General features: G+C 52.1%; 2 protein-coding genes across 2 annotated transcripts; one reads left to right on the top strand and one right to left on the bottom strand.

Moving 5' to 3' along the window:
- Window positions 1–15,821: 15,821 nt before the first annotated feature.
- Window positions 15,822–36,198, top strand: CD5 (CD5 molecule; the record flags this gene model as incomplete). Its single annotated transcript, XM_079708382.1, has 10 exons — window positions 15,822–15,873; window positions 27,213–27,260; window positions 28,983–29,294; window positions 29,770–29,832; window positions 30,080–30,412; window positions 32,430–32,723; window positions 33,391–33,516; window positions 34,226–34,279; window positions 35,435–35,554; window positions 36,110–36,198. The coding sequence occupies 10 exons, from the start codon at window positions 15,822–15,824 to the stop codon at window positions 36,196–36,198; spliced, it is 1,491 nt and encodes a 496-aa protein (XP_079564508.1).
- A 7,530-nt stretch (window positions 36,199–43,728) lies between these two features.
- Window positions 43,729–50,020, bottom strand: VPS37C (VPS37C subunit of ESCRT-I; the record flags this gene model as incomplete). The annotated part of the gene is made up of 4 exons (XM_079707666.1): window positions 49,922–50,020; window positions 46,046–46,217; window positions 45,216–45,298; window positions 43,729–44,418 (listed from the first exon to the last, which is right to left on the bottom strand). Exons 1-4 carry the CDS (start codon window positions 50,012–50,014, stop codon window positions 43,729–43,731), a joined length of 1,038 nt encoding a protein of 345 aa, XP_079563792.1. The 5' UTR covers window positions 50,015–50,020.
- Window positions 50,021–71,237: the final 21,217 nt, after the last annotated feature.

Below are 71,237 nucleotides of genomic sequence, written 5' to 3'. Positions count from 1 at the left end.
GGAGAGGGACATCCAATGGGTGACCCACTGCAAGTCCCAGGATGTCTTCCACCGGAGCAGCTCCAGAATAGCCCAGGTCAGAGGCAGTACCAGTCTTGACACCTAGGTATACGTCCTGGCTCTGCAACCTGACGACCAAGAGACCTTAGTCAAGTCACTAATCTCTCTGTGCCTCTCATTTCGTGACCTGTAAAAAACAGGCACTCATAGTACCTATACTTCATATGACTGATACAAGCATTAAGTGAGTTAATACCTAGAAATATTTAAAATTGTTCCTGGCACACAGCAAGCCCTCAATAAATGTTACCCTCCCTTTAAAAAAAAAAAAAAAAAAAAAAGATTAAGACCAAAATTTTAGCCATGATTACATCTGGTGGAGAATGATAGAGATGAAGGAATGTTGCTTTTTAAAAAGTTTATGTTGGTGTTCTTTGAATATGTTTCAATGTATAATATTGCACATATATACTGTGTTTGTGTGTGTAATTAACAACAAAACAATGTATCCCCACAGGCCCGCACACAAAGTCATTATTATTTTTATTTTAGAGATGAGAAAACTGCCCCAGGTTATATCACTTGAGACAGTCGAATGCTGTGAGCTGAGAAGGAAGTCTAGTCCCAGCTTGCCCGAACCGAAAGGCAGGTAGGACCCTTCCCCACCATGGCCCACCTGCCCTCAACCCAGAACTTGGCCATGTGAATTGCTGACTTGGCCAATGATGGCTTGGGAAGCTAGAAGTATCAAATGATCATGCATTGTTTCTTCAAGTGCTGTATTTAACATTTCTGACCATCAAAGTACTGTAGGCAACTGGGGAAGTATAGAAATGTTAAGAAGCAGGAAAAAAAAAAGCCAACCACCCAGAGACAATTACTATTAATATTTTGGAATATTTCTTCCAATATTTTCACTGCATTTTTAAAACATAGTTGATATTACATTGTAGGTATGATTTTGTATCTTTCCTTGAAAATAACATTGTATCAGAGTCCTTTTCTTACGTTATTAAAATCTTTATAAACATTACAATTTAAAAAGATATCAATGTTTTAAGTAGTGGCATTTTATGCTCTATTTAATTTCACCCGACTTACCCACTCCTCCCCACCCACCCACCTAATCTGCAGGCACCAAAGTGTCTCATCTGAGACAAAATGTATTGAGTACATATTCTATGCCAGGCACAGAGATGACTAAGACATGCTGTACCTCATACCACACAGCAAAATTAATTCTGGGTGGATAAAAGGGCTAAAGAAAAAAAAATCACAGAGAGACTTGAATAAAGTTGATAAGCATATTTATCAAACCTTGGTGAGAGGGAGGCCTTTCTAAGCCTAAAGCTATGGGAGAAACCACAAAAGTAAAGATTATGAGATCTGGCGACTGAACATTTTGATGCTCTGTAAGCAATGAGAACAAAAAAGTAAAGGTCAAATTGCAACCTGGGGAAAATATCTGCAACAAATATGACAAAAGATTAATAGTCATAATATATAAAGAGCTCATACAAATCAATATAAAACACCCACTGAGACTCCAATACATAATCAAGGAAAGGCTTAGACTTGTATTTTCCAATATGGTGGCCACCAGACACATGTGGCTATTTAAATTTAGATTTGAATGAATTTAGATTTAAAGACAAATAAATAAATTCAATCTAAATTTAAATCAAGCTAAAAATTCTGTTTCTCACTCAAACTAGCCACATTTCAAGGGCTCAAGAGCTGCATTTGGCTGATTGGAATCCCATTAAACAGTGTAGATACAGACCATTTCTATTATCACAAAAAGTTTGATTGGAAAACGCTTAGACCCTCCACAAAAGAAGACATACAAGTGACTAACCAACACATTTTTTTAAATTCAGCTTCATCAGGAATAAAGAGAATGCAGATTAAACCAGGGTAGCATTTTATACTCATCTAATTAGAAGGAAAGCAGATGCTGCACGTTGAAGAGTACAGAGTGACTGACCAATTGTAAAATAATTTGGCAACAGGAATTAAGAGCTGTAAAAACCCTTGGCCCAGTAATTCAGTTTTGGGAACAGACCCTAAAGAAATCATCAGAAATACAGAAAGAGCTTTACGCAGAAAGTTATCTATCCCTGAGTGATTTATATATTCAGAAAGAGAACCCAGCCTCCGGGAAGTGATTACACTCACTCTAACTGGTAAACTATCAATAAAAATTATGTTTTTCCAAAAAGGTCTACTGGGGAAATACCTATAAGATTAGATTTTTTTTAAAAAGTCTTTCAAAACTGACCAGTGAGGATGACATCAACTATAAAAATACAGGGCCCAGGGCTTCCCTGGTGGTGCAGTGGTTGAGAGTCCGCCTGCCGAGGCAGGGGACACGGGTTCGTGCCCCGGTCTGGGAAGATCCCATGTGCCGCGGAGCGGCTAGGCCCGTGAGCCATGGCCGCTGAGCCTGCGCGTCCAGAGCCTGTGCTCCACAATGGGAGAGGCCACAACAGTGAGAGGCCCACATACCGCAAAAAAAAAAAAAAAAAAAAATACAGGGCCCATACATGCATAGAATGCTGTCAAATGTCTGAAATAAATATCTTGGGATTATTCATATTTTTTATGCTGTTCGGCAATTTCTGAATATTTAACAATGGTCGTTTGCTGCTTTTATACAGAACTATAGAACTAGAAAAGTTATTAAAATTTCAGAGGAAGAGAGAGAACCTAGTGATTAAGAGCACGGACCTCGGAGCCAAAGCGGGGCTAGCTCTCCGACCTCAGACAAGGTCGCATCAGTGTCCTAACCTGTGAAATTAACACCAGCCCTGCCTCAAGGTGGTGAGAAAAGTAAGCGAGATGTCGCCTGCAAAGAGCTGGGCAAAGTCTGAGAGCACGCAGACCATACACAAGATCTACTGCTTTTATTAACATGGGAAGTGCTTATTCACACTATTGAGGGTCAGACCAAGACCTAGAGTCCTCTATTTAATATGGTCTCAACTGTGGAAACATATGCTTTCAATATATGCTTTTTTAGAAGTCCGAAAAGATAAAAAGAAGCTATTCCAAACTACAAGTGGTCACCTCGGGAAGATGGGATTACGAGTTTCCTTTCTTTGTTTAAAGAAGCAAGAAAATAACTTTCTGTGCTTTCCAAATTTTCTCCAGTGAGCACGCAGTCTTTACAATAATAAAAATGCTTTAAAAACAAAAAACAAAGCTGAAATAAATAAGCTAAACTGGGTGTGCTAAAGAGGTCAGGTTTAAAGCCAGGCGGTCAGGGACACATAAGTGAAGCATTTAGCAGGGTGGCCACAGCCAGATGGCACCATGGGGATCTCAGGGTGATGAGATTATGTGGTGATTTAAATTTTTTCTATATATTTTAGGTGTCTTCTGATTTTTGTACAAAGGGTAGTAAACGAGTATTATTTTTTTGTAATCTGAAAGAGGGTAGTTAGGAAAAGAAAACTAAGCTCTCTGACCTTGGGTTGGGGAGGGAAACTGGGTCAGACAGAGACAAATACTAAGGGGTAGGGGCTGAGGGTTAGGAGGAGGGCGGCACAGCAACCACGGATGCCCAGCGAGGGGCACCCCACTGGGCCTGTGGCTGGGGGCTGGATGAAGAAGGCCTCCTTTCCCATCACCCACCCGAGGACTCAGGCCCAGCACAGCTGCAAACACACCGGGGTAACAGCAGCAGGTTACCAGGACTGGAAAGCGGTCCTTTTTGTTTTCTACGTTTCCCATAAAATGCCTGTGAATTTTTTCACTATCGCAGCAAATAGGAGAGGAACTTGTGTTTCACAGTTCACATAGCTGATAACCAATCTATCACATTTCTGTCACTTAGAGATGTTTTTCCTCTGCAAACCTGGGAGTGGCCTTCCCCACCCTGTCCCCATGAGTCCCCCCAAAGTGGGGCCTCGTCATTCCAAGAGCTCCCAAACCCACAGGTCCCAGGCCACTCACCTGGGGAACAAAAGAGAAACATTTAACATCGAAAAAGGGCCAGGATGTAAGGGGGAACAAACACCTTCTCCCCACGTGAGGTTGGGCCATGCCTCTCTCCCAGGTCCAGCTCTGTTGTGTCTGATTCCCTCCCCTGATTTCCAAGCTCCCCAAATTCCCCAGGACCTCAGACAAAGCCTGAGAAGGCTCTTTGTCAACCAAAAGGAGGGGACCGCTGGGGCTCGGTGTCAGATCTGCTCAGGCCAGCATGTTTCTGAGGCTCTGAATTTAGAAATTTGCTTGAAATGAGTGGGCTGTCGACTAGAGTGTGAGAAGCCCGTGGTGATGCAGAGCGAAGCTGTGAAAATGCTGGGGTCTGCCAGCTTATCCGTCCCCAGGCAGCAACCATAGAGAAGGAACAAGATCCTGGGCTTGCCATTTGTGGCAACATGGATGGACCTCAAGATGATCCTACTAAGTGAAGTCAGACGGAGAAGGACCAATATCATATGATATCCCTTATATGTGGAATCTAAAACAGGATACAAGTGAACTTATTTACAACACAGAAACAGACTCAGACATAGAAAACAAATTTACGGGTACCAAATGGGAAAGTGGGGGGAAGGAACACATTAGGAGTTTGGGATTAGCAGATACACAGTACTATGTATAAAATAGATAAACAACAAGGTCCTACTGTATAGCACAGGGAACTCTATTCAATATCTCGTAATAAACTATAATGAAAAAGAATATGAAGAAGAACATATATATGTATGTTTGTATAACAGAATCACTTTGCTATACACCAGAAACTAACACAACCTTGTAAATTAACTGTACTTCAATTAAAAAAAAAAAAGATCCAGGGCTTGCAGGGTTGCAGAGCAGTCGATGAGACGGCTGATGATGCATGGTAAGTACTAGTAAATAGGAACTCCCTCCAGCCCCTGTTCTGTTGTTGCCATGGCAACAGGGAAGGCTGAGCGCTAGGGGGATAATGGGATGAAAAGGCCAGGGACCCAGAATGGAAGTCTCAGACACCTTTCCGCACTGGCCTTGGGCCTGTTCCAGTCACTTGACCTGGGGGCCTCAGTCCCCTTTTCTGTACAGTGGGGTCCATGTCACCTCTGGCCCCAGCAGCCAGCACCATGCCAGAGGCTCCTCATGGAAGGACTCAGGAGCCCAGGGAAATGCAGGTAAGCTGTAATCTCTGGCAGAACAACTGATCACACACAGAGCCCAGACAAAAAGCACAAAGCCCAGGTCCCCAGGCAGCGGTTTACTGGTTTCCTCCGAGGGGAGAAGGTGCATTCTCTGCAGCAAAGCCCAGCAAACCAACAAAACACGAGACCACGTTGCACGGCCTTGTCCTGCATCAGAGGTTCTGGGGCCTTCTGAGGTGCCAGTGAGGCACGGAGACTCAGACTAAAGGTATGTGCCTTCCCCCACCCCAAAATGCACAAACGCGCACACATGACATCAGGCAGCTCATGGAACCCTGAAGTGGAAACTGGACCCCAAGTTCGGAGTGGGTCCCATCCCAGGCTCAGGGTGCACCTAGACAGCAGCCCTGGCCATGGGCAGCCCCTGGGGAAGTAGAAACCAGGCTGGAGGCCTAGCAGCCCCGGGGATTTGCCAGGCAGGTCCTCAGTTAGGCCCCAAAGGTGCCCCTTTCAGAATCTCTCACGACTGGGGTGTCAGTGGATAACAGGATCCCCCAAAAGCAGCTCTCTGGGCGCTGTGGAGTGTCCCACCCCTGTGGGATGGCTCTGTGTCCTTACCATTCTGGACCTCAGATAGGCAGGGGAAGTCCCTCTGCTCCCTGACACCCCAGCCCCAGCACGCAGCCACCCTCTTCAGGGATCCAGGCACTGGAGGGGCACCCCGTTGAGCAGAGGACCCCTCATGAGAAATCCTCATTCATGTTTTAAATCTCCTGTGCCCTCCCCAAATCTGTTACCAGGATTTGACCTGGAACCTCTCAGTTCAACCTGTGGCCATGGTGGCCATACCTTTAACAGAGCCTGCAGAGGAACGAGCTCTCAGGATTACCGAATTTTAGACTTTTAGCTTTTCTGTCCCACCTCCTCGTCAGAGAAGGGAAGTCGGAAGAGAGCTCAGAGGAGAAACGAAGGTGGAGGGAGATGGGGCAGCTCACACCTCACGGCAGAGTGGAAACCAAGGAGGGCTTCCTGGGGGAGGAAGCCTTGGGCCAGGGCCTGGCTGAGGGTGAGAATGGGGGCAAGACCAGCTCCAGCTTCCTTCCGGCCCCCACACTCCTTCCCAAGCCCCACCCAGCCCTCACCCTGGGTGCATTGCCCCAGCATCACGTGGGCATCTGCCTTCCCAGTGTCTGTCTCATCAAGGTCCGGGGCCAGCCCTACACACTGAGCAGACCAACCTCACAGGAACACCAAGGGCAGGCCCTGAGCGCAGTCCCCCTGAGGCAGGACCCGGCCCCCACAGACACACACAGCCCAGGCCAGCTGCTTCCCCGAGGCCCCCTCCCTCTACCTGCACAAGTAGGGCGTGGCTTACAGGCCATGGGGACACAATTTACTTTCCTGCTTATAAAACCTGGCAGAGTGGCCTTGTCACAGACTCAAGGGAACATCACAGTTTACATGCTGGTCCTGACAGTTGGATCCAGTGTCTCACAAACACCTTCCCTTCTGGAATACTGAGGAGGGGAGTGTGTTGGTTGAACCCTCCCCAGGGCCACAGGCATCCTGTGCCTCCCCTTCATTGGCAGAGTTGGGGGTAGGGGTCCTCCATGCCAGGCACTGTTCTCAGATCTGCCTGCTTTGCCTCATTTGATTCTCAGTCTAATGAGGCAGGAGCTGTTATTCCCATTTTACAGAGATCACTCAGCTGCTGAGTGGCAGAATGGCTGAGCTTTCCAGATGATAAGAAGGGGCTCTAGAAGCCCCTCTCCCCACCATGTCCCCGCCAGGGAGGCTGCCCTAGAATCAGTCTGTCTTGAGGTTCTCGGTGACCCTCATCCCCCAGCCTCCCCACCCTGGCCTGTCCTGCAGACAGTGGATGCGGGAGCCATGGGCTCCCACCCGGCCTGATCTTTCTTGCTGTGGTTCCTGGCAAAGCCCCCTAACATCTCTGGGCCTTCATGTTCCTGTGTTTCAGGCCCCAAGGCCCCAGTGCGTGCTCTAGGCCTACAAGCAGGCCTCGCCTGGTGGACAGGCCCAGTGTAGCAAGGAGGGGGCTATTCTCTTGGGCTGAGAGTCAGGAGCCCTGGGTCCCTGTTGGTTCCTTAACCTGCCAAGTGACTATGGGCGTGTCACTTCACCTCCCTGGAAAATGGGGCAAATGTCATCTGTGCTGCCTTCCTCCTTGGGGTGGTTATGAGATCGTCTGCAACAATTAATGTGAAATTTCAACTCTGGGAGGAGTGACCGTCAGAAACTGTTACTGATCATTGCTCGGCGACCACAGTCCTCCAGTGGAGCGGGGCAGGGACCCGCCCCCTGTTTTTCAAATGAAATAAAGTTGAGGCTCAAAGGAAGGCACCTTCTCACTCCAAAAAGCCAGGGACTTGTTTTGGCTTTAACTCTTTCTCAGAAGGCAGCTGGAATCCCCAGGCTATTGAGGGTCTCCACGGCCTGGCTAGCTTCCTGGATTTACTAGGCAACTGGAAGGAGGTACAAATACCCAAGGATTTAGTATCAGAAGAGCTGAGTTCAGATCCTGATTCTGTTTCTTTTTCACCCTGTGGTGTTGGAGTCACTTCCCTTAGCATTGGTTTCCTCATTTATAGCATGGGGACAAGCCCCCGGCCACCCAATGGGGCTGTGAGATGCTGCAGGAAAAAGTGCTTTATAAAGTGCAATGCTGCAGGAGAAGCGATAAGATTGTCCAAACCACTGACCGCCAGGCCACCTCAAGGCTGTTCTGCGAGTAGGAAAGGACCTGCCTCTGTAATTGTGGGTTTGTGTGTTTCACACCCCTCCTTGGTCTCTAGCTCTTTAGAGAAAGTCCTGTCTCCTCTTTTACGTGCACGTATCTGTGGGTGGCAGCAGAGCTTCAGGGTAAAAAAAAGTGGACTTTGTACTTTTTTTCACGGTAGAATGGATGAATAGATTGTGTTACCATCACACACGGCAACAAAGAACAAACTCCTGCTGTACATGGTAACATGGATGGATCTCCCAAGCATAATGTTGAGTGAAAAAAGCCAGACACAGAAAAGTACAAACTGTGTGATACCGTTTAAGTTCAAGAACAGACAAAACCAATCTATGATGACAGAAGTCAGGATGGTGGATACCTGGGTGGGGAGGGGTGGGTGACAACGGAAGCACAGGAGGGGGCCTTCTGGGTGCTGGTGACATGGGTGTGTTCAGTTTGTGAAGTCGCTGAAGCTATGCGTGTGTATCTGCACTATTCTGGGTGTGTCCTATATTTAAATAGAACGTTTTGTAAATTAGGCATCTGAGTTCAAGTCCGAGCTCCACCACTTGTGTATCGTGATCTCAGGCTAATGAAACTCTCAGCTTCCACTCTCTCCACTGAAAAATAGGGATAATAATGGTCTCTGTCTCTAATGGTCCCAAATGTCAACTATTTAAATTCCACCTTCTTGGGACTTCCCTGGTGATCTAGTGGTTAAGACTCCATGCTTCCACTGCAGGGGGCACAGTTTCGATTCCTAGTTGGGGAACTAAGATCCCGCCTGCCTCATGGTGTGGCCAAAATAATAATAATAATAATAATAATAATAATAATAATAAATACATTAAATTCCACCTTCCTGATATTTACCTTATCGAAGTGCTAACTATTCATATTTTTCCCTGAAATCAGCAGTTTAAATAATCTAAAAATAACATTTGACATCACTCTCATAAATCATGGGTTTGGTGTGCTAATTATTTGCTTTCTAGAATATTAAATTAATATAAATTAAAACAAACACATAGCTATTGAGATAAAGATGCTCATCGGTAAGCCACCTCAAATCATCCTCCATATCAGTGATGGTGGCATATTCAAGTCAAAAAAAAAACAAGGGCTTCCCTGGTGGCGCAGTGGTTGGGGGTCCGCCTGCCGATGCGGGGAGCGCGGGTTTGTGCCCCGGTCCGGGAAGATCCCACATGCCGCAGAGCGGCTGGGCCCGTGAGCCATGGCCGCTGAGCCTGCGCGTCTGGAGCCCGTGCTCCACAACGGGAGAGGCCGCGACAGTGAGAGGCCCGCGTACCAAAAAAAAAAAAAAATGTGTCTTAGTATGATCTCGAATTTGCCCTCCGAGGTGTGCCTGGGCCCCTCCCTCACTGACCCGGAGCGCCCACTCACAGGATAAAAAAAAAAACCCTGATCGTGAAAGTGGTTATAAACCATTTGGGTTGTGTTCCTTTTAAAGTAAGTTCAGCCAGTCAGCACTCAGATTTACTAAAACTAAGCTGGGGCGGAGAGCACTAATTCCATTTTCTAAAAGGGCTTTTGGTATTTAGAATGGCCATAACCATTGATTCGAATAATTCTACTTAAAGGAAATAAAGATATGAAAAAAGGTGTGTGTGCAAAAATACTTATCACAGAGTTATTTTTAATAACAAAAAAAGGAGAGAGAAAGTAAACAACACAAATGTCCACTAATAGGAATTAGTTAAACAAACATCAGGACTTTTATATATTAGCTATGGCACAGCCATTTAAAAACCATGTTATATAAGTCTATGACCTGGGAAGACATCCAAGATATATTTTAAGAGAAAAAGCAGGTTACAAATATATGTATATATATATATCTTTCTGTTTATATATATATGTATGTATCTTATATATAGACATATACATATCTTTAATATATATAAAATATATATCATATATGATACTAATTTTGAAAGTATAATTATTATAATTATAAATAGAAAATGAATAAAAATATATGCCCTAATATGTTAATGGTGGTCATGCTGTATGGTAAGATTGTGGGTGGTTTTACTTTTCTTTGTACTCTATTATATTTGATTTTTCTCAATAAACATGCATTTTTTATTATTAAGGAAAGTCATATAATAAAAATATGTAATATATAATTATACAAATAAATACATGGGACATTTTTCTTTAAAAGATTTTCTGCAGATCCCTTTTATGCTATTTTTAAATTTATCATAAGTTCATAATATACATTCTTTGCAAAAAAAACTAAACAATACAGAGGTGCATAAAATAAAAACAAAAGCCTAACCCAACCTCACCCTTCCACCTCAACCAAAACTTGTCCTCCATAATTCATCTCTCTTATCATTATTTTGATGAATATTCAGCAAAACCTTCTTCTGTGAATGTAGAAACATTTTATCTGGCTATTCAATTCACTCATATTTTTATTTTATGAAAAAAAGATTGCAATATACAAAGTGTCCTGAAATGTTGTTTTTCACTAAGCAGAACAGCCATCTCTCCGAGTCAGTACATTGTGATTGTGTCCTCTCTCTTGACTGTATCATACACCAGAGTAGAGTTGGGGTGAAACTGATCTACCTTTTGCCCTGTCTTTCCATTTTTCATTATCCCTCGGTGGCCTAACACCCTTACGTATATTGACTTGCACCCTGGGGAATACAGGAGAGCTCTCTAAAAGTAACACTGAGTAGGAGCTTTTTTTAAAAAAAATGTGACTTTTGCCATTTTGTCCTAAACAAGGCTATGTCGATTTTTCAGGTTCTGGTGAATGGTATTCTTTAAATAAGATCCTAAGCCAGAATGAGGAATCTCAGGGACCATCTCAGTGGGGAGACAATCAACCCCAGGCACAGAGCCAGTAAAGGGCTGAGACAGGACTGACACCCAGCTCCCCCAACTTCTAGACCTTTCTCACCTATAGTAACATGGTTATTGTGCAAACAGGACCCACAAGCCTTTGCCCTCAGCCTGGAAAACCAATCCTATCACCAAAGCGGCAAACTCCTACTCATTCTTCAGGTCTCAGCCTGTCACCCCCTCCAGGAAGACCTCCTTGACTTTCTCAGGGGGTGGATGGGACACATCTCCTCCTGCAAGCTTAGCCCTTCTTATGCACTGTTCCAGCTGCCTGTCGGGTGGTCTCCCCACTAGACTGGAAGCTCAGCTCTTGGCGGGGGGTGGGGAGTGCTGGTCAGTCCATTTCATGTGTCCATGCTCAAAGCCTCCCTGTCATTCATTCATTCATTTGTTCAAGAAAGAGCTGTGTGCCAGTGCTGGGAGAGAAGGCCTGGGTTGGAGAACAAAGGAAAGAAACAGAATCACTTCCAACAAGTGCTGGGACTTTAGAAATGCTGGATGTTGTCCTATCGGGCTGCAGACCCTGGCACCATGAAGCTTACTACGCTGACGACCCACTATGTGCCTTTCCCACAGGGGTACTTGGCCAGCAACATCCCTCCAGAGAGATTCTGCTCTGCCCACTTTACAGAAGGGATCTGAGGCTCTGAGAGAGGAGGCTGCAGCTGAGGACACACAGCTGGGTCTATCCACCTCCTAGGCCCCCATCATCTCTACTATAACACAGCAAAAATCCTCAAAGGGTAGGGGAAGCACCAGCCTGATATAAGAGAGAGAGGCCATGCTGGGAAAGGGTCGCCCACAGGCCAGGAGACCTGGGGGCTCAGTCCAAACCTCACTGTTGGTTAGCTGTGCGCCTTGGGAAATTCACCTAACCTCTCTGATCCTCAGTTACTTCATCTGAAAAATGGGCTCGGTTAACACTTGTCCTACTTTGTCTACTAGGTGGCCTCATTTTCTCAATCAAAACTTATGCCCTGTGGTCGAACAAGTCCAATCTTACTTACAGGAGCAACAGAAGAGAAACTGTGAAGGCTGAGTCCTCAAGATATGTGATTCGCACACGAGCCACGGGCTGTAGGATGTTTCTTGCACACCCACCATGGGGAGGCCAGCAGCAGGCCCGGTGGGGGTGGGAGTGAAAAGGGCGGTTCAGTTCATTCAAGGGCATCTGCTGGGCCTCCCCATGAGGAAATATGAATAGGCCCCGGGAGGCTTAAGTGAACGGGGCCTGAGCTAACCAGCCTCACACTTACCCAAGGGAGCAAGTGCACTAGGGTTTACAAGCCCTTCATGTCATTATGATGGAACCTTCCAGAAGCCCTGCGATGCAGGGCTCATTCCCTACCCCCAGCTTAGAGAAAGAAGATAATCAGTCTCAGAAAGGGGAAATGACTTGCCCAAGGTCACCCAACTAGTCAGAATGGAAAGTCGGCCTCCGGGCCCCCAAACCCTATACTCTCCACCCTGAAATGATCATCATAACAACTCTGGTCCCCAGAGCCCTTACCAGGAGCCAGGACTGTGCCATGCTTTACACGGGTTAACATGCTTCACCTTCAAACTGTCCCATTTCACAGATGAGTTTAGGTAACTTGCTTGAGTCCTTGACTCAAGGTTTCACCACAGGGATGCGAGACCAGTGTCATCAGATAGCAAAACCCGGCTCCTGGGAGGGGCTGGGAAAGGTGGGGGGAGGGTGCCCGGACCTGTCCCTGCAGGCTGTACGGCCACCCGGGGTTCCAGGAAAGTGCACACACTGAGCCACCTTACAGAGCCAGCATGCCCCTACCCAGGGCAACCTCTGATTCTCTGCACTCGGCCCTTCCCCTGGCACTTGACATCTACTCACTCAAGAGAAAGAGTCAAACCCTCCAGGTCCCAGAACAGACAAATCCCCCACCTCCAACTCAGATGGCGATGGCGCAGCCTCGGAAGGGGGGTGTCCTAGAACAAGAGAACTGGTCTTGGGATCATCCAACCCCATGGTTTGCAGATAAGTCAGCTGAGGCTCTGAGCGGCCACATAGGGCAGAGGTGGGACCCCTCCATCACATCTGCATGCCCCTCAGCTGCCCACCCAGATCCCGAATCAGATCTTATGCCCCTCCTTTTCCCCCCTCCCGGCCCCCCACTAATGATCTGATAGAGCTGGAGCAAAGCTGGGGGAGGGGTGCACTTCCTGAGGTGGGAGGTAGAGGAGAGCTGCTGCCAAGCCTGCTCCCCACCCCCGTGCCCCAACCCCCTCCAGGCTTCCAAGTACAGGTTTGCGAGGATTTAGGTCACTGAGTCATTCAACAAACAAACATGTGCAGGGCTCTTCCCGCCCACTGCAGAGCAGAGGCACCTGCTCTGGCCACCGGGCCATCCCGGGTCTTTGGGAACCACCCCACGGATTCATCCATTCATTCAACAAACACTGAGGCCCTACTAGGCCCCAGTCACATTTCACCGCATCCCTCATCTCCTCCCGCTGCCCCTCCCTCCCTCCCAACCCTCAGCTCCTCCCCCTTCTCCACGTGTCCCCTGTGGCCCCTTTGCCCTGGCAGGGAGGGCAAATCCTGCGGGCGCTGGGGAGTCAGGGAGCCCAGAGGGGCCGAGGCAGCGCTGGATGACTGAGTGGCAGACACACGCAGCCCCCGTGGTTACCTGGTGTGGGCCCGGGCAGCGCAGGCAGGCGCCTCTCCCGCGGAGGCCGACGAGGTACTGACACGGCCCTGGGGGGGGGTGCTAACCCCCTCCCCACCCCCACCCTTGGCCTCCACCCCGGCCAGGCGGCCTGGAAAACCCAACCCCGGCTCAGCCGACTTCCTCTTGTGTCATGGAAAGTACAGGTGCTGGGGACAGGAAACTCCCGCCAGGGATCTGGGGTCTGAGCGGGGACAGTGGGCCTGGAGGCCTGGGAGGGGTGGAAGGAGGGCTCACCGGTGGGGGCGGGGGGCGTCAGGGGGCGGGGCTTGAGGAGGCAGAGGGGGGCGCCAATAGGACAGCGGCTGCGGAGGGAATGGCCGCTTTAGGAGTGTCGGGGCCCCTTCCACTGGGACGGGGGCAGGCAGCCACCCGAGGTCCTGAGCTGCTTTCAGTTTTCCAAAAACTAACAGAAAAGAGTAAAAACCATACCCTTGTCTGTAACGAAGACTCTGAGATCAAATAAAAAGCCAAATTTTTTGTTTGCTTTCTTTGCTTTTAGTAAGTGAGGGTGGAGGGTAGTGGCAAGCGTTATGGAGTGAGAGACATGTGGGTTCAAATCTTAGTTTTAACCTCCTGAGGCCAAGTACCTTACTTTCTGAGCCTCAGTTTCCTCGTCTGTGAAATGGAAAATTCCACCCACTTCCCATGGTGGTTGGGAAGAGACCACGCCCCCCAGCTTGGGTAGGTGCTCAATTAAAACCCCTTCTCCCTTCCCGGCTGCAGTTATGTAAACTGAGTGTAGTAACAGGGTTATGAAGGGCCACTAATACACACCACTAGTGTGGTCAATAAAAGCTTCCTAAACACAGGGTCTTTTTTTTTTTTTTTTTGGCTACGCCGCGGTTTGCGGGATCTTAGTTCCCTGACCAGGGATCAAACAGTGAAAGCACAGAGTCCTAACCACTGGACCGCCAGGGAATTCCCAACACCGAGTCTTTAAGAGAAAAATTATCCAGAGGGTCCTCGGAGTGTAAGCAGAGTGGGGACCACGTGTCTCCATCTCTGCATCTCTGGTGCCTAGCATGGGGCAAAGATTTGCTGGATGAACAATTGAAGGAAGGAATGAAAAGTCTGGGATTTCCGGTCACAGGATGGGAAGGGTGAATGTGAGAGTGGGTGGGTTGGGAGGGTAGGGGGAGTGGGGGGAGTGGGAAGGGCTGGCTGAGGCCTCCATGTCGCCTCTGGGGAGGGCAGGAGGCACCTCCGAATCCTGTATGAGGTGGTGGGTGTGCCTCCCCAATCACACCTATAACAGGGCTTGATCCCAGGCCTTGATCCTTTCCTTAGGGCATGGATTCAAGCACCCCAACACCCTCCTGGCCCCGTATTAGCGGAGACTGGGGAGTGTTGGATGCTGGGAGCTGAGTGGACGCTATTGGGTAGCTGCTGAGACAACTTCGTGGGCCCAGGGAGGGAGACCCCCATCCCCCAGCCCTAGAGGGCCTCCAGCTGCTGGGGAGGGGATGTGGAGATGGGGAGCGTGCAGCTGGGAGGCCTGGCTCAGACCCTTACCCTCCAACTCTTCACATTCGGCTACTGTCATGTCCCTGAGCCACTTCACCCCTGGCATGGCCCGGATTGCGAGAAGCCCCAAGGAGCCTGGGTCTGGGCTCCGTCTGCCCTGGAGTGAGGGACCTGAGCCCAGGCCCCAGAGAGGCTGAGCCTTTCCCTGGTCAGTCGCTGGCCTCCCACATCTGCTTTGCAGAGTGCCCGGCACCCCTCCTCTTCCTCAGCAGCCCGGGGTGTATTTCAGCAACATCGACACAGAGATCACGCCATCCACACTGAGCTCTCACACATACACACCCTGATGCAAGCCCAGGGTCCATGGAGGAGCCCTCTCCTGTGCTTGCTCGTAAAATGCCACCTGCGGGGATTCACCTCCAACTCCTACCTCATCCCGGTAGCAGAGGTGGAGGGTTTGGTTTGGTTTTTCATCACTGAGTCTCTGCTGCAAGGACTGGGGCGGTGCCCACCACCTCCCACCTCTCACTCATCACCCCAGCACAGCTCAGGGACCTCTCGGTGGGACGTGTTCCCCGTCTCTCCCAACCCCCTCCCCCAGGCCTCCCTCCCCTCGGCCCGGCTCAGGGCTCCCCCAGGCTGCAGCCCTGTCCCAGCATGGTGGGGTCAGGGCACTGTCCCAGGCCTAGGCACCCCGGGCAGGAAGCTGGCAGAGACCAGGGCCGCCATTCGATCTGGGGCAGATGGTTTTACCCAGGAGGAAGTTGACAGTTTCAACTTCAAACACGATGACACAGGCCTCACACTGCCTGCTCCCCCGTTCCACCCCTGCATGAGCCTGCCCGCCCCTCCCCCTTCTCCCGGAGAGGCAGACACAGGGCCAGACACCCTCACCTACAGGGGCCGAGCTTGCTGAGGCTGAGGCAGGAGGAGGCCGCACCCATGGGGTCTCATCGTCCGCCACTGGCTGCCCTGTACCTGCTAGGGCTGCTGGGTGAGTACCCCTTCTGGGGTGTCTGCTGGGGTACCTGGGCTCAGGGTACAGAGAAGAAGATGCCAGAGTCAGATCCCCTCCGTCTGACTCAGGCCCGCATGTCACCTCTCCGGAGCACCACAGAGGGTTGGGGCCACCAGGATCCCTGTCTTCTCCCTCAGCCCCAGCTCAGCTCTTGGCCCTGCTTGTCCCACCCCCAGGGCCCCACCTCTGCTTCTCTCTTGCACTGTTGGGGACCTTACTGTCCCCTTCGAGGTGGAATCCATGCCAAGATCAGACCCTCAGCCTAGAAATCAGGTTGTCCAGCCCTCATTCAATGCCGGCTTCCCTCTGCTGCTACCCGCCCTCACCTCATGAGTGTCCAGCCTTTACTTGGATGCCTCCAGGGACAGGAAACTCACCATCTCCTGGGCAGTTCTGAAGATGCTCTGGGCAGAGCGGGCCAGGGCAGGGTGGGGACCGGATCACAGTCGAGCAGAAGTCAAAGACATACACCTTAGTCCCTAGTCACTCTGGTTTCATCCCAGAGGGGGTCTCAGCCAGGCCTGCCAGCCAGGTGTGGGTCTACTGTCACTCCAGACCCAGAGGAGGGGCTTCTGAACACTTCCCCGGGGGTCACTGTAGAATTGACTTGGGGCCTCTGGAGAAGCTGTCTGGGGATAAGGTCAGGGGTGGGTGAGTCTGGGGCCTACTGTTTGCTGGAGGGGAGAAAGGCCCATCCCTGAGGCCTTGGGACGCTAGTTCAGGACCGGAGCCCTGCTGCTGGGGTGTCACCGACACTGGCCAGTGGGGAGGATCCTGAGCAAGTGGGGTGGGGGGCGGAGGGTTCTTCATGACCTGAGCCCTGGGGTCCAAGCCTGGCCATGTATGACCTCAGATAGGTCCGAGCCTCTCGGGGCCTCCATCTCCTTATTTATAAAATGCCAGGGGGCGGTGAACTGGGTAAGATCTGACCACTTCTCAAGGGTTTGGAAGGTGTTGCAGGGTGAGAGAGGTGACTGACTCGGGACGGGAACAGGTGAGAACAGGCGGCAACTTGCGGCTTCGCAGTTTGGAGGGAAAGGACTTGGGGACATTGCCTGCCTAGTGGGGGGCCTCAGTCCCTCCTAGAAAATGGGTGTGTAGGTGTGAGTATGTGTGTGTGAGAGGTGTGTGTGTGTGTGTGTGTGTGTATACGTGTGTGTGTTTTCATGGGCAAAACATGGCCTCCAAATGTAGACTTGCCTTCTCCCATGCATGTGGTGATGGCACATGTGCACACATGTTCTCATGGCTATTCTTCCATGGAGCTGCAGGAGGTACAAAGTGCCTTCTGTCCCCAGGGCAGAGGCTGACGGATGGACCCCGCTGCTTACGGGACCCTCCTGAGGAGCTGCTGTGGCCTCCTTGGCCCTGGAGATTCCAAGGGCCAGGCCCCTAAGCTCCCCATCTACCCCTCACCTGTGGCCTCTGACCCCAGCAGGGCAGGAGTCTAGCCAAGCCCCCTGGGAGTGGGGGTGGAGTCCTGCTCTGCTGGCCTCCCCCTGAACCCCATCAGGGGCGAGGACCCTGGTAGGACTAGGCCTAATGGAGCCCAGAGTCAGGAAGTCTTGGAGGCGGTGCCTTCACCAGAGTATGGGAACCATCTGGAAGCCCAGGAGCACAGGATTCCCAATGTGTGTGTGTGTGTGTGTGTGTGTGTGTAACTGGTGGATAACAAACATTCCCATTGTTCAGCGGGTCACAGCTTAAGAAATACTTTTAAAGCCATTTTCTTCTGAAAGCTTCACAACAGCCTAGTAAGCAGGTGGGCCCATTGTCCCCATTTTACAGTGTGGAAAACTGAGATCCAGGAGAAGCAGCTAGTGAGCTGCAGAGCCCACCCCAGCCCAGTGCTGCTCTTGCTCTCATGGAGGCTCCTCTGTACCCCTAGCCAAGAGCAAAGACACACCAAATCCACTCCCACGAGTAGGAAAATGGCTTCCGGACACAACCACCACCAGCAGACAGGCAGCCACCAAGGCTGGGGACACCTAGGGCCAGGGCTGTGGCTGGAGGCAAACAGCACAGGCACACTTCAAGACATTCCAAGTAGAGATTCTTCACTGCCAGAGCTCTGGGAACACTGTGGCCTCTTGGCCGGCCATCAAGCTTGTGCCCATGGCTTGGGGACCTTTGGTACATGAAGATGCTCACAGCCTGCTTCCCTCTGCAGCTGCCCTGAGCTCCAACCTGCCCAGGGCTCACCTGCTGAAAGTGGGGCACGGAGGCAGCCCTGATCACTGCCCAGATGCTCAGGCCCAGCCACCGGGACTCCAGAAGCTGGCCCTAAGGCTTGGGAAAGTTACGGACTTAGCAGCTTGAATTCTGGTCCCCCCTTGCCAGCTGGGTGACCATGGACCCGTTCTGTAAGCTTCTGTTTCCTCTTCTGCAAAATTGGAATAATAATAGGACCTGCCTCATAGCGATTTATAAGGATTAAGTGAATCAATGAATACAGAGCTTTAATAGGAATGTCGGTTTGTGTAAGTGCTCAGTAAGCATTAATAATAATAATAGGGCTTCCCTGGTGGCGCAGTGGTTGAGAGTCCACCTGCCAATGCAGGGGACACGGTTTCGTGCCCCCGGTCCGGGAAGATCCCACATGCCGCGGAGCGGCTGGGTCCATGAGCCATGGCCGCTGAGCCTGCGCGTCCGGAGCCTGTGCTCCGCAATGGAAGAGGCCACAACAGTGAGAGGCCCGAGTACCGCAAAACAAAATAATAATAATAATAATAAATTCATTTATTATATAAATTTATTTATTATATAAATTTATTATTGTTATTATCAGAGTCAGCAAGAAACAAGGTGAGTCAGGACCCGGTGGGGAGGACTCGAGCCTAGCCATCAGTCTTTCTCTCCCCCAATCCTCCTGCACAGGCTAGTTATTCATTCATTTATTCATCCACATACATTTATTGAGCATCTACTATGTGTCCAGCTCTGTGTAAAACTCTGGGGATACAGCCGTGATCCACACAGGAGTCCACCCTCATGGAGGGCACACCCGAAATATTTACAAATTTCTAAATATTGTGATCAGTGCAACGAAGGAAACAGCAATGGTGAGACTCATTAACCAAGTTCACGTTCAAAGGGGCTCCCAGTCTGAGGGGCTCCTCTCTGAGGAGGTGATGTCTCGTCTGAGACCCGAATGATGGAAGGAACCAGCCAGGCAGAGAAAAGTGGGAGGAGTGTCCCAGGCAGAGGGGACATCAAGGGTGAAGGCAGCGGGCAGGACAGGCCGAGGGGGGCTGGGCATCCACAGTAGAGGAGAGGAGAGGGAACGCCCAGTGTGAGCCCGCCATCCGGCCTGCGGCCCCAGCTGCAGGGCTGAGGTCCCTGCTGGCTCTGGGTGCAAAGAATCAGGCCCCCAGCAACCCCGAGCTCCCCACCCTCAGCAGGTAGCAGAGGGACCTGGGGGCTCAGGGGCTGGTACTGTCCCCTCTGGTCACTCTGACCAGCACCTACAGTTCAGAGGGGTTTCCCTGCAGTGACCAGGGGACCAGGGATGGACTTCAACTCCACCCAACAAAATTGATTGAACACCTATTCTGTGTGCATGCATGTGGGTGCCTGTGGGTGCCTGGTGAGCATGTGTGTGTGTGCTGTGTTTGTACCTGCTATATGTGTGCCTGTGTTGCGTGCAGACATGTGTGAAGTTCTGTGGGGCTTTGGAGCAACGCAGATCTGGGTTCGATTTCTGCTTGGCCACTCACAAATGACAAGAACACCCCTCTGAGACTCAGCCTTCTCATCTATAAAATGGGGATAACCACTGTGCCCATCTCAAAGGACAATTGCTATCATGAAATCTGGTTCATTCATTCATTCAGACAGCAAGTATTTATTGAGCACCTACTATGCGCCAGGTACTGTTCTAAGTGCTGGGGACACAGCAATGAACAATCAAAATTCCTGTCCAGGTGCGTCCAACATCGTAGTTGGGGTGTGATGGGGAGACAGACGGAGAGAAGATAAATCAATGATCATATAGATGTTAGGAGGTCACGAAGTGATGTGAGGTTGGGGATTGGGAGCTCGGGGGCCATGCTGTCTCCCAGGAGGTTGCAGTGGGTCTCACGAGAAGATAATATTTGAGTAAATACATGTAGGAAATGAGTGATTGCACCATGCTATGTGGACCCGGGGAGACGGCTGCAGGCAGACGGGCCGTCACACACAGGCTGGTGGCGAGGCAGCTGTGGAGGCCGCCATGAGCACAGAGCGTTTTCTCCAGTGAACTCAAGGCACCCAGGGGCCAAGCAGAGGAGAAAGGGGGCAGAGTGCCCTGGAGAGAAACGGGAACTCTCCCCTCTCCAGGTCCACAAGCCCTTATCTGGAGCCTCTGGCCAGATGCATTTGGGAACCCAGAATTTTCCAGACTGGGCAACATGCCATAATCAAACACATTCCCATTTCTGCAGTGAAACCGAATTCGCACACTGAAGGCACAAATGCCTTCCTGCCAAATGCATCAGAAAAGACTTTTGGTTTTGGACTTTGAATTGCAGGTAGGGAATCGTGGCCCTGTATCAATTCCTCTATAACTACTACTGTCGCCACCCCTGCCCTCATCATTGTTATGTACTCCTGGGGGGGCTTGACCCACATGGCTCCCACAGGGACCCTGATACTCCCTTGTCCCTGGGGCACAGCTGGGAGAGATGTGGTAGAAACAGGATAGGACATTGGTGGCAACTGGCAGAGGCAGCAAGGGTCCCCTGTACTGCCACAGGCTCCCCTCCGGAGTGAGCCCCTCCCTCTCCCCGGTCTCAGTTTCCCCCTTCTGTACCATGGGCGAGCGGGCTCTGGGGTCTCCCAGTGGTAGAGTCCCATGGAGCCCTGTCAAGTGATGGTGACGGAGTTTCTGCTCCGACCCTACCACCAGCGAGCTGTGTGACCTTGGGCAAGTCACTGAGCCTCTCTGAACCTCGGTTTCTTGATCTGAAAATAGGGGTGAGCTCGGTCCCTTCTTCACAGGGCTGTGCATGGAAAAGATGAGCCCCTGTGCGGGCTTTGGGATATGTGAAGCTCTGAACAGAAAGGAGGCCCTGTCCTTGTGACAGTGGAGTCACATACGGTGGCGTGAAACTCATGCAAATTCAATCAGACACACAAGGTCACCAGGGAGAGCGTGGAATTGCAATTCAGATACGAAGGCCACTCTGCCCACAAGCTGCGCGCTATCGCTCATCGGCGCAGACCCTGGGTGAGCGAGATTAGAGACCTGAATCCGCTGTTCCTTCTGCAGGCTCCAGCCCCCAGACTCCTCCTGGCATAAGCCCAGTGTGATTTTCTACAAGTTTTGCACATAAAAAGGCTCCTGATCAAAAACCAACCACTTCATCTGGTGCTCAACCCGAGAAACAGAATTTGGGCCCTTTGTGATCTTTGTTTCCCTGACGCCCTGATACAGACTCAGGTTAACACAGCCCCACTGATGAGAGTCGTTTCAGAAAAGCGGAGTTCTTGGCCTTCCGAGTCAGCCTCTCAGCAGAGGATGAGGGAAGGAGAATCCAGAATGCCCCCAAAAGGCAGTTGACTTATTGTGTTTGCTGTAAATTGATGAGAATGTTATGGACTATGAAAGGGAATCGCAGTTAATGGAAAAAATGGAACATCAGATTCCAAACCGCACTCAACCAGTCTGTCGGTTTCCTTATCCGGAAAACAGAGTGATGACAGCCCCCTGATTGAGGCTGTCGGGAAGAAACAGGGTCTCCCGTGAGAAACCCTTGGCGTCTGCACGGGGTAAGAGGTCGCGGTCACTGTTATTATCATCAGTAAAGTCCCAGCTCCTCCCTGGGATCCCGGTGCCCCTGGACCCTCGGCAGGCCATGCTCTTGTCTCCATTTCTCAGTGTGTAGGGCTGCAAGCAGAGGTGCTCACGGGTCCAGGCAGGCCCATGTGTGGGTCAGGGGTGGCATCAAGGGTACAAGCTCTGAAGCCAGCAGCCTGGGCCAAGTTCTGGCTCTGCTGTAAAGTGGGACTGATAATACAGGTCCACCAACGTTCATCTGCAATTCCAAAACCCCCCAAAATTTGCAAATTTCTGGCAAACGTTTACAGTGCAAATCCTGACCTGAATGAATAGGAGACTATTTATAATCTTGACACATCCCACTGAGTGTGAAAATTCATATGTTTCGCTGCAGAAGCCATCATGTGTTTGAAGCTGAGGCTCTCCAGATGCAGGGAGACAGTAGGGTGCCCCGAGGGTGCTGGCAAACCAGGACAAAACAGGCTGCCCTGGGGGCTCATGGGGATGCAGCCCCCCATGGCCAAAGCATATTGTTTTTCAAAAACATCTGGATCTTGGGATTTTTTTTTAAAAAAAAAGAAAAGTAAGGGACCTCCCTGGAGGTCCCGTGGTTAAGACTCTGTGCTTCTACAGCAGCTGGGCTCAGGTTTGATCCCTGGTTGGGGAACTAAGATCCCGCATGCGGCACGGTACGGCCAAAAAAAGAAAAAGAGAAACAAAACAGAAAGAAACCTTTCAAAACAATGGGCTCCAGAAAAAAATTATAACACTGTGCTGAGCAAATAAAACTCATCTGTGACCTGACGTGGCCCAGAATATTGCTGTACAGGGAGCCAAAGAGAGAACCATCCAGAATGTGGGGGGAGGCAAGAGGAGAGGGGAGGGAGGGGGTGAGCACGTAAATGTCTCAGAGCCTCTTTCAGGAATTCATTTACTCCTCACTGAGACCTCATCAGGGCAGGCAGAGTCAAAATGGTTAAATCTCGGCAGAGATGAGGAGAGCGGGGAGGGGAGAGTGAAAAAGCCTTCCTACTGTCTCTCTGGATTTTTGGCCCTGATCTTTCCCTGGCTTGGCCAGTCTAAGCCCTAAATAGTGGGACCTCCAAGGAAAGGTTGGCAGGGGAGGGAAGGGGCCTGGCCCCAGCAGCTCGGGGTGTGGTGTTGGATGAGAGACTGGGGAATGGCAGGATGCTTCTGTGCCTCCTGTCCCTCTTGGTATCGTGGGTCCCCAGGCTTCTGTTTGGAGGTTCTGCAGCAGCAAAGCCTTGGGCCTCGGGGCTGGGCTAAGCTGTAGCCTGGGAAGGGGTCAGAGGGACCCCGAGCACAGTCAGCAGGGTTCAGGGGAAGGAGGATGTTGGTCTGATCCCTGTGAGAAGCAGCTGAAAGAATGAAAATAAGCTGTGGACAATCGAAACCTGAACGGATCCCCGGACAGACAGGAAGAAGCAGCACCCAGGAAGGCTCCCAGTCAGTCACACATCTCACCTGCCCACGCCTGCCTGCCTGCCTGCCTGCCTGCCACCGAGCTACATCAGGAGCTGAAGATTATAGATCATGGAAGTTTGAACCAAAAGGAAGGTGAGGGAGGGTGGACTCTAACTTCCTGACTTTACAGACGAGGAGACCAAGCCCAGAGAGGTTGAGTGACTTGCCAAGATCACACAGCAAGTTCATGGAAAGTCTTCCCACAGTATGTTTCACTGACTGAAGGGAATCACAAGTTCACTCTCTTTCATCAGGTTTGCACGCCGGGAACAGGCAGGAATTGGTGAAACACAGAGCAGGCCGTGGCAGCCTTCCCTCTGAAGGGAAGGGAGGCAGCTCGGCCCAGTGGTCAAAAGCACAGACTGTGTGCCAGATGGCCTGGCTTGGAGTCCTGGGCCCACTCTTCATCAGTTGCTTAGCAAGTTAGTTAATCTCTCTGTTCCCTCATCTATAAAATGGAGATCAAAATAATAGTGCCAACTTCACAGAGCTGTGGTGAGGTTTGAGAGAGTTAATGTATAAAAATGCCTAGGAGAGGGCTTCCCTGGTGGCGCAGTGGTTGAGAGTCGGCCTGCCGATGCAGGGGACACGGGTTCATGCCCCGGTCTGGGAAGATCTCACATGCCATGGAGCGGCTGGGCCTGTGAGCCATGGCCGCTGAGCCTGCATGTCCAGAGCCTGTGCTCCGCAACGGGAGAGGACACACAGTAAGAGGCCCGCGTACCGAAAAAAAAAAAAAATGCCTAGGAGAAAGTACAACTATATAAGTGTTGATGATAGTAGTGGTGGTGGTGGTGGTTGTGATAGTTGTGATGGTGACGGTGACTGTGTTGATGATGGTGACAGTGATGGTGATGGTGACAGTGATGGTGATGGTACCGGTGCTGGTGATGGTGTTGATGATGGTGACGGTGACTGTGTTCATGATGGTGGTGGTGACAGTGACGGTGATGGAGGGACAAGACAAGACATGCTGCTCACCTGAGGACAGTCAGGCTCCCAGAGGGAGGCGAAGGCCTGGAATGTGTAGATGCCTTTTCTCCACAGAGCATTTTCTTTTTTAGAATTTTTCTTGGTTCTCAGGTTGTGCAGTCTTTCCTGAGAATGTTCTCTGGCTGTTCTGTGTGAGATCCGCAGGGATGGTCAGGCCCAGTCCCTGTCTCCAGGGGCTTTAGGGTCTGGGGACTCCAGCACCAGGGTCAGGGTCAAGGTCATGTTCATTTCTGCTCATTTGTTCATTTGTTCATTCCCTGAACTTGACACTTTGGAGGCCCAGCTGGATGGCAGAAAGTAGAGAGATGGGTTTGGAAGGCATACTCGTGGTTCAAATCCAGGCCCTGCCACTTGCTGGCGGCATTACCCAGGACAGGGCACTTGCCTCTCCTGACAGCTATACTGTGAACTTATTCAACTCAAATTGTGGGGCCGTGTGGAAGATGAACGATATCCGTAAGGACCCCTTGCCCAGTGCTGAGTATACAGTAGGTGTTCAATGATTGGTAGCTGCTGTTAACGGACGTTGACTGTGGTGACTTTGGGACTGCGAAGGTCCCAGGTGGGAAAGGGAGGTGGCGAGCCCTGTAATCTGGCTCTCCAAGCGTCCAGACAGGGACCCCTGCCCCTGGGAAAACTCCCCAGCAGGCCTGCAGTCCCGCCCACCCCTGCCCCAGGCCCAGCCAGCTCCACAACCAGCAACACCAGCTCTGAGCACTGAACGCCAGCCAGGAAGGCACTGGGCCGTCTTTTGCATAGATTATTTCATCTCATCCTCACAACATTGCTATGAAGCTGGTCCCTTTCTTGCTCCCATACTGCAGACCATGAAACTGAGGCTCACAGGGGCTAAGGAAGTGGCAGAGCTGGTACTCAGACCCAGAGAAAGGCATCAGTGCCAGAAAACCTCTCCTGCAACATTCAGCACCAAAGAGTGGATCTTTGGGTCCCCTATCCCCATAAGTGCCCTCAGGGTTTAGCCAAAGAAATGAATCCCTAAAGGTGTACAGCCCCATTCATGGTGGGAACTGGGATGGAGGGAGGTAGAGTGGAAGGTCAGGGGTGAGAGATGAGAGGGCTGGACAAAGGGCCCCCTGTCTCCTCTCTCACCAAGCTAGCCGGGCATCTCCATCATGTCCTCCTGAGGCTGCCCTGCCCATTGCAATAGATCAGGTGATTGACAGCTGGCCAACCCCCTCCCAACCCGGGCCAGAGCTCTGGCCTCTGCTCTGGACCCGACATGCCCTCTGTGTGAGAAATACCTTCCCCTTCCAAGGCCCAGGACTCCCGGTGCAACCTTGGCGGGCTCTTGCCAAGATGGAAGAAACTTACCATAAGCCACAACTTAATTACAAGGAGTCTCGGTTGGAGGGAGAGGGCAGGCTGGTGGGGCATGACTCCCCCTAAAATTCTACCACCAGCTTCAGAACACTCAGGCAAAAACGGGACTTTTTACACCCAGCAACAATTTCTCAAAAGAAACTTAAACACAGCCCTTTACTATATAAAGTACTCACCCTGACCGATGCTGGCCCCAGCTCCCAACTGAGAAGCAAGCCTGGGGCAGATGGAAACCAAACACTTGCTCCACGACTGATAAAGCCGGGCAGCGAACATGGAGGGTGGGCTCGGAGGCCATACAGGCGTGCCACCCGACCCGTCCCCACCCAGATCAAACCTCTGCCCCAGCCACACGTGAGCCGGCCACGGACAATGAGCCACTTTGACACCCCTCCACCCCTGCTCCACAGTCAGACGAGGCTGGGAGGAGGCGGGACTGCCCAACGGCCCACATTCCTATTGAAGGGGCCCAGGCAGGAGCCAGGACATAGGGGAGGCCAGTTCCCCCCAGACCCGCGTCCACTGGGCTGCTTCCCCAACTGACCGCGTGATCTTGGGCAAGCCCCTCTGCCTCTCTGAGCTCTGATTTCCTCCTCTAGAACTGGGAGCTGTTAAAGAGAAATTGCTATCATTCTTATCCTGCCTTGGGAATTCTAGAAAGTAACAAATGTTCTGGGTTCCTATTCTGGCTCATTTCTCAGCTCTCTAGAACTATGACGTTCAAACTTTTTTTGATTGAAAGCAACACTCAGTATGGTTTTTTGTTTGTTTGTTTGTTTGCGGTACGCGGGCCTCTCACTGTTGTGGCCTCTCCCGTTGCGGAGCACAGGCTCCGGACGCGCAGGCCCAGCGGCCATGGCTCACGGACGCAGCCGCTCCGCGGCACGTGGGATCCTCCCGGACCGGGGCACGAACCCGTGTCCCCTGCATCGGCAGGCGGACTCTCAACCACTGCGCCACCAGGGAAGCCCAGGATGTTTTAATGTTGCCACCCAACACACAGAAAGTGAGCCTTATCCTCACAAAACACGATGCATTCTGACATTTCTATTCTAGTCCATTTCAGTTTTTTAAAAATTGATGGTTGTGTTACTACATGATTTTTTAAAAATTGATGGTTGCAATGCTGCATATTACTACAGAGAGAGAGCATGAGGAAATTTTGGGGGGGTGATGGGACTGTTGTATGCCTTCATGGTTACGGTGATTATGCAGATCTGTGTATGTGTTCATATTCATAGAATTGTGCACTAAAAGAAAATGGAATTTACTGCATGTTCATTGAAAAAGTAAAGTTTTGGGGCTTCCCTGGTGGCGCAGCGGTTGAGAGTCCGCCTGCCAATGCAGGGGACACGGGTTCGTGCCCCGGTCCGGGAGGATCCCACATGCCGCGGAGCGGCTGGGCCCGTGAGCCATGGCCGCTGAGCCTGCGCGTCTGGAGCCTGTGCTCCGCAACGGGAGAGGCCACAACAGTGAGAGGCCCGCGTACCGCAAAAATTAAGAAAAATAAAAATAAATAAAAAGTTTTAAAACAAGAAGGAAAATTGATGGTTGCCACCCACTAAACTGGTTTCACGACCCACCTAAGGGTTGCCATCTGTAGTATGAAAATCCCTGCCCCTGAAGCCCATGACAGTGGCTGGAGGCAAAAATGCCATTGATCAGGCTGTGAGTAGAGGTGAGGCGAAGCAGGAGAGAGACTTCCCTTCCTGACCCTCTTCTCTCCTTTCTGCAGTCACTTCCTGCCTCAGAGGCCTCAGAGGGCTCAACTTAGAGGACCAAGGTAAGGAAGAGCCACGTGGAGAGGGGGGCGTGGAATGATTCCACCAGGCTGTAGGGGGACCTGCTATCCCTCCATCGGAGCAAATCCCACTTTACAGAGAGAGAGAGAGAGTGCAGCCCACACCCCCTACACACGCACACATGCATGCACGCACACTTCAGAGGCCCATTTGCAGACAGATGCCCTAGATGGCTGTAGAGCACCCCACAAATGCTGGGTGTCATGCTAATTATTATTATGACCCACTCACCAGGCACAGAAAAGATACTGGCCATAAATGCACCTTGCAAAGTCCTTTTCCTGCCCAGCCCTGCCAGATGCTCCCTGGCCAGAGACATTTGCAGCTGGGGATGCAGAGAGAGGCTGCACCAGATTGTAAAGTGTGTGAAATGTCCTGCCTCAGAGGTTGGACTTTAATCCCAAAGGCTAGCGTTTCCCAAACAGGGTTCCACAGAACTCGTTGGACGAAGCGTAGGCAACACTACATCACCCACTGCAGACTCCTGACAGGGGACACTGGCCTAATAAAGGCTCTGAGAAGTCCTGCAATGAACTCTGTTAAGCATTTTCAGATTCAGCAGTTCCCAGACTCACTTCACCACAGACCTCTCTTTTTCACATCTCCTGAGATAACATCATGCTGAATGTATTTGGTGACAAATGCGACGAGAGAATCTCGCGAAGCTACCAGGCAACCAGAAGGGGCCACAGAGGGCTTGGTAGGCCCTAGGCCGGGACCTGGAAGCCTGCAATGGCATCCTAGCTCCAAACTGTAGCAAGATCGTTCCTGCTGTACAATCCCACTTATGTAACGTTTGAGAACAGGCAGAACTCATCTTTAGTGACAGAAAGCAGATCAGTGGTTGCCTGAGGCTGGATTCAGGGAAATCGACTGTGAAGAGGCATGAGGGAGCTTCCAGGTGATGGGCATGTTTTCTGTCTAGAGCATGGCGGGGTGTGTATACATTTGTCACATTCCATTGAACAAGTGCCCTTAAAACGAGTGCATGTCCCTGTATGTAAACTGTACCTCGATAAAATTGATCTTAAAAGGTAAAGACAAGGGGGAAAGGGAGAGGGAGAGGGATGGACTGGGAGTTTAGGGTTGGTAGCTGCAAACTGTTACATTTAGAATGAATAAAGAAAAAGGTCCTACTGTATAGCACAGGGAACTCTATCCAATCTCCTGGGATAAACCATCATGGAAAAGAATATTAAATAAAGAATGTCTGTATGTGTCTAACTGAGTCACTTTGCTGTACAGCTGAGATTGGCACAGCATGGTAAGTCAACTAGACTTCAATTTTAAAAATGAACAGAAAAAAATAGAACAAAAGTTAGAGAGAGAGAAAAACATCAGGCTCCGGGCCCTATCTGGGGTCTATTGAAACAGAATTTCCAGGAAGGGGCGATTCTGTAGGACGGTGGGTGCTGAGAGCCCCTCGCTCACTGCTCCGAGTTCCCTGGGCTCTGAGGTCTCAAGCCCCATCCTCCTGGCCTGGTTTCAAGGGGCCGCCTGGATCAGGGGCAGCATCAACCTGAGTTTCTGGAAAGTCCCTGCAAGGTCCCAGAGGACGACACTCTCGGGAGGAGCAAAGCAGGCAGCCCGTGGGCAGCGGGAGCCTTGCTAGGGGTGGGGTCCAGATGGGGAAGGTGCAGGGAGGGGCCCCCATGGAGGACCCTTTCCAGCCCAACTGCCCCCCCAACCTCTTTGACCCCTAGGCTTCACAGTGAGACTAAGCGGCTCTGGCTCACGGTGCCAGGGCCATCTGGAGGTCAACTACAAGGACGAGTGGTACACGGTGCATAGCAAGAGCTGGGGCCTAAGCCCGTTCCACCGGGAGGACCCCGGTCAGGCCTGGAAGCTCTGCCAGGAGCTGCGATGCAGGGAGCCCTTGCTTCTCTCCCACTTCCGTCACTTCAAAGGGAAGCGACCCCAGAGCCAGATCACCTGCCGCGGACAACTGGGGTCCTTCTCCAACTGCAGCTACAGCAAGGCGAACCAGGGGGACCCTCTGGCCCTCATCTGCTTAGGTGGGTAACTAGCTGGCCCCGTGGGTTCCCTGGGCCTGGGCACCAGCCCCGAGGAGGCTGCCCACGCCTGTGATCTGGGGCCTGTGCAGGCAGGTGGAAGGGGTCCCTGATTTACAACTACCCTCTCAGAAACATACACTGGTGGGGAACTGGAGGAGGAGGACTGAGGGCGTGCTGGCACCTGTCTGGGGATGGAAAAGGTCGAGGAGCTGGTTCTGCCAACGGTTAACTTCATTGTCTCCTCTTAACCTCTGTTTTCCCAACTGTAAAATGGGCGGGTACTGCCTGTCTCGCAGGAGGCTTAGACACAATGTGTGGGTCCAGTGGGCTTAACGGGGCCCGTGGTGCTGACATCATGAGTTCCAGGTCTTTCTCAACATGGCCGGTTGTTGACCCCCTCTCCCCACACCCCCTACTCTTGCCTCCTCCCTCCCAGGGTCCCGGCCCCCTCCCTAACCAGAGCATCTCTTTTCAGAGCCACTGAGGACAACACCTCTTCCCACGAGCCCCCCGCCCATAACCACTCCGGAGCCCACAGGTAAAAGGATTCTGAGGGCCCTGGGGGTAGGGTGTCGGATTTAGCAAATAAAAACACAGGATGTTCAGTTACATTTAAATTTCAGATAAGCATGAAAAGTTGTAGCGCATGTTCCATGCAATATCTGGGACCTCACCACCTCCCAGGGCCGTCGGCCAGTCGTTCACCCGTCTGTGTGTTAGAACCACAGAGCAAGAAAGGCCCTGCTGCTGGTCATCAGCACTCAGGTGCCTCCCCACCTCCCCAGCTCCTCCCAGGCTGCAGCTGGTGGAGCGACCCGGGGGCCTGCGGTGTGCAGGCCTGGTGGAGTTCTACAGCGGCAGCCTGGGTGGCACCGTCGGCATCGAGACCCAGGACGGGATCCAGGACCTGGGGGACCTCATCTGTGCAGCCCTCCAGTGTGGCTCTTTCCTGAAGCCTCTGCCAGAGACCGAGGCAGCCAGGACACTAGAGCCAGGAGAGAGCGGCCCCTTGCCGATCCGGTGGAAGATCCAGAACAGAAGATGTGCCTCCCCCGAGCAGTGCTTCAGAAAAGTTCAGCCCCAGGCGGGAGGCCAAGCTCTCGGCCTCATCTGTTCTGGTGAGTGGGACCGGGCCAAGACTCACGGGCGCCTCCATGTGGTCAGTCACCATACATTCCTGAAAGCCCTACATGCAGCACAGGGCACTAGCGCTACGGAGAACACAAGGGACATGGAGGGCTGATCATTGGCCTCTAAGAGGTAGGGCGGCCATGGGGTGGGGAGGCCACAGTCACACCCAACGCCCCGGGCATCTCTGCAAAGTAACGCAAAACAAGTCCAAATGTACCGCTGGCTCGGCTGCCACACGGGGAAGTGGCAGGAGGAGGCACGGTCTGCTGGTGAGTTTGGTGGACTGTGGCTTGTATCAAGGGTCCAAGCAGGATGGAGCGCTTGGAGGGGACCAGCCTTGCAGGAGGGGAGTTTATAAATCCCAGGGACAGATGATGTTGGAGCGATGGTGAGACATAGGAGGTCCCTGAGGCACAGCAGGTAGAGAAAGGCCAGAGCAGGGCCCCAGAGGGCTTCCTGGGGAGGCTTCCGAGTCACAGGCCACCGACCAGAATAGACTGGCGATGCCGGCGTGGTTGAGGGCAGGAGCCCAGAGGCTGGTCTGGGGGATCCCAAAATGAGGATCAATGGGGAAACTGAGGGGAAAGGGACCACAGGTCAAAATAAGGATAATCACAGCATGTGTCGGGACGCAGTGGGCTCCTATCTTCAAATGGTCTAGCAAAGTCCAGACTCTAAGAAGTCATACTTCCTGAGTGCTTACATCACGCTGGGGACTATTCAGGGCATTCCTTCATTTTCACAACAAGCTTAGAAGGTGGGTGCTATTATTATCCCCACTTTACAGATGAGGAAGCTGAGGCTCAGAGGGGTTAAATTTCTTACTCAGTAGCATAGAGCACTAGCTGGGGTTTCCCCTCAAGCAGCATCACTCCAGAGCCTGTTGTGTAAGCCTTGGCTACTCCAGGTGTGGTCCTGGACCAGCAGCATTGGCTTCATCTGGCTGGTTAGAAATACAGACTCCCAGGCCCCACCCTCCACCTACTAATCAGGATCTGCCTTTCTGCAAAGTCTCAGGGATTCATGTGCACACATCTGGGAAGCATTTGCTCTGGACCACTGGGCTATCCTGCAGGCAGGGATGCCCCCAAAGCACTGGGCACATGGCGTGAATTAGTAAGATGCTGCCCCCTCCAGGCAGAAGCAGCCCCCAAGGATCTCTTGGCCTGATGGAAAAACCTGGCTGGCTCTCAGGCCCACCCACCCCCTCTGCTAGGAGCCCTCCTGTAGGCTACAACTTGCAATACCATACCCAGAAGTCTTGCCTTTGGATTTTTTTTTTCTAAATAGAAGATTTATTAGAGCTTTGAAGATGGATGTTGCTATAGAAACTGGCCAAAGCTGCTGAGATCACAACTCGCTCTAACTCGAGCATGTGTGGGCCTCCAGGCCCAACCCTGATAGGCAAAAATGAATCCGTTTCTGTTGGACCAGGCCCTGTTATGAAAGCTGGTCCCTCCAGGCTTGAGGCCTGGGCAGCAGGATTCTCGGATTCAGTCCCACCTGAGAATCTCCAGGACTCAGAGCAGGAGGTATTTCCCATCCCTGGGCCTCAGTTTCCCCTCGCTGAAAAGCCCTCCCAGCTCGCAAGGAGCAGCAAGAGAATGAGAGGACGTTTCAAAGAGGGAAGCGGACCCAGGTGGAGCCTAGTTCCCCCCTCCTCTCCTCTTACTGCCACCTGGGTGGGGGACGACTCCCTGCTGGTGGCTGCTGACGGGCACTGCCACCCTGCCAGCCTCTTCACCGAACGTGCCCAAGCTGTTGCAGCAGCCCAGAGGCGCCAGGGACAGGGCTTGATGGGGAAAATGCCAGAGAGGATGCCAGAAGAAGGGAAAGGCAGAAAGGAAGGCAGTCCCACGTGGTACCCAGACCCCCGAGAGCCGGGCCCTGCCAGGGCCCCCACTTTGCCAGTGTCACGGGGTCCCAGTGGCCAGGCATAAAGGCTCGGGGCTCAGGGAGCTCCCGCTGAGCCCGCCACCTCACCTCCCATTGCTCTCCCCCCAGATTTCCAGCCCAAGGTGCAGAGCCGCCTGGTGGGGGGCAGCGGCACATGCGAAGGCTCCGTGGAGGTGCGCCAGGGCAAGCAGTGGGACGCCCTGTGCGACAGCTCCTCAGCCAAGGGCATGGCGAGGTGGGAGGAAGTGTGCCAGGAGCAGCAGTGCGGCAACGTCAGCTCCTACCAGCTGCTGGACGCCGGCAAGAAGACCTCCAGGGGGTTCTTCTGTCCCCCAGGGAAGCTGTCCCAGTGCCACCAGCTTCTGCAGAAAAAATCCCACTGCAAGAGAGTGTTTGTCACCTGTGAGTTGGGCCCAGCCCATGGTGTGGTGGGTGGAGGGCAGTTCTGGATTTTCCTTCTAAGACTCAGTCAATGAGCACATTTCTGAAGAACAGGCCCCAGGAACTAAAGAGAGAGCCCTAGGAAAGGATGGAGGGATGACAAATGAGGGGAGAGGGGCCAAGAGTGCTCAGACAGCAGTGAGCACGAACCATCAGGAGGAGACTGGCCGTCATTGTCAGGCAGCTAATGAATGACAGAGCTCTCATTCCGTCTTCTGCTCTTCCAGATGGAAAGTAGAAAAGCAAAGGAGAGGGGTACATATTTGCTACATTCATGGTAATTGACTAACAGAAAAGAGAGCAATGAATGGATGGATGGCTACTTGTATATGATGGCAAGGTGATCACTCATAAGTAACTGGAAAATGGTGGAAACTTAAAAGTGTTGATCACAGGAGGGGCAAATGATAGCCGGATGATCAACTGTTAGATAGTAAATGGTGGATAAATGAACGGGTAGCAGAGAATTTCAGAGACGGGTAGAGAGACAGCAGATAGCAAACTGCCTTCTGCACATGCTGGTGAATTACTGGGGGAAGCCAGCCAGCCAGCCAGCCAGGAGCTTCCCTCTGAACGGACAGTTTTGATGCATCCCAGGCTGGGGCTGACCTAACTCTGCCTCCTGCAGGCCAGAACTCAAGCCCAGCGGGCCCGGGTGCAGGTACAGTGATGAGCATCATCCTGGCCCTCGTGCTTGTGGTAGTGCTGCTGCTGCTGTGTGGCCCCCTCGTCTACAAGAAGCTGGTGAAGAAATGTAGGTGTAGGTGCCCCGAACCTCCTCCCTTTCAAGCCCCTGCGTGGGGAGACTGGACGGGTTGCCCACAAGCCCCATAGAGGAGGGATCCCACCTCCAGAAAGCCGGCTGGGAGCACCTCTGCTTCACCACCCAGCCCTGCCCCTCTCTTTCTCACCAGCCTTTCCCCGCACCAAGTAACAAACAGAAAGTCAGGAAAATCACTGATTCGCCCACATCCAGGGGCCCAGCCGGAACCCACTCCAGCCCAAAGGGAGGGTATGGGCATTCTTTAGACTGTGGTGGGTCCAGAGGGTCTGACCCCAGAAGACACGTGTCCCAGGCCGGCTCCACCACTTGGCAGCTAATCGAACCACTTCCTCCCTGAGCTCTGGTTTCCTCATACAACAAATGGGCGACCGCAGACCTTGTGAAGGTAGTGGGTATCATCCTGGCCTTGCAGAACTCAGGAGGAAATCATTCAGAGACAAGGGTGTGAGATTAGAGAGGCTGCCCACTGCCAGAGGTGGGCAGCGATGGCTGTGTCCCTGGTGCCCTCCCAGGTCTTAATTCTGGTTCTAAGCACCCCGCGGTGGTTTCTCCTGGAGAACCGGCCCCTCAGCATGCGCCTGCCACCTCCTCCCTCCTTCCCTGGCTCCCAGCCCCCTTACCCACGCCTGTCTCAACCCCCCCCCCACCCCGCAATGTGCCTTTCCTGTCTGTCACCCAGTCCGCCAGAAGAAGCAGCGCCAGTGGATTGGCCCGACGGGAATGAACCAGAACAGTAAGTAGCCCCGGAGGCAGGATCCTCCCTCGGCCCAGGCCAGTAGCCACGGGACTTGGGAAGGAGGCCGTGGAGCAGGGTCACGGGTCACTGCCGACCATGGACAGAGCCAGTGGCTGCTTGAGACCTCTGAGCTCCACTGTGCTCGTCTAAGGTGTGACTGTGGCCACAGGTGTTAACGGGTGGTACTCAGAGAAGAGGGCCCCGTGATCAAAGAGACTCTGAAATCAGTGAGTTAAGCAAAGCTAGACACAGTTCTTTACTTCAGGACTTGTCAGAACCTTCATGGGCATTTTTGCGTGGTTCATCTCCAAAGCGGACGTATGTTAAGAAGGGTTGTCCAAGCTAGGTTTAGCATGGAACGTCTTTACCGTGGAACAACTTTACAAGGCCAGTTTTAAGACATTTGGATGCAGCCGGCCCTGCCCCCACCCCTGGTCTCCAACCTCTCTCCTTTGGCCACAGCCAGAGCCCCCCTTTTTTTGTTGTTGTTGTTGTTGTACGTGGGCCCCTCACTGTTGTGGCCTCTCCCGTTGCGGAGCACAGGCTCCGGACATGCAGGCTCAGCGGCCATGGCTCACGGGCGCAGCCGCTCCGTGGCATGTGGGATCCTCCCGGACCAGGGCACGAACCCGCGTCCCCTGCATCGGCAGGCAGACTCTCAACCACTGCGCCACCAGGGAAGCCCCAGAGCCCCCTTTGTGGGTAGAACCACAGCCCTCCTCCTGCCTCTACTCCGCCTTCTCCCCCACTTTATGTGTCAAGGGCCAATTCCTTCAAGAAGGCTGTGTGTTGTCAAGTCTTTCTTACAATATAAAGACCCTCCGTTCCGGGAGGGCAGGAACCACATCTGCCCTATCACTCGTGTTCCAATTCCCTGCTTGATAAATGTTTGATAACTGACTGACTGTCTGATGGATGGCCTGCCCGCCAGTCAGCTTGCCAGCCGACCCAAAGCTGCTCTAAAAGCCTGAGCCCCGCTAGAATGAGCCTCCCCGGGAAGAAAGGGAAAAAGGGACCCACTGAAGGAGCTCAGGGGGCCCTTGGCCCCCACCCACACGTGACACAGTGGGAACAGGAAATTCGAGTCGGGCCCCTGTTGGGGAGGAGGACAGGGCATCACGTCTAATGATACCACCTCCCACATCCGCTCAGTGTCTTTCCACCGCAACCACACGGTGACTGTCCGGTCCCAGGCTGAGAACCCCACAGCCTCCCACCTGGAGAACGAATACAGTCAGCCTCCCAGGAACTCCCAAATCTCAGCTTTTCCAGGTAAGCACCAGCTGGCGCTCCTAGGAATGAAGGCAGGGCCGAGCAGAGGGTCACATGACTGCCTGGAGAAAGAAGGGAGGCCGAGCGGGGTGGCGGGGCGGGGGTGGGGGGGTGGTGTGCAGAAGGATCAAACGGCCCCTTTAACAGCCGGCCACGGCAGGGTATGGAAGGGATACAGCCTTAACGGGCCACTCAGCCAGAGAGAAGAATGTGCCGGGATGTCATTAACCCCAGCACCGCTGTGACCTAAAGGACCTGTTTCTCAATAAATGAGGCCCCTCGGATCCCTTGGAGGCAGAACAGAGCATCCATCAGTGGCCCACAGAGCCCAGTATCGAATGCTCCCTGACTGGCGCTGACAATTAAGCCCCAGGGAGCCTGGCGTCATTAGAGGACACTAGCTGATTTGATCACAACAGTTTCAGGGCTGTTGAGCCACCGGCTCAGAAAGCCTCTGTGATCTTCCAGCCCCCGCAGGGCTCTTGGCTCTGAGGGGCTCTCTCTGTGTCGCCTGGAGGGATAACCCTGCTCAAATGGCCTCCTTTCTTTCCACAGCTCTGGAAGGGGCCCTGCATCGTGTCTCCGCCCAGCCCGATAACTCCTCTGACAGTGACTATGATCTGCACGGGGCTCAGAGGCTGTAAAAGGTGAGCCTGGCCCCCGGCAGAGCCCTGGGGATAAGCACCAGCCACCTGGTTCCTCACCTCTGCTCACCGTGCCCGTTCATGACCTGGGTGGGGGGCTGAGGGACGATTACCTAGACTCTTGTAAAGGAAAAGATTAAGCATCAGCAATTTAGGTGACAGGAGCCGATCTGGCCATTTGAGCAGAGAGGTCATGGACCTTAAACTCCATCTCAGAAGACTACATAAAAGAGCCCCCTGGGCTTCCCTGGTGGTGCAGTGGTTGAGAGTCTGCCTGCCGATGCAGGGGACACGGGTTCGTGCCCCGGTCCAGGAAGATCCCACATGCCGCAGAGCGGCTAGGCCCGTGAGCCATGGTCGCTGAGCCTGCGCGTCCGGAGCCTATGCTCCGCAACAGGAGAGGCCACCACAGTGAGAGGCCCGCGTACCGCAAAAAAAAAAAAAAAAAAAAAAAAAAGAGCCCCTAAGGGTAGGGGAAATTTAAGAGGTACAAACGACTATGTATAAAAGAAATAAGCTAGGAGGATGTATTGTACACCACAGGGAATATAGCCAGTATTTTATAATAACCATAAATGGAGTATAATCTATAAACATTTTGAATCACTGTGTTGTACACCTGAAACTAACATAATATTGTAAATCAACTATACCTCGATTTTTTTTAAAAAAGCACCCCTGAGAGTATCCTGATGGACGTACACCAGCAGGAAGGAGAAGCCGCTATCTCTGACATTGGGCTGGGGGCTTTGGGCTCCCACCTCCCTGAACCATCTCCAGAGTATGAGGCTTCCTCCGCCGACACACTTCCTTCTCACCACACAGCACCAGGACCCAGGAACAAACATCAAGAGCCAGACCTTTTGTCCTGAGAATACTCTGCAGTCACTGCTTGGAAAACAATGTCCAGGTCCTTGCCCGGCAGGACCATGGACGTGACTTTCCAACATATCCTACTGCCCTGCAGAGGCAGGCCAGCTCGGACATCTCTCCACATCTTCACCAGCCCAGGCGAAGACCCCAACGCAGCTCAGCTGGCCCCCCTCCAGGTGTGGAACCTGCGAAAGGGCAGAGCCCTGAAGCAAGCACCCCTCCCAAGCAGAGACACATGGGGTCCAGGCCCGGGCAGCTCCCTCCCCCGTCTGTGGGACTCAGCTCTCTTCTCCAACTCTGCCTCACGAGGACCCACAAGGATGCTCACACCTTGGGGGTGGTGGGAGGCAAGGGCTGATTTCTCTCGTGCATTTTTAATATGTTCTTTGTAAATAAGGATTTTTCTGCTTCCTGAGAACTAGAGTGCCCGGCCTCCTCAATCCAGGGTCCACCCCTGTGGATCCCTCTGGGGGTGCCATTGGGAAGGGGCACCTACCAGGGGGCGAGGGCTCTGCAGCCTCATGGTCAGAGGGTGCAACCCTGACACAGGACCGCCTAGCACAGCACAGCAACCACCAGCCAGCACGTGTGGCTGCCTGACCCAGAGCCTCGTCACCAGCCCTCGATCTGCGCCCCCTCCCCTTGCAGCCCCTCACTTGACCGAGAGCAGGGACCACTGGCTGTCAAGCCCAAAGGGCACCAGTGCCACCTCAGGGCCCTGCACCAAGTGAGTACCTAGTAAATCCTAGCCGATTTGGGATTTGCGTTCGCACAGCTGTTAAAAGTCCAAAGCTCAGGTCATTTCAGCCAATCAGTTAACCTTCTAACCTGAGAGTAAGAGACCAGGACTTAACATTCCTGTGGGTTAAGTAATTCCCTTAACTGAAATAGTCCCCTCGACTCCCCAGCAAGCCTAGACACATACCTAATCCTGCAGTGCCTGAGTTTCCTTAACGACGAGCCAGAGGAGGACATCTGACTCGGAACTTAAGGCTCTAGTGAGGGGAGAGGACTGGCTGGGCCTCACTGGGCCCTGAGAAGATATCTTGGGGCTGGGGCCTTTCTCCACTCGATTTGGCCCCATATCCACCAGGAGATATCAATGGTCCAAGCCACAGAAGCAACTCTGGAAGAGCAAAAGGAAGTTCCTAGAAGGATGTGGTGGGGATGAGGGGGGTGCTCACAGAATTGCGGAGCTGGAGTGGCACAAGCATGCCAGAAGAGCCTGGCCAGCACTCTGCCCCCACGGACACCCTCCAACCGACCTCTCACCCACCCCCTGCTCAGGACTCTGTCCCGAGAGAGCCCAGGCTGTGGCTCCGCCCCTGACCATGCAGGGAATCCGGAAACAGGGACACTTAGTCACCTGGGTACCAGGAGTCACCTGGCAGAGATTCCTATACTGAAGGGGCTCCTCAAAAGGGAACTGGGAGGCTGCTCTCAGGGAGGGGCAAAGGCCCGAGGCACCAAATGTCTCTCACCAGCCCCTTTCCGGATAAAAGCTCTTTAATCTCTAGTCTGGCCACCGTTCAGAGGCCTCACAGCCACCATGGCCTACTTAAAAACACACCACCCAAAAAAAGAGCTGCGTTGAGCAGAAAGTCTCTCTACAAAACTGTTTTGCAAGTGGTGGTGGGCTTGGGTGATGCATTTCCAAAAAGATGTTTGGTTAAGCAACTGAATAGGAGCTACCTCAGCCTCGGAGGCACCTTTGTCAAGTGCCAGCCTCGGTGGGCAGACACAGCCCACAGGCCGCTGGTCGGCACTGCTCCTCTGATGAGCAACTGCACGGTCTCCCTCGGCCGCAGAGGATGCCCTACTGTGACCTGGGCCCACCCCGGGGGCCACGTTCCAGCCTGCGGCCCCCAACCCCTCCACCCCCAGCCCAGAGCAGAGCAGAGGATACACCCTCTACCTCAGCCAGAGAGGGCAGCACCCATCTGCCCCGGCCCACTCCCCTAAATCGTTGCCTACCTGACCCTCACGGGCAACCTGAATTCTAGCACGTTCTCCGCATGTTAAGTCAAGGAAACTGGGGACCCCAAAAGGAAAGCTCACTCGCACTACCAAGGACCGGGTCTAGCTTCAAACCTGTCACGCCCCTAGGGTCTGGGAGTACCGAGTGGCACTGAAAGGGCATTTCAAACGGCCTCGCTGCAGCTAAGTGTCCTTCTCACTGCGCTAGGAATCTCTGTGAGGCTCTGAACTTGACACTTAGGGTCTGTCCCCGTGCAGCCCACACGGCAGCAAGAAGCCCACTGCGGGGGCTTCCCTGGTGGCACAGTGGTTGAGGGTCCGCCTGCCGAGGCGGGGGACACGGGTTCGTGCCCCGGTCCGGGAAGATCCCACACGCCGCGGAGCGGCTGGGCCCGGGGGGCCATAGCTGCTGAGCCTGCGCGTCCGGAGCCTGTGCTCCGCAACGGGAGAGGCCACCACAGTGAGAGGCCCGCGTACCGCGAACAAAAAAAAAAAAAAAAAAAAGCTGCAGCCCACTGAGGTCTGGCAGAGGACGCCCATTGATTTCATGTGGCGGGTGCAGGACAGGGAGGAAGGGGTGGGGAGGGCCTGGGGAGGGAGAGGCGAGAGCAGCAGGGGTGGCACGCCCTGGGTGACCGAGCAGCTCTCCGCCGAGCTGCTTAGAAAGTGCTGCTTCCTCTCTTCGGCCCCTGGTACCCCCGACCACCGCTCTGGGACCAACCCAAAGCACCGACTTGATTGTGCCCCCTCCCCCAGCCCGTGAGATTTTCAGCTTCTTCCTACAAAGCCCAGGGGTCTCCTAGCTCTTCCTGGTGTCCTGCGTCCTCAATCCCTGATACGCTTGCAAGGCAAGGTCAGAGTTCAGGAGGGGGCAAAGGGCAGTAATCCTTTGACCGGAGTCCAGGGGGGATTCGCAGCATAGATTACCCAAGCTTTTCTCAGGACTGTGGCCTCTTGAAGCCTGATGATTTCTGGTACCACAGTGGCATCTCAGAGGATCCCCTGCAGCCAGATCAGAGCAGGTGCGAGTCTTGTCCCCACCTCCCCAGGCTGAGTGACCCGCTGAACTACCCACCCTGCAGTCTCCTCCCCTTGTTTAAACTTGGGGGTTGAAGGGCTGCTGAGAGGATGCACATCAAAGGCTAATACAAGGTGCAGCCCCGCTGAGTATTCAATGCTGGTGATTCTCAGCATCTCTGCGCATCCTCCACAGGCAGCCTGCCCTCGTCACCTTGCAGGGAAGGAAACAGAAGGGCTGACTCAGGGGTCCATTAGACACCTGGTCTCCTGACTCCCCTGAAGCTGCTCTTCCTGCTGAAAGAAGAAGACGCCCTCCCAGGCCTCATGATGAGCAGCTGAGCTCAGGGGGAGCTGGCGAGGGAGGCAGGCTGGGTAAGGCAGAAAACCGCTTGGCTCCACAGCCAGTTTAGCAGCCTGCTGCCCCTCTATCCGCGTTTAGAAACCGGAGGCGAAGATTCGAACCCAAGCTAGGGGTCCTTCCTGGACAAGCTGACAGTCCCGGTCAGCCCAGCAGGTGGCAAGAATGGGGCCCCATCTGTGCTCCGCTGAGGCTCGCATGCCTACTAGTGGGGCTCTGTGGCCTTGCACCGCCCAAGCTCTCCACCCAGGACAAGGCAAATGTGCAGGCTCCAGCGCGAAAATGCCTCAGATGGAAAAAAAAAAACCGGGGCAAAAGTGGAAAGGGAAATGCTGTAAGAGCCAGGCCCCGGGGGTGAAGGGGCGGCGGACGGCAGCAGCTCAAGAAACAATATTCAGAAAGATGGGGCTTTGTGACCATGAACCAGAGAGGCCTGAAGGCTACAGAAGAAACCGCAAAACAAAGAACGTTGCCCACCATCCCGTTCTACAAGGATCAAGTCATTAGCCAGTGCAGTCGCTGACCGACAGTGCACCCTGAAGTGCATTCAGGATGAAAAAACAAAAAGGCACTTGTGCTTTGGGAAAACAAGCTCCTGAGATAGAGATACCTCAGGAAAAAATTTTAATGAACCCAGATTCTTGCACCTTCCCATGCATACATAGAAAAGCACTGAACTCATTAACTGAGATATCCGATCCTCGCGACTAGCAGTCATTTTTAACCAAGATGTGTGCTTGCCTGCATACACTCCCCATAGCCAAAAGCATATCTATACTGGCTGCTCAGAGCTACCGAGTGGCTGTTTCCCAGGCAATAGTCCACATATAGTAAGGTCCCTCGATAAAACCGAAATCCACAGCTCTTGCACTGTGCGTTTTCTTTCAGCTGACAGTTTGGGTGACCACAAAGGGACCCCGAGCAGACTTCTCTCCTTCACCCGAACTCTCCAATGATCTGGAGCCCCTTGTGTCATCTGCCTCCTCAGTGAGTCCAGACGACTGGGTGAGTCTCTCCTGAGTCTCAGAGCTCCCATCTTGGTTGGCAATCCTGAGTTCCATTCGGTAGTAGATGAAAAAGGTACCTGACTTCTCAGTTGAAAGATACAGAGAAAGTGCTCGGTTGAAAGACACTCAGAAAACTATCCAGTTGAAAGACACCGGGAAGGTTCTGACTGGGTGATTAGGTAGGAGGCCGGCCTGACGTCTTTCATCAAGTTGGCAATTGAACAGGGTTTGTCAGGACAAAAGCGAAGATACCAGATGAGAGCTTTCGGCTCCAAAAACGGACACGGCTCTTACCGGCCAGTTAGGACTTTCTCAGGCAACTGAGAAATTTACGGAAGCGGTAAAAGCGAATCCTCATACCGTGCAGCAGTCCCACAGGGAAACCCACTCATTAATTTTAAAAACTAGCTCATCCAGGGACCCACACATAGGGATTGGCCATCCCGGGCTCTGTGTGCCCACAGTGGTTTTAGACTGCCAGAGGGAGAAACGGGGACACACAGAAGAGCTGAAACGACTCTAGGGTGACACCTAGAGGTGCCTGATTGCACCTATTCCTTAGCTGAAATCATGTATATACTGGCTTCTCCCCCTAACTCCTTGGAGCAGTTTCTCAGAGCTACTGAGAGGTTGTTCCCCAGGCGGTAGTCTGCAGTAAGGTCTCCAAATAAAACTGAAATCCACGAGTCTTACGTTGTGCATTTTTTGTTCAGTCGACAAAATCAATGCCCCCCGGCTGGCAGCCACGTCTTCACTTCTCAAATTCACTGGAACCACAACACTACTTTTAACTCATCAAAGTTTATTATGGCAATTAATTATATAATACAAACATACCGGCGATCGTTCATCCAATTCAGAAGCACTCAAACCAGTAGAGTCCCTTAGTGATTCCTCTGTATAAATAACTTATGAGAAGCAAGCACAGCTGGTCAGGGACCGACAGGGCTAATCGAGCATCTCGTCACACGCACCCACTGATGGCACGCAGGCCGGGGAGGGGGGCAGGCACCAGAAGGTCGAGTTTCCTCGTTGGCCCCCAGCACCCCAGGCCCACCAGATGCTGGGTACTTGAGTAGTGGACAATTCAAGGCACATATGACTTCCTAACAGATAGCAGCTCCAGAGTCTGCCCTTGAGACCTGGTTCACATCTGCAGCAACCAAGGTAATGCTTTATTCATCACACCCCCCCTTTGGTGTATTGCCATTTTTATTACTGAATGTGCTGAAAATCCCCAACGTGCTGGGGGCTGCACGTGGCTCAGAGTCACAATCCCTGCCCTATACGTTCTGAAGACGAGAGAGATGCAGAGAAACGACTCCGACGTAGTGATGGCGTTTTACAAAGCACCACGTGGGAAGAAACTGTTAGGGTATCTTTTGATGTCTCTCTTAGGAGGGCTTTTGGGGGTGGGGAAGAGTTACATCAGGCAGCCAAAGGAAGGGGATGAAGTGAGGGCTGCTGTGAACGAGGTTCAAGGCACTAAGGGAGCGGACGGATGGGGTGGGCCTCAGAAGTCAACTGGAAGCAGGTCACACCAGACAAGAGAGGTGGCCGGGGAGGTGACTCGGCCCTCCACTCCTAAATGAGCTCCCGAAGTGGCCGCAGTCTCCTGGGCCTCCTCCAGCCAAAGGGTCCGGGGCAGCCCCCGGATCCTCCAACCAGGGCGAGCAAGGGCTGGGGCCCGCCTCCACAATCCCCGGCCCGCTCACTGCGCTGGCTCTGCTGCTGTCGTTCAAACCAGCACACAGGACAGGCTCAACTGACATCAGCCTGTCGGGGTTCAATTATGGTTGTGCGTGACTTAAAAATCATTAAGTGTTTTTCCTAACTCTGTTCTCTCCCCCTGATCCAACCCTGCCATGGTGCGTGGGGCAGGCCATCCTTGAATGGACCCAAGAGACACAGAGAGCTGCATCCCTTAGCGTGGGTACCTCGGTCGAACGTGCCAAATCCCAGAGGAGAGGGAGGGGGTGAGCAGCTCACAGAGAGGACCGAACGCCCTGCCTGGTGAGAACCAGGAAAGCCAAAGCCAGTCACCGAAACCAGGCGCGCCCTTCCCCCAGGAGGCCAGCAAGCACTGGGACCGTCTGGCACAGCCAAGCCAGTCACACTGCCCGGTGCCTTGCCAGGCCTGTGTGCTCCCAGCCAGGTCCCTCCAGGCCCCCACGCATGACACAAGTCCACGGGGAGCCAACTCCACTTCCAGTTGACCCTCGAGTCTCAGCAGGGGGTGGGCCAAAGGTTGTGGTACTGGTGGAAGTAGGGAAGGGCCAAGGGCCAGGACGGTGCCTAATACCCAGGCCAGGCAGGACCCTGAGGCAGTGGAAAACCATAGGGAGGGGCAGGCCCAGGGGGATAGGGCGACTGAAGGGGGCCTGAGGGCTGGGGCTGTGTTGGGTACGGAGGTTTTCCTCCTGTGGAGAGGTAGGGGGGCTGTTGAGGATAACCAGGACCGGGGGCCCGGCCCCCCGCCACGGGGTACCCAGGGCCGGAGGCACCAGCGGGGGCCACGGGATAGGCCGGCCTGGGCGGCATGCTCCTCTGTGGGGACCAGGAGTAGCCCGCGGCAGCCCTGGGTCCTGGCTGGACTGACGGGTACGGGGGACCCAAAGGCCCGCTGTAGGAAAAAGAGGGCTGGGACACCACAGGGAACGGGGCCGGTGGGAGCGCCCCTTGTGGGGTGGGGCCCAAAGGCAAGGCTGGAGAGGGGCTGTAGGGCAACGGGTAGGGAGGGGCCTCCGGTGGCTGCTGATCTTCGGAGACAGGGGGCGTGGCCTGGGGGCCCGGGAGAGACGGGGGAGGTGGGCGGGGAGGAGGGGCGCCCCCAGCCAGCTCCACGGAGGCCCTGGGCTTCCTCATCACATCCTGGAGCTTCTCCACGCGAACCCGGCGCAGATGGGACAGCATCCTCATGGAGGAGAAGTTCTCCAGAAACGTGTCCAAGGGCACCTCGCCCTCCAGGAACTTCTCAGCCATGGCCTGGAAGACATAAGTTCCAGTGGCTACAGGGGTCTGCCGGGATCGAGGCCACCTGAATACCCCCGGGTCAGAGGTCAGCTGCGGCCCTCCCACCCCAGCCAGGCTCAGGAGCTGCCTGTCTTCTCTGGCCCGCCCCCCGCTTTGGGAATTTCTCTCTACGGCCCTTCTCACTGCTGTTATATTATACAAGCGTGTGTTCATTTATTGTCTCCCTCACCAGGACATCAGCTCCCAGAGGGCGGGGACCACCTGTCATGGCCACCGCCGTCCCCACCCCGGCATCGTGCCAGGCTCACAGCAGCTGCTGCACGGTGTGTCGACTGGCCACATGAACACTGGGCCCCTGGTCACTAGCACAGCCCAGCCCAGGGGCTGTGGGACCTGGGAGCATCTTCCACCCAGAGCATGGACATGTGGAGAGAGCCAGTCTGCCCACAGAAAGTGAAGAGAGGCCCAGAGGGAGGCAGAAGAGAGCGAGCCGGCAGCCCCAGGAGAGGGGAGGGGCTGGGGGCCTGGCTTCAGCCCTGGAGGGCTCCTACTGCACTGCCCTCCCACCCAGGCCTGTCAGCTGCCCCGCAGCTGTGCTGCCTGTCGCCCATTTCTGCTTCAGCCAGTGATGTTGGGTTCCTGTTCTCTGCATGCAAAAGGGCCTCCACTGGCACTCGGTAGAGGTGCCATTCACCACTGCCGTGACTAAAGCCCTGGTCCCACGCCCTGCGGACGCCGGTGCTCAGGACGAGGGCTCCTGCTGCGGGGGCAACTGTTCAAGGAAGACGGGGTGTCAACGGCCATCTCACCTCAGACTCTTCTTCAATCTTCATGCTTTCTATCTGCAGAAGGTCCAGCAAGGTCCCTAGCTGCAGTGCTGAAGAAAATTTCTCTGGAAGGAAAGGCAGAAAGGCTGACATTTCTAAAGTGCCTCTGGATTCCGTGGTGGCGGCCAAGGTTTCTGCAAGGCTCTCCAAGGGTCCTGTGTGCTGGGGGCCCAGCCACCGCCCTGGGGTCCGCGGCAGAGCCCCTTTCGGTCGGTTCCCTTCCTGAGCAGAGACGAGCTCAGCTGAGCCCATCCACGCCAGCCCAGGAAGCAAGAGGCCTCAGGCTTCGGAGCCCACCCACCCCCACCCCCCAATCCTGTTCTTCCTCTCAGGGAGTTACTTCATCTGCCTGAGCGTCAAGTCCCCCACCTTCAGGACCAGGACAGCCCCTCACCTTCACAGACAGCAGGCTGGGACACAGAGAGCCCGGACCAGCTCCACAAATCACCAGCACGGGGCTGGCTGAGTGGCCAGCAGCAGCCCAGGACGCATGCTCTCTGGATTCAAATCCCAACTCCGCCTCTACGTAGCTGTGGAGCCCTAGCCACGTTCCTGCATCTCCCTGAGCCTCACTCTTCTCATCTATGACGTGAGAATGACGACAGTACCTACCCTTAGATGGCTGTTAAAGCACTTAGCCAGGGCTGGGGACGTGGCAACCCACAGTAACTGCTGGCCCCTTCCTGTCCTGGGGAGGGAGAGGGAATCTGTCCTTCCACGTGACTCCAGCAGCTCCCCCAGCCCCACGAGGAATGGGGACCCTGAGTGGACAGAGGCGCCCCCAGCGCACACTCCCGGGGCCGGTCGCTTACCCAGCTTTGCCTTCTGCTCCTGGCACCGCTCCACCAGCTTCCGGAGCTCCTGGTACTTGTCCGAGAGGTTCGAGCGGCTGAGCTCCAGGGGACCCTGGAACTCCAGGTTCTGCTCGGCCAGGCTCCGGTTGGTGGCCAGTGCCATCTCCCGCTCCAGCTGCAGGTCCTGGACCTACAGAGCAGGACACTTGACCGTAAGACCCACCACACCACCACTCAGCTCGCGGGGGGCTGGACCTGGGGCTTCTGGGACCCGTCACTCACCATGGGGGAGCCGGGCAACACTCAGCCCCCAACTAGAGTCAGACGGACCCAGGTTCAAACTCTGAGCAAAGCATTCCAAACCAGACACCTCACCGAGTCCTTAACCCCACAGCCTACGTGGTGGATGCATGCAAAGGGCCACGTGACGAGAGGGAGGAGACCCCCCCGTGGGCTGTGCAGAGCTCCAGGAAGGGGGGCGGAGAAAGTCAGAGCCTTCCTAGGAGGGAAGAGACCAAGTCCCAACCACCTGTCCCCGGGATTCAGAGTGAAGAGACCTCCTCTGAGGTGCACTGATGTGGCCCAGACCAGACCACAGGCCAGACGCGCAACAAAGCCCCCAAATAAAGTTAGTGTGAGGACTGAGAACGCCAGGGCCAGCCCGTGACACCGACTCCAGAGAGACCTGTCCCTGCCTCCTCCACAGGTGTGTCCTACAGAGAAGCTGCTCAGATGAGCTAACAGAGAGGCCCCCAAGAACTGCAGGGGAGTCCCCAGGACCAGCTGAGGACTCCCACCAGCACAGGCGACCCGTGGCCCCCGAGGCTCTGATGCCAACCTTTGCACCTGGATGTGCCCCACTGAAAGCATGCCCCCAAGCTGAGCAGCACTTTTCCCTCGTCCAGGTCCTTTGTTGTCACCAGCCGGTGAGGCGGCAGCCTCGGGAACCCTTCCCAGACCCGCTCTGACCTGAAGCCCTGTCCGTTTGTCAGGGAGTCCTCTTTACTGACAGGAGGGCAGAGAGTCAGACCCACACCCCTGAGGGGACGGGGACGCCAGCAGCACCAGTGGCACCAGCACCCACAGCAGGGCTCAGGGCACAGCTTGGCAAGACCAGCTTCCACGCGGGAGCCACTGGGCAGCTTCTCCACCACGGTCGGCACATGGCGAGCCAAGCCTGACTGGCTCGTCCCCAATCAGACGCAGGAAGGCCATGGGCGTCCTGGAGGAGGGGGCTTCCGGGGGCTGCCATCCTGCCCAGCCACAGGGCCGCGAGCGCTGCGCTCTGTGGTGGGCCTGGAGCCTGCTCCCCTGCCCCAGACTGGAAAGAGAGACGCCACGGCTACCAGAAGTCATGGGGCCTGGCCACGGCCTCTCAGGTCTGCCCCCACTCCTGGGTTGTCTGCCTTGCGGCCACCAATACCCTCTGGAGCCACTGAGCAAGCGCCCTGACTCAGGGATGCCCGCACTGCGGAGTTCCAGTCTCACTTTCATCAGCTGAGAGCTTTTCTTTTCTTATGTGTCTGACACAGAGCGGGGGGCCTGAAGCCCTCTGCTCAGCTGCCCCGTACGGGGCCCCAGATCCTCAGTGGACATGTCCTCTGTATACCTCCACTGCCTTTTCCCTGGATCTTAACCAGTAAATCTATGCCGTGTCACTTTCCCCTAAACCTGGTCCTACCCGTTTCTGCCCCCTTTCCCCAGAGCCTCCCCCAAATCTTTCTCCATTAGGGGTTCACTATGAAGCCCTTGATAGGTCAATAAGACAGTTCAAGCACCCCACAAGACCCCGATATTCACACTCTTCCACATGGAGAGAGGTCCCCTACTCTTTTCTCCAAGCAAAGGCCACACCCCCAACTCAAAGAGCTCACATCTCCCCTCACAATCCCATGGCGACTCAATTACCGTCTTATAGCCCGTGCTAGGAACCTAGTCCAAGGGGTTTTGAAAGTCTAGGGAGCTCGCCCTCCTTCATTTTTCCCTTGATCCCATGAGTGTTCTTCCCCTCAGAGAATTCACATCGATTAGTCAGGCACGGCTGCACACCACAAAACTCAACTTGCCTTTTGCCCAAGGTGTTGTTTCTGCCTACATTTTCCGTCATTCTAGGCTTCGCCACACCTTCCATCAGCCTGTCTAGCTCGGAAGTCAACAAATTCTATACAGTTATGTAATTCGGCCTGTTGCTGTGAAGTTCTGTGCACTTGACAGCAGGCCTTGCAGTTCCCAGCACACTGTGCTTGTGGCAGATTCGAGAAGCACTTGGTGCTTACCGCGTGTTAGACAAGGGGGTGAAGACCAGCATCGAGGCAGCTCAGGGCCGGACCCTGGCTGAGCTCACGGCCTCACCCACCCGGAGAGGCGGCCTTGGAGTTTAACCAAGACAGCCTTGCTCACGCCCTCGCTGGACCACATCCACGCCCTGTGCTCCGTGCCCTCCAGCCCCAGCAAAGGTTGCTCCTGGCGGGGAGAGGGGCGGTGGGAGCGGCCAGAGCACCAGTCAGGAAGGCGCAGGGACCACATCCGGACTGCACAACCCCTTACGGAGAGGGAAGTGGTCCGTGTGGGCAGGAGAAGCTGGCTGGCAAGGCTTCCCTTTTTTGGGGTCAGATACTGTGAATGTGCAGAAGAGACACACCGTGCCCATTTATCAGCAAAACTGGAAACACATTCCAAAGGCTAACCAACGAGCTCGGCATTATTTGTGTCCGTGTCTCCCAAGCATCGGGGGCGGGAGGCGGCAGCGTGCAGAGCCGCGGACAGGCTGCAGCCACTCAAGGAGTGACCGTGGGCACATCCAGCTCTGCAGCCACATCTGGTCACCTGACCTTTCCGACCTCGCAGGGGAGTCATGGGGTCAAGGCGACGGAAAGGGTGGGGACAGCCCTTTATAAAGTGTAAAGCTCTGCACGTTCAGAAGGGTTGTTTTATTCCCGTGAGGACCATGATTAGGAACTGAGACGGTTAGGTGTCTGTCATGATAGGGAAGGGATTAAACAGAGATGAGCCTAATCCCAGCCCCAGAACGGCTCCTCCTGGAGACACAGGGCCAGGCCAGGCAGTTGGGGAAAGGCGGTTACAAAACGGTACCAGTGCTTTTAGAAGCCACCTCCAAATCCACGCTGGAGCAACAGTGTCGGGGGCTCCTGGGGCATGCGGGTCCCCGAAGGCACCAGGCACCAGAGTTGGCGCGGGGGCCCTGGACTTCCTGGCACTGCGCCCCTGGAACTCCCAGAGGGCCCAGGAACTAGATTGAGACCCCAGGGGCTCCTCTGCCTGGCCAGGGTGAAGGCGACAGAACAGGCAGATAAACTCAGCCCAAACCCCCAACAAGCCAGTGTCCCTAAGAAGGGCCTCAGGGCTGGGACGAATTGGGAGACTGGGACTGACGTATACACACCACTATGTATAAAATAGATATGTAGGGGCTTCCCTGGTGGCGCAGTGGTTGAGAGTCCACCTGATGATGCAGGGGACACGGGTTCGTGCCCCGGTCCGGGAAGATCCCACGTGCCGCGGAGCGGCTGGGCCCGTGAGCCACGGCCGCTGAGCCTGCGCGTCCGGAGCCTGTGCTCCACAATGGGAGAGGCCACAACAGTGAGAGGCCCGCGTACCACAAAAAAAAAAAAAAAGGTAACTAATGAGAACCTACTGTATATCACAGGGAATTCTACTCAATGCTTTGTGGTGACCTAAACGGGAAGGAAACCCAAAAAAGATGGGATATATGTCTATGTATAGCTGATTCACTTTGCTGTACAGCAGAAACTAACACAACATTGTAAAGCATTGTAAAAACTATACTCCAATAAAAATTAATTAAATTAAATTTAAAAAAGAAGGGCCTCAGTCCCATCTGCTACCCTTGGCCCCATGACAGCCTTCCTCTACCTCAGGGAAGTCTTGGGCCAGCCGCTCGATGACCGCCGGGTCATTCTGCATCTCCTCCAGCTCCTCCAAGGTCTTGTCTTTCAGGGTCTCCATCTTTCCCTGGGAGCACAGAATGACACTGAAGTGAGGAAGGGACTGCCCAGGGGGAAGGGACCCCCAAGCCCCTATTCATCATTTTTCAAAGGACCAACTGGAGTTTCCCAGTGATGCCTCCAGTCCACAGGGAGGACCAAGGAGGGTCAGAGTCCGGCCCCCTTGACCACCCCCGTCCCCAGGGAGACCGAGAAGCTGCTCCTCCACCCAAACCATGAACAGCAGGCTACACGGAGGCACTGGGCAGTCAGAGGCAAAACCATGATTCCTGGTGGTGCCAGATAAAGCTCCCCAAGGAGCAGACAGGAAAGGAAGGAGGAGGGAGACTGACAGCCAGGGACACAGACTAAACTTGGCCCAAGGCCGCCTGTGAGCCCTGATGCCAGCACACACTCTGGGAGGTGTCCATTTCTGCCTGAACCCTAAATACACCCACCCTCCACATGGGAGCTTTGCTGGCTTTAACATCACAGGCTCAGGAGCCTCCCTGCTGGTTATGTTTAGCGTGCACCAAACCACCTTGGGTTTCCCTCAAGCATTCTCTGCAACAGCCATCCACTCCACGTGCCACAAAAACAGACTGTCAGGACTTCCCTGGTGGTGCAGTGGTTAAGAATCCGCCTGCCAACGCAGGGGACACAGGTTCGAACCCTGGTACAGGAAGATCCCACATGCCGTGGAGCAACTAAGCCTGTGCACCACAACTGCTGAGCCTGCACTCTAGAGCCCACAAGCCACAACTACTGAAGCCCATGCGCCTAGAGCCTGTGCTCCACAACAAGAGAAGCCACCCCAATGAGAAGCCCGTGCACCGCAATGAAGAGTAGCCCCCGCTCGCCGCAACTAGAGAAAGGCCCGCGCACAGTGATGAAGACCCGATGCAGCCAAAAATAAATAAATAAATTTATTTTTAAAATAAAAAAATAACAGACTGTCACGTGCGTGCCCTCGTCAGAGAAGGACAAAAAAACCACCACCAAGTTGGCCCTACAGCCACCAGAAGGAAAAGAAATCGACCGACCTGAATGGGACGCCTGCTTTGACAGAAGACCTGGCTGGTTTCAGCGGTCCTCTCCCTGTCGCTCTGCCCAGAGGAACATCGATTGATGTCTGTGTGACACAGGGGTCACAACCAGGCCCCAGGACGGAGCCCCAGCGAGAACAGGAAGCACCAGGACTCGCTTCCCTTCTGCTGACAGGATCCTCTCCTTTCATCTGTTTTTATCTTTTCTAGACATGCGTCTTATAGTCCTCATTTCTCATTACAGAGGCTCTGTCAATCTTCCGAAGATGCCAACACTACAGAAACTCAGAGCCCCCCAGCCCTGGTGCCAGGGCTCAGCAGGAGTGACGACTGGGCCGAGGGGCCCCGTGGAATCGAGGCCCAGGGTTATGGCTGTGCAGCCAGAGGTGAGCTCTAGGCCTGCTTCCTCGTCTGGACTAGTAAGGGAAGGCATCTCCCAGGGCGGCAGAAAGATGAAGGAGAAACCAATGAACAGAGACCACGCGACCCCATTTGTCAGCAAGGCCCAGGTTTACCCCTCATGTCCCGGTGTAGCTATAAAAGGTGCCCCTTTTCACGCTCAAAAGTGTCCCAGGACTTCCCTGGCGGTCCAGTGGTTAAGACTCCTCGCTTCCACTGCTGGGGGTGTGAGTTCAATCCCTGGTTGGGGAACTAAGATCCCACCTACCGCACGGCATGGCCAAAAAAAAAAAAAAAAAAGTGTCCCGGTTTAGACAACAAATTCCATGGTCACCCTACTGATAAAGAGCTACCCAAACAGGGTCACCCCCACTTTCTGTTACCTACTGAGGGTTGAATGTTGCCCCCCAACCTCCAAGACAAGGAATGCCAAGCTTCGATGGGCACCTAAACCTGGGGGGACACTTGCTGAGAATGCAGGTGCCCCAGCCCCACCCTCAGAGCCCTGTGTCATAGGCCAGAGTCGGGCCCAGAAATCCAGAAGCTCTCCAAGAGATGCTGATGCAGCTGATCCGGGGCCGGATTCTGCGAAAGATGACAGCTCGTTGCTAGTCAGGTGAAACGGAGGCCACTGGTTACTGAGCCTCACAGCGTGAGTTTTACACGCGCTGTCTCTCCTACTCCCGCAAGGGGGCAGCACTGTCCCACTGGCAGGTGGGGATCAGAAAGGTTACAAATGGCAGAGTCAAAATTCTGCACTCTGTCTACACCTCACTCTGCTGCTCCCAAAACCCTTGGGCTAAAGGTTGGGGCAGAGGCACAGCAGACCGCAGGGGCCTGGGGAAGGAGCAGAAATGGGGAGGCCCACCCTATTACACTGCAAACCCAGTGAGTCCACCACGAGTTGGACACACAGGAGGAATGGAGAAACATTCTGAAGATCTGGAACATCAGGGGCCTGGACTCGATCAGACTCACCTCATCTGAGTCCTGGGCCCTGCCACTTGCCATTGTGGGGCCCTGCACAGTGGACCCACCCTGAGCCTCAGGCTCCTCATCTGTAAAATGTGTTAATGCCACGGTCAACACAGGCAAAGCTCTGGCCAGCGTGAGGCCTGGCCTAGAACAAATGCTGGCAAAAGGCTCCAACACCACAGAAGTCACTGATTTGTTACTGAGGCCTCCAACACAGCCCAAACTTGCTGGGCCTCAACGGCACCCATCCTGGCTCCACCCAGAGTGGGATCTGCCACAGAAGGGTGTCTGCTCCTTCCCACAGTCAGGGCTGAGCACAGAGATACCCCTGGACTGAGGATGGAAGCTCCAGGGTGGGCAGCTGGCTGGCCGCACACAAACGGCACCGTCAGCAGTGCCATCCGCGAGGGCCCTGGGAGGTCCAGATGTGCCCACCACACACCCAGTGGGAGAGCCCCACGTAGAGCCGCAGTTCCCCAGGACGGGCCCCAACTCTCCCCAACCATCTACCACATCCATGCTCGATGAGACCACCTTTAAGGCAGTGTAGCCTCAAGAGCCAATGGCACACCTTTTGGTCTCAGGACACCTATCACTCCTAACATTACGGAGGACCCCAAAGAGTTTTCATTTCTGTGGATTTTAGCTATTGATACATGTATCGAAATTAAAAGTGAGAGATTTTTAAAACACAATATGAAAGCACACACACTAGCCATCAGAAGGATGTCATGTCGTGAACCCTCTGAAAACTCCCCTGTGTACTCATTTGAGAAAGAGAGTAAAAAGGAAAAAACGTCTTAGTTTGTGGAAACTGTTCTGACCTCATAGGTGGCCAGACAGGGTCTCAGAGATAACCCCCCCAGGGGTCCCTGGAACACACTTTGAGAACCACTGGCCTAGATGTTAGGAGAATGGACTCTGGAGCCAGACTGCCTGGATTTGAAGCCTGGTTCTGCCACTCACTAGGTGTGTTATTTAATCTGTTTGTGCCTCAGTTTCTCCACCTGTAAAACGGCAGTACCTGGAACGTAGTGAGCACTACGTAGGTCTTTGCCGTTACCAGGACCCTCAAACCCACGTTACACAGTGAGTCTCGCTATTATCCAACCTCACAGACGAGGCTCTGAGAGGTGCCCAAGGTCACCAGGCCAGGAAGTGGCAGTGCCTTAACTAGTCCAGGAAGCTTCTCACCTTCCTTCCTTCCTTTCTTTCTTTCCGGTTTTATTGAGATATAATTGACACACAGCACTGTATAAGTTTACGGGGTACAGCATAATGATTTGACTTACATACATCATGAAATGATGACCATCCATCATCTCCTACAGATATAAAATTTTAAAAATAGGAAAAAAATTTGTGTGTGTGATGAGAACTCTTAGGATTTTCTCTCAACAACTTTCATATATAACACACGGTGCTAATTATACTTATCATGTTGCCTCCGTAAATTACATTTTTAAAAGTAAAAACCTATAAAATTGTTATAAATTATATTTATCATGATCTATTTATCATCCCTAGTACTTACTTATCTTATAATGGGAAGTCTGTGCTTTGTGTCTGCCTTCATCCAATTCCCCCTCCCCCACCCCCCTGCCTCTAGTAACCACGAATCTCTTTTTCTATGAGTTTATTTGTATGTTTGTTTGTTTTTGAATATAGTTGACCTACAACACTGTTAGTCCTATTACCCAACATAGTAATTCATTTCCGTGCATTTCAAAAAGATCAACAGGGTAAGTCTAGTTACACTCAGTCACCATACAAAGATATTACTTAGTTATTGACTATATTCCCCACACTGTACATCTTATACTCGTTGACTCATTTATTTTGCAACTGCAAGTCTGTACCTCTTAGTCTCCCTCACCTATGTCTCTCCTCCCTGCAACACACCCCCGCCTCTGGTAACCACCTGTTTGTTCTCCGTATCTATGTCTCTGTTTCTGTTTTGCTATGCTTGTTCATTTGTTTTTTAGATTCCGCACGTAAGTGAAATCATACAGTACTTGTCTTTCTCTGCCTGACTTAGTTCACTCAGCATAATAATTTAATTTAATTTTTAGTGAAGTTTTCCTCTTTACTGAGCTACCTGTGTCCAGCTAGCTTAGCATCTGTCATCCTCTTGCCCCCTCCTCTCTGAGGGCACTCAGGTGGGTGTAGCCTCATCTGACAGAGGAAAAGCAGAGACCCCGGAGAGGAAGGGATTTGTCAACGAGTCCCTGCAGAGGCAGGATGAGAATCGGGGGCTCAATCCCCCTGTGCCGTTTCTACCGAGTCTCCGCCAGGACCCCACACGCACTACCCTTCGGGTGCCTACGGCCTGACATTGAGCGCCACCAGGTGAGGCCACCACAGTGTCCAGGCTGACCAGCAGAACGTGGGGGCTACAGTCTGGAGAGGACAACCCAAGCTCGGCCACCCGCACGGGGAGATACATACGACGAGCACACCTGCCACAACGTCAGGCTTCGAGCAGACCAGGAGAGCCGCGCTGCATGCCGGCCGAGGCGGGGAGAGGCCAAGGGCGTCTATGCTGGGCCTCTCAGCCCAGAAGGCCCAGGGAGCTCATCTGACTGCACAGGAGGTGCTGATGTAGGACCCACCCTGCAGCCCCCTGAGGGGCCTGGCTTCCCTGACGGGCTTGCCTTCACAAGTCATTCCCCCCCCCAAAGGGAAACGTTTTGATTAAAGTCACCAAAACAAAACCTTTATAAAACTTTCAAGTATTGTACAACATACTGAACTGCTGTACTAATGGGGCTGACCAAAGGGTAGTACTGATGCCTCTGTGCGTCCGGTGTGCACGTCCACCCTTCTTGACCTTGTAGTGCACGTGGGCGTTCGCAGGTGAGTCTGTGAAGACAAAGCTGCCAAGCCTTCCCCCCGGGCCTGAGAGTCCCAGGTCACACGAAGTCCCTGATGTTGCTAAAACCTGTGTGAGGCTGCTGCTTCCACAAGGACAGGGGCAGCGGCAAGGATCTAACTCATCAAAGTCTGGTCATAAGTCACTGTAGATATTTAGCAAGAAAGGAGACTTTCCTGTGTTCAATAAAGAATGGTGGCCAATCAAGAAATAAGCAAGGGAGCACCCCAGGCGATTCCAGGGTGTGCTGAAGAGTGTGACCCCCTGTACCACTACACACGGCCCCCCGAGATGCCCTCCCCTCCAACCACCAGCCCAAATGATAACGTTCCTCTGCCAGCTGAAGCCCCACACCTGGTTCTGTTTGATGGCTTTAAACTCCTGGTGGTGGGACTTCCCTGGTGGTCCAGTGGTTAAGAATCGGTCTTGCAATGCAGGGGATGACAGTTCGATCCCTGGTCCGGGAACTAAGATCCCACATGCCGCGGGGCAACTAAGCCCGTGCACCACAATGAAAGATCCCACGAGCCGCAACGAAGACCCCACACAGCCAAAAAATAAATAAATACATAAATATTAAAAAAAAAGAAAGAAAGAAAGAAAAGAAACAAACTGTTGCTTAGAAAAAAATTAACTCCTCGTGGCAAAAATCCCTGAAACATCTATCTACCTGGTGATCTGGATAATCACGTCTTTTAGACAGCGAGAACTCACCCCAAACGGGCAAGGAACGAAACCCACAGCTCTCCTAATTAGACCACGATCTCCCTGGATCAGGCCCCCTGGCCAGGGAAGAGGATTCCATTCTGCTGGTATGCGCCAAAGCCTTGAACCTGGCATTCCTCACCCTTCGGGGATGACTATCTCTGCCATTCCCTGATTGGGAAAGAGGGCTACTCTCAAAATACAGGAAGAATAAAGACCATCTCAGCCCTCTGGTCATAAAAAGCCTCTCTCCTGTGTCAATTCCCTTTCATTGCAGACTTCAAAGCAGGCCATGCATGTTTGAAATGCCTCAAGAACTTCAGGTATGAAATACCTTCATTTCATGCAGGTCATTAGAATGAACTCTCAAGATCAGCCTGCATATTCCGAAGTCCTCGATACTACTGGAAGCGGACCTCTTCCCATATAGCGAGTTTTCAGGTGAAATGTACTCGGCCATAGTGGGATGTGGGCTGTAGTGCTTTTCTTCTTATTCCACCTTTTCTGGTTTCTAACTCAACATCCCTCTCAATTCTACGATGCCCATTTCACAGCTGGTGAAATTAAGGTAGAGTGGCATGTAACTTGCCTATGGAGACAAGACAAGCCAGAGCTGGGAGCCCTGACCGGGCCCGCTGCTCCTTCCACCAGGCTCTGCCCACCCAGCCGCCTCCACTCACACCGCTCCACAAGAGGCTGCTGGCATGTGGAAGAGCCACACGTCCCCATTTCTTCTAGAACAGGTGTGCTCAGGATCCCGCACCCAAATGTGCCCCAATTTTCCTTACTTGTCAAATGGGACCCTGATGGTCCCACAGCTCAAAGCCCTTTGCAAACTCTCCCATTAATTTATATAATCAGCCTAGTAAGTAAAGTGAACACAGGGCATAATCACCCCTACTTCAGAGATGAAATGAAAGCCAGAGACAAACAGTAAGGGTATTGCCCAAGGTCCTATAAACGGCTGTATTGCCCAAGGTCCTATAAACGGCTGTATTGCCCAAGGTCCTACAAACTGTCGGGGCCGAACCACCGGAGGCCAGCGTCCCTTCCCATCTCCGGTATTTTGATTTCACAAACGACACAGGGGAGCGATGAGGGTAGAGTTTAGTTATAAGGTCATCCAAGATGCAGAGATTACAAGCCCGTGCAAGTCACCGATCACCTGGGCCCTCCTCGGCGCCTGCCTCCCGGGTGCAGGTGGCTCACATCTGTGCCCGCTGAAAACATCTCAGGCCCGAGGAGCGGGCAAGTCCCATCTTACGAGATTCATCACAGCACCGTCCACCCCTAGAAGGTACCGGTGCCTTTCTTTCAGAAGTCCACGGACATCACCTGATCCTGGGTCACCCAAGGATGAGGCCTGAGGCTGAGAGCAACAAGCACTTCTCATAGTTTGAAAAACAGGTTGGGGGGCTGGGGGCGGTGAGAACAGGACAATATTCTGCCCAAGGCCCAGAAAGCAGGTGCCCCCAAAGTCTGGGCATCTGTTGCCGTCAGTGTCCTGCTTCTGGATCATCCAAGGTGGCAGAAAAAATCCAAACCAGAGCTTCTCAAAGTGGCCACGACCACCAGAGATGCCACCAAGTATAGAGAACTGGGGGGTTACTGCGAAGCTATTTTTAGGGGTGCAGAGTCCATACACTTTTGTTTCTGGAGGCCTGACAAGTCCAATGACCTCAGCCCTGGGCACTCAGGCCCTGAGCTGGATCCCCTCCCAGTTACCACGGTGCCCAGGTTACCACCACTTCTCGGGTGGTACCCGGGGTCTGCCCCAGGGGAGAAGAGTTCAAGTGAGGAGAGGCAAGCCCCTTGAAGGCAAGGAGAATTCTCGTTCACCTTTGTATTTCCAGGGCCCGGCAGAGGCCGGCACACAGACAGTGCAGGGTAATGCTTGCAGAAAAACAGCCAGAGGCAGGGAGAAAACCAGGCAGTCAGCTGGTGGGCGAGACACAGGGATATGAGGACGGGGTTGCTTCTACTTTTCCAGCCTTCATTCATTTCTTCCTGCTTCACTGAATAAACATTTAATGAGCAATTACTATATACCAAGAACAGGGCAAGGCCCCAGATAAAGGGAGGAAGGATAAATAGGAGCAGAGGGATGGAAATAAATATCTACTGCCTTCTTACAATGTGCCAGATGCAGCCTTATGTAAACACTGATGCTAGCCCTCTAGGAACCCAGTTTGGTTTTAAAAAATGAAACACTTCACAACAAATCATGGTGAATCCAGGTGAGAGCAGAGTGAGAAGTGGGGAGGCGGTCAGCTCTGAGGGCTGGGGGCGTGAGAAGCCCACAGGTCCTCGTCGCTGGAGCCATTCGTGCTGGGACAGGAATCAGAAGGTCGGGGGCAGATGACAGCCGGGCCGTCGTGGGAGCTACTGCAGATGCTCAAGGCCACAGACGGGGTGAGGAGGGCTGAGAAGGGGAGGCAGCTGCACGGCATGCACAGATATAGAGACAGCAGCTCTTTGCGGGGCGACACCACCCACTCTAAGGAGACGAGACCGACCGGGACGAGGTGGGAAACGAGCAGGTGTTAATCTGCATTCCCTCCACCAAGAAGAGAAAATGCATCACCGTTTCCTCACTAACAACCCCTGGGGAAAAAACTTTTTCTTTTTTTTTTTTTATTAATTTTTACTGGCGTATAGTTGCTTTACAATGTTGTTAGTTTCTGCTGTACAGCAAAGCGAATCAGTTATACATAGACACATATCCCCTCTTTTTTAGATTTCCTTCCCATTTCTTTTTCTTTTCCTTTCCTTCTTTCTCTTCTTTCTTTTCTTTCTTCCTTCCTTCCTACCTTTCTTTTGTCTCCTCTGCAGCTTTCACCTCCACAGAGGTCACAAACCCAGATGCCTACACAGGCCAGGCAGGCATGTCAGACACCGTGTCTCCTGAAAGCACGGGCTCCAGCCCAGCTCAGGCACCTCCTGCAGGTAGGAGGGTGGGTCCAGCGTTGCCAGACCTGCCGGGTCTCCAAGAGAGGCTAGAAATCCAGATCACTGTGACATCGCCCCACTTTTAAATTTCAGTAACCAATTCAAAGTTGTAACAAACACAGGGTGGGCTGTGGTTTGTCACCTGAAATCAACACCATACCCTCCATGAGAGACACGTGTGAGGAGGAGAGATTCTACAGGAGGGGTGGGGGCAGGGGAGAGGGGAGGTGACAGACATTTCTCAGGTGTCCTGGAGCCCACCTTCTGTCACAGAGCACTGTGCGGGGGTTGACATAGCTAGAGCAGCGCCAGCCAGAACCAAGGAGACAGTTTCCAGGTGCAGCCCCTGGGCCTTGGGAAGCCACACACCACTGGGAGGGGACGCGAAGTCTCCAGCCACTGGCCCCTGCTGCTTGCGTCTCTTGGCCTCGACTTCTTTCCACTACTCTATCTTGACGAAATCGAGCTCCACATACCTCGGACACGGCGAACACGATCTAGTGGAAGATAGTGAGGCCCAGAGGCGACTACACTACCCCTAGTGGATCCAGGCCAGAGCGGTGCCATTCCTTACCCGCTCCCCGAGGGGGAGGCTGCAGAATGTCCCGGTGGGGAGAGGATGCTGGCGAGTGCTCACCTCAGGACAGCCCCCAAGATCTGAACTCAACAGGTGGAAAAGAAAGCAAGGTACTGATGGCTCTTGCTCAACAGGGATCTATCCCGGGACTGTTCAGCTCAACAACAAATAGTTTCAACTGATACCAGATCCTATGCAAGGATAAACTCAGAAAAAACGAAAAAAGAAAAAAGTCACGACTGAAAGCAAAACTCAGCATTTTCTAAGTGTGAGGGTGCTCAGATCAGAGTTAAGGTGTGCCAGTCGTACAGATGCCTTGCAGCGCCCCTTGTCCCTTGCTTCTGCCTAAACAATTAGTGCCAGCTCTCTCCTGGCTGGGCGCAGAGTAGAAACGCACAGAATTTGAGGACTGACGCCCTGGGTTTGCGTTTTGGCTCCTCAGCTTTTTAGCTGTGTGACCTTGATCAAGTCCCTTAACTTCAGTTTCCTCATCGGGAAAATGGGCACCATGATTATAATCCCACCTTGGGGATCGCATGTGTGCCTGGGACGAGCAAACGGCCCTGAGAGAGCTCTGCAAGCTTCTGCGCCCTAAACAAGTATTAATTTATTCTGCCTCCTGGAGGGGGGGCGCAATCCGATGATTAGAGGTGACTCCTGACACCCCCGGGGCTCAATATTGAGTCAAGCAAAATGACCGCTACCACTGAACCATGACACAGAACTGTGACCGAGCCAGGCGCCTCCGTTCTCCTGACTCCACCAGGAGCCAATGCACCGGCTCCAATTACTCCCCTCCTCTCCGTTACCAGCCAACCTTTCCTTGCCAGCTACTTCAAGCCTGAAATCACACTGCAAGGAGAGTTGCAAAGGCCTTTGGTTTCCTGTAAGTTTCCCACATCTCCCTATGGTAGCATAAGAAGCTGTTACCATAGCAACCTGCACAGTTCAATCTGCACATGTTATACGGAACTGGCCCCATCCCACCCCTCTTGTCAGAAACACGTGTGGTTGCCTCAGAAACCTTTCTAAGCCTGCTGCTTAATGAGGAAATACGTGTTGACCTGATCTATTTTTCTTTTCCCAAGATGATTCCAGCCACACGATCAAGTAACCAGGCCTTCAGTCACCTAACTTCCCACAGGAGTTGATAAAAGCAAGCCAACCATCATGCGCTTCTCACCTGGCCCAAAACACCGTCGAATTAACCTGCCCCAACCATCTGAAAAGTTGGTGTGTATGCTCCAGAAGGGAGACTTCTTTAGTTTCCATTCTTTCTAAGGAATTTCTGGGGTTGGGATTGGAGTCGGAGCCCTCTCCATAGCCCCCAGTGCTGAACAGTTAAGACAGTGTGAAAAGCAGTGGAAAGAGTTCAGGGCTTGAGAGCCCAATATTCTGGATTCAAACCCCAGTGTGACCTTTTACTGGCTACATGACCTTGGGCAAGTTATTCAGCCTCCTAATTCTGCTTCTTATTGGTAGAATGGGACTAACTCTACTAACCTCATGGGCCGGTTATGAGGACTTAACAAGAAATAAACATGAGACCTTCTGGAGGTGCTAGGAAAACCACCAAGCAAACGCTAGGTAGCATCAATTCTTACCTTCTCACACCTTTTTAAAACTTATTGTTGTAAAATGCTGCCTGACAACCCTGCCAGGCACCCAGTTAGGCTCGTGGGGGAGGACTCTGAAAGAACAGGTCCCAGAGGGAAGCAAACAGTGTGGCTTTCTGAAACGGGCTCCAGACCAATCTGAACAAAGGTCCACAAATATAAAGGGGGCCCATCTACGGGAGGGATGTACAATCTCTCAGGACAAGGTTTTTGGAAGGAAAGTATCATCTTTACATTGATATTTACATGAGCGAATCCTCCTCGAGTTCATCTGACACCTCTTTTCCCAGAGGCAGGCCCCCAAGTGAGAAGACCCAGGAATGATGAGCTGTTTACTGGGCCAAGTGAAGGGGGCACTCTCATCACCTTTTTTCTCCTCAAACTAGACTCCCCTCCCAACCTCCACTCCCATCAGCACCCTCAAGCTTCTCACCCTAACTTCTAACTCTCCAGGCCATCTTCCTCACCTCTGACATCTACCACCAGGTTTTATCTAGTCGTTGTTCCAATGTCTTTTAGGTGCATCCATCCCGGCCCTTCCACAAACTCCAAGTGGGTCTTCCCACCTCTAATACGCCAGGCACCTCTGGATTCATTTCTTTTTAAAACACTGCTTCCAACTCCCTCCAACCTTCCCTGAAGCTAGCCATCTCTTCCCTCCCTCCCTCCCTCTTCTGCTTATCTCCCCGCACCCTGACCCTCCAGCTGGGAGCCATCTAAGCACAGCCTGCCATGCTGTCAGGACGTGCCGCCGCCATCCTCTTTTCCCACTTGCCTGGTGTGCCCACTCCTGTTGTTTTCCGAAACTTTTTCACACCCCCAGCGCATGGAACAGATCACAGAGGCCATGCTCTGGGCGAAGGGGTAGGGGAGAGCCCTACTCTCCCAGCTCGGTCTCCCCCTTGACCTCAAGGGGGCCCCCGAGGCACCTTGCCAGAAGGCAGCTGGAAAACCACTGCCCTAACCCCTCACCTCTGCAAATCCCAACGCTCCCCCCGCCCCACCCCCTGCCCAAGCCCCCCTCCTCCAGCAGCGATTCCTCACCAGCAGCTGTGATGCCTCACCAGCAGGGCAAAGAGGGAGGGAAGGAGGGCTCTGCGCAGTAAATGCTACGTGTACTCACAGAGCACAGGGCAGGACGAGTCTTTGGGAGACGAAGCAAGAAAGGGCAGAGGCAGCTTACTTAATCTCTCCATACATCGGTCTCTTCAGTAACAGAGGACTTTTATAAGGACGAAAAGGGTTAGTGCCCAGGAAGTCTAACGCCCGGCTCTCAGGCTGGGCTCAATAAAGGGTCATGATTCTCATCACCGTGGCTAAGCTCACACACTCAGCCCATTCCTACCTCTGCAACTCAAGCCCTTCCCACGTGGACACTAAGGAGAGAAAACTTAAGATTCCTCCAGAGACCACATCAGTCAACAGAGCGACGGAACTCAGATGGCTGGATATAACTCTGGTCAACAGCATTCAGCTTCAATCAAGACGACGGCCAAGAAACAGGTCATCTAACAAGCAGCCTGTTCCTGAAACTTCCTGACAGTAAAACACAACCCAGCCACTTAGAGAAGCGTCCTCATTGTCTGGTCCCTGGCTCTGACTTGAAAAGAAAACCATCCTAAGCTTCTTCCCACTGAACTTCCATCTGTTTCTCCTCCATCCCAACTGTTGAGATGACTCAGAAGGGATCTCACAGTGCAGCTGTCAGTCCTTCACCCCACCCCACACTTTCTAATCTGCAGATCAAGCTGACCAAATAGGTTCAACCATCCTTAAGGAAGGATCAAGATTAAGGTCAAGCCAAAGACAGCTCAGGACAAATAACAGGAGTCTGTATGGGGTCACTCAAGCGTGTCTGTTCAAAGTCCAAGATGATGAGACTCTATTTTCTCGCGGATCTGGGGCCATCCTAGGCTAGTATAAAGTGGGGCAGCTCCGGACCCTACCCCTGCCAGCGACGTCTGACCCTATGAACTTCTGGCTCCAGCAGAGGCAGGCAGGTATGTTGGGGGCAACAGTGTAGCCACAGAAAAAGAGAAACCAGGCCCGAGCCTCCTCAAATCTACTCTGGACTCAGGCAGGAATCTATACAAAGGCTATCGTCAGACAGGTTACAGGTAGCAATGCCGTACCAGCGGCCGCACTCAGCTCTGGACTCGTTTCCACCTTGGTGCAGAACGTCCACCACAAGCCAGCCTCCCCAGCAGCTGCCGGCCTGGTTCTCGCAGACTCAGCCCTCTCCAGCCCTCTTCAGCCCTCTTCCACATCCCCCAGTAATCTCCAGAGAACGCAGTCGATCAGAGCTCTTGCACCCTGCTGAAAACTTTTTTTTTTTAAACCCAGTGTTTGGGACTTCCCTGGCAGTCCAGTGGTTAAGAATCCACCTTCCAATGCAGGGGACACGGGTTCAATTCCTGGTCGGGGAACTAAGATCCCACATGCCGCCGGGCAACCAAGCCCACGCACTGCAACTGAGCTCACATGCCTCAACTACAGAGCCTATGTGCTCTGGAGCCCACGCACCACAACTAAAGAGGAGCCCGCGCGCCCCAACAAAGAGCCCATGCCGCAACGAAAGATCCCGCGTGCTGCAACTAAGACCTGATGAAGCCAAAAAAAAAACAAAACAAAAACAAACAAACAAAAAACCAGTGTTTAGGATCATGTTCAAAATCTTGTGCTCCTTGGTTTGGCCTACAAGGCCCTGCACCAGCAGACCCCAAGCCTCTCCTTCCAGCGAGACCTCCCTCCTCTCCCCCATAGGCTGCGGGCTTCATCCTGACTCTCTGTTCTACCTATTCCCAGAACAAACAACATGCTTCCAATCACCCGACAAACATTCCACATCTATAAAGATCAATACAGCAAGGACCCTGCCCTCTGGGAGTTCCCAGCTCTGCTGCCCTGCCTTTGCTCTTACAATTCCCTCTGCCTGAAATTTCTTTCCTACACCTTCTCTAGTTTGAAAATGCCTGCTGATCCTTCACTGTCAGCTCTCTGGGAAGCATTCCTTGCTCCTTCTCCCAAAGACTTCGTCCTGCCCTCCCACTGTGCCCTGTAAGTACCACGCAGAAATTACTACGTAGGAATCAGCATGTTTCTCCAGCAAGACTGGGAGCTCCCCAAGGGCCCAGTGCACGGCTCACTCATGTCTGCATCCCAGCACCGACGTCAATGCCTAGCACATACAAGGTGCTCAGCAAGTGCTGACTGCACAGGAACCTCCACTTTTTGGCAAACTTAGAGGAACAGGGAGCAGATTTACTCTCCTGCCTCAAACAACTACAAATGAGAAAAGATAAATGAAACAACCGTTTTCAGACATTGGATATCTGGCAGCAGAGGATGGATTCCTGGGTGGGAGCGGGGGACGGGAGCAGGGAGCAAATGACGTGAGCTCTACAATTGCCCCAACTTACTGTCTAGAGAGAGTTTTCAGGCCATGGCACAGGGAGTGGGTACCCAGGCAGAGCCTGACAGTCTCCCCAAGTTGGGAAGAGAGAGTTGGGAATCTAGGGAGGCCAAGGTAGCCAGAGTTCACAGGGTCAAATACCAGAGAGGAGAGAGCTACACCGTGAACTCTGGAAATCTGTAGGGGGTCCCCCTCCAGTTTTCTGCTTTCTGCTGAGTGTTTACAGTACTGGTCAGGATTAGAGGGAACAATCCTTGGGCCTCAAACGGAGCCAAGACTAATCTGTGTCCCCACTCACCAGAGTGGAAATACCTCCTAACTCACAGGACATCAGTAGAGCACTGAAAAGGGTAGTGCTTTGGTAGTGGGTAAAATTAACCCTAGTCTAAAGGCTGGTCTGGTCCCAGCTAACAAAGCTTAACAGTGAGGCATCAAAGGATCAAACTGTTTCCAAGTAACTTAAGAGTGTCCCAAAACAATGCCAAGAATATTTATAAAAATGCAAAAATATTCAGCACCCAACAGGGTAAAATTCGCAACATCTGACATCCAATCAAAAATTACCAGACATACGAAGAAGAAAATACGATCCATAATGAGGAAAAAAATCAATCAGTAAAACAGACTCAAAAATACAGATAACAAAATTAGCAGACAAGGACACTAAAATGGTTACTACAACCATATTTCATATATTCAAGATGCTAAAGAAGATTGAGAATGTTAAGTTGAGACATAGAAAATATAAAAAAGACCCAAATCAAACTTCTAGAAATGGAAACTACAAATGTCTGAGATAAAAAGTATACCAGATGGAAATAACAACAGATTAGACACTAAAGAAGAAAAGATCAGTGAACTTAAATAAAGAGCAATAGAAACTATGCAAAACAAACCACAAATTTAAAAAAAAAAAAAAAAGATGGGGGAAAAAATAAATTGAGAATCAGAGAGCTGTCGAACAACTTTAAGCATCCTAAAATACATGTAACTGGAGTCCCCAAAGAAGAAAGAGAGAAGAGAGAAAATACCTGACGAATTACTAGCTGAAAAGTTTTCAAATTTGATGAAAGTTTTAAACCCACAGATCCAAAAACTCAATTAACCCAAGCACACGAAATATGAAAACTACACCAGGGCACATCATAATTAAATTGTTTAAAACCAGTAATAAAAGAAAAGCAGCCATAAGGAAAAAAGACACATAAGAATAGAAGAAAAAAAAAATAAGAACAACAGTGGATTACTCATAGAACAATGTAAGAGAGAAGACAATGGAACCACATCTTAGAATGCTGAAAGAAAAATAACTGACTTAGAATTCTATATTCAGGAAAAATATCTTTCAAAAACAAAGACAAAATAAAGACTTTCTCAGACATCCAAAAACTAAAAGAATTCACTACCAACAGACCAGCAGAATAAGAAATGTTTTTTAAAAGTCCTCAAGTCAGAAGGAATGTAAAACGAAGTGGAAGTCTGGATCTACAGAGAGGAATAAAGAGCACTGGAAATGATAAACATGTAATATATATTAAAAAGTAAATATAAAAGAGCTTTTGCTTTCTTTTTAACCTCGTTACAAAATAATTCACTGTTTAAAGTAATAATGTATTGCGGGATTTATAACACACATAGAAGTGAAACCTGTGACAACAACAGCATAAAGGCCAGGAGGGGGGAAATGAGAGTGTACTATTGTTAGTGTAAAGTGCTGTACAAGACCACTTGATGATAGACTGTGACAGGTTAAAGATGCATACTATGTGGGAGGGAGACGCAAGAGGGAAGAGATATGGGGATATATGTATATATGTAGCAGATTCACTTTGTTATACAGCAGAAACTAACACACCATTGTAAAGCAATTATACTCCAATAAAGACGTTAAAAAAAAAAGAATTCCCCTCCTGCCTGAAGTGATCAAGAATAGCGGCCGATATTATATATCAAATAGATAATTTTAATTAAAAATGCTTTATTGCTAAAAAAAATGCTAACCATCATCTGAGCCTTCAGTGAGTCATAATCTTTTGCAGTAGTAACATAAAAAATCACTGATCACAGGTCACCATGACAAATATAATAAAAATGGAAAACTTTGAAATATTGCAAGAACTACCAAAATGTGACACACAGACATGAAGTGAGTGAGCAAATGCTGTTGGAAAAGTGGTGCCAACAGATTTGTTTGATGTGGGATTGCCACAGACCTCTAATTTATTTAAAAAAAAAAACCCACAGTATCTGCAAAGCACAATAAAGTGAAGCACAATAAAGTGAAGAAACAAAAAAGATGCGCACTACAAATCTTAAAGCAACCACTCTTTTTCTTTTTCTTTTCTTTTTATTTATTTTTCTTTTTGGCTGCATCACACAGCTTGCCAGATCTTAGTTCCCCATCCAGGGATTGAACCCGAGTCACGGCAGTGAAAGTGCCGAGTCCTAACCACTGGACCGCCAGGGAATTCCCAAGCAACCACTTTAAAAAAAAAAACAAACAGTTACAGTTACAGCTAATAAACTAATGGAACAAATGGAATCATAAAAACTGCTCAGTCCCAGGGAGGTCAGGAAAAAAGGGACATGGGAAGAAAGAACATGGAACAGATTGAAAACAAGCAGCAAGATGATAAAGTTAAACCCAGCTAGAGTCATTAACCCTTCAGACGCAAACCTGGGTAGGAGACGTAACCTGGGCTCCGGACGCAAGCAGATCCCCCATACGCTGTGCTCTAGAGCAGAGATGGATCCCACCAGGGCCCAGTGCCCAGCACCCCATGTGTCTCAGATTCAAGGCCTGCCCCTCAGTCAACTGCACCCCACCGAGGAACCTCTGACAGGATGTCTACCCAACAAGTAGACTCAGAGCACATCTTGGACTCAGAGCACAGCTGTCAGAGGGAATTGCAAGGGAAACAGCCCAAGTGACATGCTCATGTTAAATTAAAACATATTATCTGGAGCAAGACAGTGGAGTATAAGGACCTTGAGAGTTAAACCCAACTACACTAATAATCACATTAAATGTAAATGGTCTAAACATCCCAATTAAAAGGCAGAATTTTTTTTTTTTTTTTTTTTGCGGTACACGGGCCTCTCACTGTTGTGGCCTCTCCCATTGTGGAGCACAGGCTCTGGATGCGCAGGCTCAGCGGCCATGGCTCACGGGGCCCAGCCGCTCCGTGGCATGTGGAATCCTCCCAGACCGGGGCATGAACCCATGTCCCCTGCATCGACAGGTGGACTTTCAACCACTGCGCCACCAGGGAAGCCCAAAAGGCAGAATTTTTAAGACTGGATTTCACAAAATGCAAAACTCATCTATATGCTGCCTACAAGAAACCCACTTTAAAAATAAAGACACAAATAGTCCAAAAGTAAAAAGATGTAAAGAGATATACCACACTAATTTTTTTAAATCCCTATCAATTTTTTTTTTTTTTTTTTTTTTTTTTTTTGCGGTACGCGGGCCTCTCACTGCTGTGGCCTCTCCCGTTGCGGAGCACGGGCTCCGGACGCGCAGGCTCAGCGGCCATGGCTCACGGGCCCAGTCGCTCCGCGGCATGCGGGATCTTCCCGGACCGGGGCACGAACCCGTGTCCCCTGCCTCGGCAGGCGGACTCTCAACCACTGCGCCACCAGGGAAGCCCCCTATCAATTTTTTTTTAACTGTGGTAAGACATACATAAAATTTACCATTTTAAACATTTTAAGTGTACTGTTTTGTGACATTAAATACGTCACACTGTTGTACAACAATCACCACCATCTACCTCCAGAACTTTTTCATTATCCCAGACTGAAACTTCGTACCCATTAAACATTAACTTCCATTCCTCCCTTCCCCCAGCCTTGGGCAACCATCATTCTTCCTGTCTCTATAAATTTAACTACTCTAGGAACCTTATATAAGAGGAATCATGCAATATTTATGCTTTTGTGACTGACTTGTTTCACTTAGCATTATTTCTTCAAATTTCACCCATGTTGTCAAAAATTTCCTTCCTTTTTAAAGCTGAATAATATTCTATTGTATGCATGTATCACATTTTATTTATCCATTCATCTGTCAGTGGACCCTTGGGTTGCTTCTACCTTTTGGTTATTGTGAATAATGCCGCCAGAAACACTGGTGTACAAATATATGTTTGAGTCTCTGCTTATACTTCTTTAGGGTATATACCCAGAATTGGAATTGCTAGATCATATGGTAATTCTATCTTGAGGAATTGCCATACTGTTTTCCACAGCAGCTGCACACTTTACATTCCCACCAGTAATATAAATAAGGGTTCCAATTTCTCCACATCTTTGCCAATACCTCTGGTGTTTTTTGGGTTTTTTTAACAAGAGTTATTCTAATGGGTGTGAAGTGGTATTTCATTGTCATTTTGGTTCACATTTCCCTAATGACTAGTGATGTTGAGTATCTTCATGTGCTTACTGGCCATCTGTATACCTTCTTTGGAGAAATGTCTATTCAAGTCCTTTGCCCACTTTAATCAGGTTGTTTGCTTTTTCACTGTTGAGTTGTAGGAATTCTTCAAATATTCTGAATATCAATCCATTAGCACTAAATTTTTTTTAAGTTGGATTGGCTATATTAAAACAAGACAAAGTAGATTTCAGAGCAAAGAACACTATCAGGGATTAAAAGGGTCATTTCATGATAAAGGAGGTCAATTCATCTCAAGAACATACACCCCAAAATGTTTATGTATGGAACAGTAAATTAAAATGATTCAAAGCATACAAAGTACATCCTCTGTTTACAAAGAAATTAAATTAGAAATCAATGTTCACTGGACAGAGGAAGAATACAGTAACAGCATAATGCTGACTTTGCCTCTTTCACTACTTCTAACTCTGCCCAGGAGGGAGCAGATAAATTAGCAGTACTTAACATGTCCTCAATGCTAGGCATAACTGACGTGGGTTATCTGTTTGACTTCCATGGTTCAGTGTCCCCTCTCCTCCCCTGTCTGGCCCATCCTAAGCCCCAGGGACTCCACTTGTCAGCCCCAGCTAAATCACAATAAACAAAGCTGTTTGGTAGTTGCTCAAGCCTTTGACATAAACCAGTGAAAGGGGAGAGAAATGCAGTGGAGGAAACACCTGCTAAATAAACATGCTTTTAAAGCTCCCAAAGCCTCACAGACCTTTGCCTTTACAGAGGTCTCTCTGTCAAGGAGCAACTATCCAGGAATGAACTGGAACCTTCTGAAAACTCCAAACTCTGAGGAGAAACTAAAAGAATTTCCGAACAGAGATCCAATCGGATTAAAACAAGGTCTTTGGGCTTCCCTGGTGGCGCAGTGGTTGAGAGTCCGCCTGCCGATGCAGGGGACACGAGTTCGTGCCCCGGTCCGGGAAGATCCCACATGCCGCGGAGCGGCTAGGCCCGTGAGCCATGGCTGCTGAGCCTGCACGTCCGGAGCCTGTGCTCTGCAACGGGAGAGGCCACAACAGTGAGAGAGGCCCGCGTACCGCAAAAAAAATAAAAATAAAAAACAAGGTCTTTGCTGACCTGATTAGGTCAGTCTGGAAAAACCCTACTAGGACTGGCCAACAGTGTTCAAGAGATGATTCATACAGCTAGCTACCCCAATGCCCTTTTAACGGCAGATTAGCAAATTACACAGCAATAAGCAAAACAATAAGAAGCCTTAGAAATAATTTCACTTCCAAGCTCAGCAAGTCTACAAACTCCTTAAGGCAGTGCTTCCCAAACTTGCCTTACAGTAAGAATCACCCAGTGCAAGTGTTAAAAATACAAACTCCTGGGTCTCTCTCCAGAATCTAAGCAACAATATCCAGAGGTGAGGCTCTGTATCTCTAACAAGCATCACAGATGATTCTTAACATCCAGCAAATACATTAGCTTGGAAATAGACTGACGGGTTAAAAATCCCAACTTGGCTATTTACTGGCTGTAGCACCCTACCTAACATCTCTACTATCCACTTACTTCATCTGCAAAATGGGCTCATCACCTACCTTGAGTGTTCCCAGAATCCAGTATGTTCACAAAGCCCCCAGAACACTGCCAATAGCACATGGCAGCCAAGCAAGAAATCAGAGCTTTTGCTACCTTAAAAACAAACAAACAAACAACAACAACAAAACACAGCCATCAGAAGCTGCCCAGATTAAATCTACAAAGAAAAATTTCTACCTAACAGAAACTACAAAGGCACCAAGCCAGATTTCTCAGATAATCTAGGAAAAAAGCTTTTCTGGACATTATGACTGCCAAGAACTCTCACTTCAGGGTCCAGTATTTCACTCCAAGTCCTCACTCACATCCAGAACCAGAGTTCAGGCCTGTACAGGGTCGCAGCTTTGGACAACAGCCAAAGAAAGTCTTTCCTTTCCAAATCCCTTGGTCACCACCACTTCCAGCTCTAGGGCTGACAGTCACAGCCTGACAGTCAGGTGGCAGCACCTTGGGTACAGCAGTAGGAAATGGGACGCCTGGGTAAGAGGCAGGGAGCCGATGAAGAGGGTGGAAAAGGCCTGAGTCAGCAACAGCACTACTGGGATATTGCTGAAGTGAAGGGAAGTGAGTTTTTGAAGTTTCCAGAGCTAAGAGTGGACATTCCCAGGGTGAGTGAGCCCAGACATTGTGTGGCTGAGAAAGCACTGACTAGTCTCAGGGACTGAAAGCCTGAGGTGTAGAGTCAACTCTGCC

This window comes from Hyperoodon ampullatus, assembly GCF_949752795.1.
Source record: "Hyperoodon ampullatus genome assembly, chromosome: 7".
NCBI classification, from domain to species: Eukaryota; Metazoa; Chordata; class Mammalia; order Artiodactyla; family Ziphiidae; genus Hyperoodon; species Hyperoodon ampullatus.
The sequence above is the reverse complement of the archived record's forward strand: the minus strand, read 5'-3'. Positions and strand labels throughout refer to the sequence as shown.